At 33.6% G+C, this 72,089-nt stretch overlaps 1 protein-coding gene across 1 annotated transcript; it reads right to left on the bottom strand.

Annotated features, from left to right (window-relative positions):
• Positions 1–18,602: 18,602 nt before the first annotated feature.
• On the bottom strand, positions 18,603–71,450 carry LOC130444526 (putative mediator of RNA polymerase II transcription subunit 12). The gene is made up of 7 exons (XM_056779710.1): positions 71,158–71,450; positions 31,446–31,658; positions 20,716–21,113; positions 20,298–20,656; positions 19,976–20,231; positions 19,707–19,921; positions 18,603–18,935 (listed from the first exon to the last, which is right to left on the bottom strand). Exons 1-7 carry the CDS (start codon positions 71,248–71,250, stop codon positions 18,913–18,915), a joined length of 1,557 nt encoding a protein of 518 aa, XP_056635688.1. The 5' UTR covers positions 71,251–71,450; the 3' UTR covers positions 18,603–18,912.
• Positions 71,451–72,089: the final 639 nt, after the last annotated feature.

The raw sequence follows: 72,089 nt of genomic DNA, 5'->3' as shown, positions 1-72,089 counted from the left end.
AAATCAAGAGAAAGATACGAGTTTATATGGATTCACCTTTCACAACAGCACTTTAGCGCTACATAACATTCATTTTATAAGAAATGAAAGCATTCCGATAAAGCTACTCGTATTCTTTCTATTTTATTTGGATGTGCTAATTTACGTGCAGTACCAAAGCTGCCAGTTTATATAAATGTATAAGAATTAATAGAAAAGGATATCTGAGAATTCATCAAGAAATACTTTCTTAAATCAGTTATTGTAATAGGTTTGTTATTGGTAGCTGCACTGGCAGAATTAGTCCAGAAAGTGTACACTAAAACCACATCAAATAACCTCAAATACAACAATCAACAAAATGTTTGTTTTTGGTAGCTGCACTGACAGAACTAGTACAAGAAGTGTACACTAAAGCGTTCGTTGTAGCAGAACCTTAGTAGCAGTGCAAGAGAACTAGTTCACCCAGTTCACTGTACTGCTTGCATTGGATCTAAAGTCACGTCAGTCAGTGCAGTACAAACTATAAAAACGTACTAAAGCATTTTCCATTAATTTTAATACTACAAGGCCTGAATCACATCAAATAACCTCAAATACAACAATCAACAAAAGGTTTGTTCTTGGTAGCAGCACTGACGGAACTAGTTGAGGAAGTCTACACTAAAGCGTTCTTTGTAGCAGAACCAGCGCTGTTCTTAGTAGCAGTGCAAGAGAACTAGTTCATCCAGTTCACTGTACTGCTTGCACTGGGTCTAGAATCAGGGCAGTGCAAACTATCAAAGTTTTCCATTATTGTTAATACTACAAGGCCTGAATCACATCAAATAACCTCAAATACAACAATCAACAAAAGGTTTGTTCTTGGTAGCAGCACTGACGGAACTAGTTGAGGAAGTCTACACTAAAGCGTTCTTTGTAGCAGAACCAGCGCTGTTCTTAGTAGCAGTGCAAGAGAACTAGTTCATCCAGTTCACTGTACTGCTTGCACTGGGTCTAGAATCAGGGCAGTGCAAACTATCAAAGTTTTCCATTATTGTTAATACTACAAGGCCTGAATCACATCAAATAACCTCAAATACAACAATCAACAAAAGGTTTGTTCTTGGTAGCAGCACTGACGGAACTAGTTGAGGAAGTCTACACTAAAGCGTTCTTTGTAGCAGAACCAGCGCTGTTCTTAGTAGCAGTGCAAGAGAACTAGTTCATCCAGTTTACTGTACTGCTTGCACTGGGTCTAGAATCAGGGCAGTGCAAACTATCAAAGTTTTCCATTATTGTTAATACTACAAGGCCTGAATCACATCAAATAACCTCAAATACATCAATCAATAAATGCTCCATTACACTCTGCACTATATCTTTCTTTTTATCCGATCGAACTAATTCTATACACTCATGAATTGGCCTGCACTGGTCCAGTTCAGTACAGTTCCAGTGCAGGGGTCAAGAACAAACTTACTACCGACAATTCTACAGAATTCTGACTTGGAAAAAAATAACATACATTTTTTTGATTCTTTAGAATTTGATAATAATTAAGAAAAACAACAGTATCCATCTCCAAGTCTTCTTTGATAATGCGTACAACCATATGACAACTGCTACTAGTCATTAATGAATTTTTGAACCTTAAAACACATCCTCATAATCTAGATGGTAAATTGTAGGGATTTAGATGAGAAAAAAAATGAAAATACGGGCTTGGATTAGCACCAAAACAAATTAAAATACTCTCGAAAAGTTTAATTAATATCATTGAGTTGAATGAGAGAAATCAGAAGCGAAAAGAAGAAATATTTGACCAACAAGTTACACAACCAGTTGGGCAACCAGTCACCAGTATAGCACCAAACAGTTTAACCAATAGAGCAACCAGGAAATCACCAAATTCAAAAGAAGACGAAACAGGAGGACAATCTACATCTCAGTTCGCTGTTCAGTACAAACAAGAACTTTTGGTGAATATAACACTTGAATTGAGAAATGAATATTTGCTTCTTTCATTAAGAACATCAAAAGGATTCTACTACACACTTCCTGATGAACTATGTGGAGATGACAATAAGTTTTTTGATTAGTTTCGCATGTCGCATTGTTATATTCAATAAGATATGACATAACAACGATATTTATATTGAAATAATAAAATGTATCTCACCAGTAGAGAAGCTTGTAGTTTCTTTAAGGTAATTATGATCTGTGGCTGAGAGAATGCCTGTATTGCAACGGGATGCCTGATCTGTACACCAGATTGAACAAGTGGTTGCCGGGCTATGTAGCTGCGCAACTGGTTGTCTTCGTGTAATAAGCTTCATATGAACCAACGCCCGGTGACGCTGTAAGTGACTTGGCTGCCTCCTCTTATTAGGACCTGAATCTTCAGAAAAATTCAGACCAACTTGTTGTGATGCATTTCAGTATTTATTTGTTATTTACCCATTTTTGTGAAAAAAAAAATTTACTTAACTTTAAAAAGTATTATTATTACTTTACATATTTCAAAAACGATACATAGAAAAGTGATATTTTTAAAGGCCCTTTCACACCAAACGAATAAGAATCAATCAGAATCACTCCGAATCAAATTGAATCTGATTGACCAAGATTCGGCTTCGAGCGCTCCGTTTAAATGTGACTCTTTTCCCGCCTTCAGACCGGACGAATCTGGTTCAATCGGGTTTGATTCGAGGTCGCACTTGATTCAACCTGTCAGATTCCTCGTCCGGTCCGATTTATGACGCCAGTGATAAAAATGACAGCAACAGAAATCTCATATCTTCTGTGTGGAGGAAAATTGGCGAAGAATTAAATATTCCAAGTAAGAATTATTCAGGTTGATTCAGCTGGTGTGAAAGAGTGGAGATGACGAATCAGATTCAACTTGATTCGGAGTGATCCAGATTGATTCGGATTCGTTTGGTGTGAAAGGGGCCTAAGTCCGAACGGCAGGTCTTTGTCATGTTTAAGGAGAAATCATAAAATTATACAAATAAATCAAATTTGAGTTTTAAAATATTTGACATTGAAAGATTTACAAAATTAACAAATATAGAGATGATAAATTTTAAAATTGATGTTTGTAGCTATTCCTAAAACTAAAATCTTTAATTAAAGCACAATAATTTATCGAATAAGCGACGTCTTTTTCGATTGAAAGAATAGCAAAGGCTGAAAACCGATCTTGTGTTATCGAATTCTTTTCAATAATTTTAAGTCTCAAAAAACTTCCTTCATGCACACGGATAAACATATTCAGTTCTTCGTACAATTCATGTCCATCAATATCACATCATTCTCCTACTGTCATAGATATTTGCAAGTACATTAGACATGAAACCAAAACGTGACAAGTCGCGATTCAAAGTTAATAAGTGAAAATGTACGTAAATCGTAATTAATTTTGGGTTATGATAAGTAAAATTGTACTAATATTAAGAAAAATATAGAATAAAGTACATCTTATGGTTACAATAACTCAAAGTTTACTTCTGTTTACACACATTTGAACTTATCAACTTCGAATCGCGGACTTGTTATTTTTTCTACTTACGGTTATCGAAAAAAAAAATCTCTCAGTGTACATAATGAATTTTTCAATTATGTTTTGAATGAATGAGTTAGTTAAATAACTTAATTTTAACTCGCCGTTACTTAATAAGTAAGTAAGGATCAAAATCAAAAGTTTTAAATAAAAAAAGGCGATTGCCCTGTTCGCTACCCCCTAAGGCCTCCACTGTGGGGAGTCGACTTGATATTACTTCTCTTAGTACAATATCTTATTCATGCATCTATTTTCTTTAATAAACCTTCTTCTGGAAATTCATAATTTTCTCCTTTGTAGTCAATGAATAATAAAAATGTATGTACCCCACCGCTTCTAAGACATTTTTCAATCTCTACCGAGAGTTTGAAAATGTTCGATTCGTCGAGTTCAAACCAAGCTCGTTTGGCGTTCGGTTCGTTGCTCGGCATAATGTTAAGACCTGTATCTACCTTGGTTTAAGATTTTTGTGAGCGTTACCAGCGTTGCAATAATGAGGGCGTAAGTACGAGGCATGTCAAAATTCTTGAATTTTGCACCTAAGTCTAGAGTCTCGAAGAGTTTATTACTGAATGTTGGGTTAAAACTATATAAGACAAGTGGTTAGAGTTTTCTTTTTGTACTTTTTAATAAACATGTTTACCGTCATTACTCGTGATACTTTCTCTGTATATAAAGGAAGAAACTTAGCAAAAATATTTTCGTCTTTGTAGAATCAGTGTTAAATATATCATTAACATCATTCATTGTAAGCTACTAAAGTGAGTTCAGTGACTTAATTTATTCAAATTTCATTATGTTTCACTTCAAATTCACAGTTGTCTTTTTACAGTCTGTTTATTCTTGATTTTAATGTCAAATAGTTCAAGAATTAGTATGTAATAAGTACACTAATTAAAATTTGTTACCAAACTGTTTACAAATAGAAATAATATTCAAATTCAATGTTTGATGTAAGTTACTAGAAAATAGTTTTTGGTTAATTATAATATCATAGATGCTTTTATTTGTGAATCAATACACCACCATGATCAAAAAAGTATAATTAATTCAATTATGATTACCCATTTATACCAAAAAACAAAGTAAAGTGTATAAATATTAAGGAAAATAGATAATTTCACCAATCAATCTGAAAGGAAGTTAAAGATAAAATGATTTACCTTCTCATTAGTTTGTAGCTGATGCAAGCAGGGCTACCCACATCCTGAACTTTACAACTAAATTACATCGACAAACTTTAAATTGTCAATATTGTTGTTTGACAATGATACTACTGGAAATTACAGTTCTGATTTATCTATGAATATTTTTGCGTAACCCATTCACAAGAAATAAACAATTGGATATTGTATTAGGTGGGCTGAAAAGTTGATGGTAGTCATTTCTAGTGTTCCGTGGAGAGAATAAGAGGATTGAGTTTTGACATATGACAACATTGATGTGAATGTGTCAAATCTGACATTGCCAATCATAAAGTTTGACATTTTTAATAGTGAACGTAATCAGAACGTGTTTTTCATACGAGTGATATTTCAGTTGATTATTAATATTTGGAACGTTCATCTTGGTCAGAAATTCTGCAGACGTGGGTGGTGAACAAAGAATCACAGACAAAGAACATTCTACAAAAAAAGTATACCAAGACAGACTTACACAAAAGCTACATCAGAACCCAATGAATGAAACAGAAGATATAAATGAAAGTTGGAATAAAATGATGAATAATATACAATCTGCTGCACAAGAAGCTTCAGAAATACACGTCATAACACGGAAACAAGGAGGTTTACTAAAAAAGTGAAAGATAAATGCAAAGAAAAACGGAATGTTCATTTGAAGTTCAAAAAGACTGACAAAAGATGAATATTGGGAACGATTCTCCAAAAAAAATTAGAAAGTGATTTTTATGGTGCTCAGAAACAAATGTGACGATTCCTGCGGACGCATCGAAAAGAAATAATATAATTTGCAGAAACTAACAAAATACCTCGACAAAAATGGAAAGATATCTGACAGAATTATTTAAAGGAAATGACAACCATAAACATACTAATATACCACAAATAAGATAAGAATTACGTATCAGTCAGCAAGAAGTACAAAAAACCCTTGAAGCTCTGAAATATAGGAAGTCACAACGGCAAGACGGTATACCAAACGAGTTACTAAGATACGGAGGAGACAGTTTAACAACAGCACTTACCAATCTGACCCAAGAGTATCTGGTATTTGTTTTCGCGCCACATTCGAAACGGAGCGACGAAAGGAAGCGGGGAGGGGTTTGTGGCGTGCGCCATTTTATGGAGTTTTAGTCACGATGGAACAGTACTCGGGGACGCATCGCGCATTTTGCGTACGAGCGTATTATCGTAACGGTGATTCAATGGTCACTGCTCAACGTCTGTATCGTGCGGAATATCGTACACGCCACGCCACGCCAAGTGGTGATAGCATTAGGAAATGGATCAGGATGTTCGAGAATATAGGTGCGACAGTTAAAATTCAAAGCTCTGGTCGCCCTCGTTCAGTTCGCGATGAAGAAACAATTGAAAAAGTTGAGGCGTCAGTTCGTCGAAATTAATCTTTATCCATCCGAAAGCGTTAAACATCAAAAAATCGTCCTTACATTTGATTTTAAATGAAGATTTGTATTTAAAAACCTATAAAATTCAATTGGTTCAAGAATTGAGGGATACGGACTATGTTAATCGACTGAATTTTGCGAACGAAATGATGCAGCGATTTAACAACTTTGAATGTCATGTTAATAAGCAGAATTATCGGTACTGGGCAGTCAAGAATCCGAGACGAAAGCATCAACGATCCCTGCACAGTCCAAAGGTCCTTATTTGGGCCGCTATGTTTGCTAAAGGAATTATTGGTCCTTATTTTCATGAAGATCAACGAAGCCGAGCAATCGATGTGAATAGTGACCGTTACTGCGATATGTTGCGAAATTTTTTGGTCCCAGAGTTGCAGGAGTTTGCAGGTTTCATCACAAGAACGTTGTTCCAGCAAGATGGGGCCGCTTGCCATACCTCGAATGACGCGATGGAAGTTGAGAATGAAGTATTATCTAATAAAGTCATTTCGCGAAGGGGTAAAATCAACTGGCCTCCCAGAAGACCCGACCTTAGCCCGTTTCACTATTTTGTATGGGGAAACCTTAAAAGTAAGGTTTATCAAAATAATCCAACGAACCTAACCCAATTGAAGGAAATCAATAGGTCAGAAATGGCAGCAATATCAAAAGCTTTGTGTCGACGTGTTATCGCCAATCTTCGTTCCCGTTTAGAAGAGTGCCAGCAACGTAACGGTGATCATTTGGATAACTTCATCTTTTCCAAATAATTTTCCAATTCATATGGTATCAAAAAACAATAAAAATTTTTTTGCTTATAAATATTTTTTGTTTACTTGAACTTACAAATACCCGATACCCTTTCTGGACACCTTGTATTGCACTGCGTGATACCTGATAGATGGAGAACTGTACAATGATTCCAATGTTTAAAAAAGGAAATAAAAAGTGCCCAAATAACTATAAGGGCATACACTTATTATACACAAACTAGTCACAAAAGAAATAACAAACAAAATTAACGCAATTACATCTTTGTCAGAAGAACAACAAGGCTTTAGATCCGGAAGGTCATGCGTAGACGCTGTATTAATATTGAGACAAGTAGTTGAGAAATCCATAGAATATAACAAACCAGAATATCTGTAGTTCAAAGACCTTCAGAAAGCGTTTGACCTCATTCAACTTGAAGATGTTAGATGCTATATAATAGAGTCATCCCGATAAATATAGTTCACACCATCGAGAACATCTATTGCCATAACCAAGTCCAAGCCAGAATTAATAACAAGTTGACAAATGCTGTACCTGTAAATAGAGGCATCACACAAGGTGACTCATTAAGCCCCCTTTTATTCAATATAATAATGGACGAAGTTATAAAAAAAGTACGACAGGGCGAAGGGTACCAGATGGGTAACAAACAACTCAAAATACTTTCCTACGCGGATGTACCGTCCGAGGACGATCTCCAGAAACTAGTACACTTCTTAAACACAGTAGGTAACTAGTACAATCTGTACAATCTATTCGGCTGAGAAAACAAAATGCATGACAACGTCTAAGGAACTTATATGCTGCAAAAAAGAAATTGATGGTAATGTAAAACAACAGGTACTAAGATTTAGATATTTAGGAATAGACATTACGAGCTACGGAGATGTCGAGAATGGGGTGGTCAACACAAATAAAGTAGCAGGATGCCTCAACAGCACTATTTGGGAAAATAAACATCTTACAAAAGAAACAAAAAGCAGAATATATAAAACAACAATTAGACATATACAGCAGAGACAATACCCAAGACAAAAAGACTACTGGGGACAACGGAAATGAAAGTATTCAGCAAAATAGCAGAAAAAACACTTTAAGAAAGAGAAAAAAGTAAAAATATAAGAAACACTAGGTAGAAAATGTAATTGACTGGGAACTAAAACGAAAACAAGAATGGAATAGTCACATTTAGCAGAATGACAAGCGGAAGACTAGTGTGTAACGGAAGGGGTAAATCACCAACAGGCAGAAGAAGTATTGGTCGACCAAGTAAGAGATGGTGTGACGATCTGGATCGATGAGGCTGAAACTGGAGAAGAACAGATTTTAAACCTACCATACAAAAAGGAAGGAGAAGATCTTGGTCAGAAATTACTATGATTTCTATGACTTTCGATACCTTCGGCAGTGTGCGGATCAATTCAGTTGAATCCCAAACTAAACCAGTCGACTGTATGGGTGTTTCAAGACAAGCCAAATCCAACAAAAGTTTTGCGCACGAAGCACTTTGAAGTAAACGGACTGTTTTATCGCAGTAACTGGACATATCGCCACAGTTCCATTAGCGAAAGAGTAGAAAAAAGTACCTCAATCAGAATGGAAAAAATTATATTGACAACAGTATTAATTAAGACTAAAACCTTAACACGTTTGGATTGAATCGCGTATGCTTCTTAACCATGAATGTTGTCTGCGACCAGGTCCACGTTTTCCTTCGATTTTTCCTTCTATTATTAATTTCAGTATATCATATTTGTTGTTAAGTACCCCAGATAAGCAGCCTTTTTTCTCTTTATTGTTGTAAGTAACTCTCTATCCTTTCCCATACGTCTAAGCACTTCATCGTTGGGTATATGTTGAGTATATGATAAGCAGGAATCATTTTATGAAAATATGAACTAACTCCCTAATTTCTTACATGTTTATACGGTGTGGAACAATCATATGGAATAAATTTAATAGGACATGCCGATTTGTATTTTTAAAAACGCGTAAAGGATGCCTCATTGGTAACTTTGCACATTTTGAAGATGTACTCTATAGAAATGATTGAAACAATAATGTACAATAACTTTGAATATTTTGGTTCATACTGTATTACGTTAGTCACATCTAGTTAATTATTAGATGAAATCAAGTGTTCTAATTCAAGTATTATATAAATCATTAACGTAACATTGTAATATGTTGTATTACATAGTTTTTCCCATAAAATGCAGTTATACATAAAAATATTCAGTTCAGCACGAACGTCTGAAAATATTTAGGATTGTGAAATATGTAACATGCAGTTTTTATATTTTAACCACTTAAAAAAGTGAAATTTGTTAATTATTTAACACTTTTCCAATGCACAATTAAGTTTGGAAACGAAAAAGAGAAAACGACTACTTCACTTTAACGTAAAACTTAATGTTTATTGATTTATATTATTTATTTTCATATATTTCATTAGTTTTTATTATCGTTACGTTTTACTCATTCAAGATTAAGGTGGAATTTTTAGAACTGTTAGTTACATTCATACTAAACACACTGTTTACACCACCACTACACCAACAATCACGATTACACTGTCTGACGCGCGTTTCGATAACCAAATTATCGTCTTCAGAGACTAAAGGTAAACTGTAAAGTCAGACAGTGTAATTGTGAGCGTTGGTGTAGTGATTTCCAGATTATACAGGGGATTTTGCACCCCAATATAATCACCGTTTGGTCATCGATGAAATGGTAGTGGTTATATAGCCACCAGATCCTCCTGATTTAAACAGAATCGATTTTTTTCTATGGGGAGTACTTAAAGGTGCTGTGTATGCTACACCTGTGAATTCAAAAATCTGGTTGCACGGATCGCTAACAACGGTGGAAACGTTTAACATTTTGGTAACATCTAACACATCTAATCTCTTCAAAATCTTTTGAGTGATCTTAATCTTTTGTTTTCATTTCTCGAATTCATACTACTTTCCCAATACGTCCACGATCACGGACTGCTATGCAAATTTGAATGCTTGATTGACAAAATCCTGTAGGAATTTAATCTGTTTTACGGCATATTTTTTAAGTAAGTACCATTTTGCGATTCCGCCGCCGCAACCCCAAGGTCGGCGTTCCGTACATGCGCGCTGGTTACCTACATCTCTTGTCTACGCACTGACGCCGTTACAGTCTGATTCTTCATTGTGTACGTTGTTTACTGAGTGTTTAAGATGCCTCCGACAATCGTGAGTCCCGCCAATTATGAAATACGGGCTGTTATACTATTTCTTAGTGCTAAAGGCGTAAAACCGATCGATATTCATCGTGAGATGTGTGAAGAAGAAGAAACAACAATCCATGGAATGGCGACATTCATCATCACCCAAATAAGTGAAATTTAAGCAAACAATTTCTGCCCGGAAAATTATGTGCACAGTTTTTTGGGACAGAAAAGGAGTATTGCTAATGGAGTTTCGGCCTAGTTATGAGACAATCAATGCAGCGTCTTATTGTGAGACATCGAACAATCTGCTTCTTGCAATCCAGAACAAAAGACGTGGCAAGTTGAGTAAAGGTATCGTTTTGCTGCATGACAATGCCCCGGACCAAAGATCTCATCAAATCTTTTCAATGGCAAACTCTAGATCATCCTCCCTACAGCCCTGATCTGGCGCCCAGCGACTACCATTTGTTCCTGCACTTGAAGAAACACCAGGGCGGTCAGCGTCTTCAAGACGAAAACGAAGTCAAAACAGTTGTGATACAGTGGTTAACAAGAAGTCAGGCGGCAGAATTTTATGAGGAAGGTATTCAAAAACTGGTGCCACGTTATGACAAGTGCCTCAATATTCACGGAAATTATGTAGAAAAGTAGATTAAGGTACAGGTTTTCATGTAAAAATAAAATTATTGCGATATCTTTGCACTTTTATTTTTTAATTCCAAAACGGTACTTACTAAAAAAATATGTCTCGTAGTTTTTTACTGCATTTTCCTTCAACAAATATAAAACTGAAATTCCACGTATCGTGAATGAAAAACGACAGATACGCTTCTTCACCTAAAAATATCTGAGTAGTTTTTAAAGATTTAATGCAGTAGCAATTTCAAAATAATTTCTAATTGTATCAGAAGATCTTCTACACAGATTTTTTATTTCCCAGAAAATTCTGCATCGCAGAGTCGAAATTGTGCTGAAAAAATCTTAGATAAACGTAAAAAAAAGCAGTTTTCAGTTTTATCTAGTGATTTAACATACAGCATCGGATTAAGAAGTAATGGGGCCCTAGGGCTAAAATCGACCCAGGTCCCACTTATGCAAATCAAAATTAACTTGAAATTTTCCAAATATAATATTTTCAAGCGATTTTTGGAGGAACCGCAAGTAATGAACCAATATTGCTTTTAAAATTAATGATCAAATTAGTAACTTTGCGGGGCTCCTACGAGGTCCCACCTGTTCGAGGCCCGGGGCTTTGGTCCCCCTTAGATTCTTCCAAAATTCGACGCTGGTTACATGTTGCCCAGTCATATTTTTAACGGTATAAGGTAATTTATTTTGGTCCAAACTAGCGAAATCCTTCAATGTACTTCCTTCAACTTTGTACTGTTGTCAATAGGTACCCCAGCGTATTTATTTCCACGTTTTGAGCTGTTACTGAAGAAATACTAATTGTTTGGTTCGTATTCTCTCAAACAAATTATTATCTCAACTAGTTTTTGATATCTGAACAAAAGGTTCGCCGTGATTCTTCACCTTTTTCTCGATAAAAATTTAAAAACTGTTTAAGGAAAGCAACTTTTTTGTTTTAGTTTTGATACTAACAATTCTAAATCTTGTTTAAAAAGACCTAAATATCTGACAAGAGCATAAAACTAATAGTAAAAGCATTTTGGCTCACTTGACAAACCTTCAAGATCGGCATCATTTTGTGATGAGCTCAATGCTCAATGAACTTGAGCTCTTCAAAAAATTTTGACGACGGATTGGTAATAAAACAAGTCTTAAGTAAACATTATCGATCGTCATCAGTCAAAAAGTTAAACTAGTGTTATAATATTAAATTTAAACAACTTACCTTTTCGGAAAACTCAATCTCCTGCCCCTGTAATATTGTTCCATTTTTCTCGCGTACCCAAACGACGATAATAATTTTAAATGGTTTTATATTGCCGGTGCTTAAGTTCGCGATCGTATTCAGCGCATAACCGATTCACTCCTGCTCTTAGTAGAGCGCATGAAGAACTGACAGTTGTGGGGTACCATCATAATAACGTCAGCTGCTTCTTTCTCCTGAACTGCATTGGCACCATCTCTGGTTCACTGGGTCTCCGTCTACACACTATTTCCGTAATATATAATTAGCATTCTTGTGAAGATTTTGTTAGGCCAATCGTTGAACACATTTTAATTAAGAACAATTTGTGCTGTGAGTAAAATAAACAATTTATAGGCGTATTATACAATATGAATTGTGGGTATAGTCCGTTCATACAAGCAAACGTATTAAATGTCACGACGTATTCGCTTTCAAATCTAATATAAATAAAATCCGTCCCACTGCAACGTAAACCGGGCAAAAATTACGTACTTTGACAAAAATCAATGAATGTTGATGAAAAATTGTCACTTACAGAGGTCAGCATGAGTCAGGCGAAGCTCTCGAAAAATCATCATATGTCCGGGAGTGTCGCTCCATTTCTTGCGGAGTCTTCGAACGCTTCGGCGCCTTAAGGGCGTCATTCATTCGATCTAAGTATACGTTCCACTATGTCTTTCTTCCCAATATCCATTCGTTTACGTTGTCAATCTTGTAATCTATCAAAAAGTGTTTTTCCAGCGATCCTGAGCATTTTCATTTCGATAGTTTCTAATATTCTCTTTGTATTCGATGTGTCTGGTCTGGTTTCCGCTGTGTATGTGACTTATGGCAGCCTTGTAGATTCTGAATTTGGTCTCGATTCCAATATACTTGTTTCGGAAGATTGTATCGTTCAGGTAAGCTGAGGTTCGTGCTGCTTTTGCACCTTGGTTTCTTCGATATCACCATATCCTCATATTTACATACCTAAATATTTAAATTTCATCTCTTGTTGTATAATTTCATCATCTACAACCAGTTTGCAACTGATAGATGTTTTTGCCGTTGTGTTTAATTCGAATAGTACTATCTGTACATCATCTTCGTTTTCTGCAATCAGAACAGCATCATCGGCATAGAGTGGGATCTTGACGTCTTTGCTCCCCATTTTATACCCTTTCAGGTTATCAGTGCTTTTTATGACTTCGTCCACAGTTGTGTCTGTGTCATTATAACACTTGCTGGTCGGATAGACGCGTTTCCAACATGGATTACGACACTATGTTTACCGAATTACAACAATTAAACAATTTCCGAACTCGCCGCTACCAAATCGTTTAACAGTGTGGAAGACGTACCAGAAATTCTTAAAAACGGGCTCTGTTGCCGACGCGCCGCGTTCTAGATAACCGGTAATTATAACAACTAACGAAAATATGGAAATAGTGACGTAAGCGTTAATTGAGCAGCAGATCGGGAGAACTTCGAATATCGAGTGGTACCTCGGATGCAATCAGGGTGATCCGCAGTTCCAGTATTCCACTTTGGGATCGGATGGAGCAACCTTCAAGCTAAACGGTATGGATCGTTATAAATGCGTGTACTGGATCGACCAGAATCCTAAAGACCTTCATTGAAGAAGAATTAAACCTGCCTGGTGGGTGTGTGTGTGGGCAAATATCCATGCGGGAGGTCTCGTGGGTCAGTACTTTTTTGAAACGAATGTAAAGGGGCTAAAAGTATCTGGAAATGCTCGAAGATTTACGTGGACACTACCCGTTATTTGTGCCGGAGTACCTTAATGCTCATTTTGGAAAATAGATAGAAAACAAGATGGGCATCGATTTGAAAGCTTATGTTTCGATTCCCTTTTGTAATTTCCTTTGATAATTTCATGTACAAGTGTGCTAAACTAAGAAAACCTCGTGGAAGGCGTCAAACCGAGAACTTAAGACGAAATTATCCCATCCGTTAGTTGAAGTTTCTCCACGACAACGCTAGAGCCACACAGCGGCTTAAACGCAGTAGAAAATGTTGGAAAACATTCACCTTGCAGTCCCGATTTATCGCCATGTGAGTTTCACATATTTGAACTTCTCAAAAAAGGACTAAGAGGCAACCATTGAATGGTTAGATATTCGATCAAAAAATGTATAATAAAAGAAGAAAAATTATATAAAAAATAATTTGTAAAAATGTGATTGTTTCTTGTGAAATAAATATTTTTATACAAAAGTTTTATTTATATTTTGTAATGTGGCAACATTGTCAACATTTCACTTCAATAAAAATGGATAATTGACGAGAATTAATTTACAGTGACTACATTTGTATAAAATAACATATCTTTCAACTGGACTATAAGTTTTAGATAATAGGGGTTATAGGAAATGTCCATTCGATCGTCCAAACATTTGACATTCATCTTGATTATAATTTTATATTAGAAATCGAATTAAACGTATATATAATGCAAAAAATTTGTTCTCATCCACTTTCCAAATATTTTAATATTATCAGCAGCTTGTACCAAAAAAAATATGTTCGAAACGTCAATATTTTTTACGTAACAAAATTTAGTATGTTCTAAATAAAACAACTTTCTTAAATATAACTTCAACTACTTCAAAGTTGACAGCTTTTCGTGATCTCACATAACCTCAAATTAGTTCTTTTTATAGAAATCACGATTTATAATTAATTTCATGGATTTGGATTTATTCATTGATTCCGATGTTACAAAATTATTCATTATAACCAGCCATAAACTACTGGTTTTTAACGTGTTTTAAACAAACTTTCCTTCGCTCAGCAGCAATGGCGCTCAAACTTTTTGATACAAGGTTCATAATTGAAATAACATGAGTTAAGTCATCGGTCTGATGAAACATTTCAATCTCATATAGCTAGAAGTATCATAAATATTATAGATTTAGCCTGAAGCAGGTCTATTTTCATTATATGATTATAAAACGTTTAGTGCGGTGTATCGAACTCATCGTTCTGTGCCCCACGTTTGTTCTTGGTAGCTGCACTGGCAGAACTAGTTCAGAATGTGTACACTAAAGCTTGTAGCAGAGCTAGCGCTAGCTGGGTCTTGAATCTGTTCAGCCAGTGCAGTGCAATAAATGTAATCTGGAAAATACTAAAGCGTTTTCCTGTATTGTTAATACTACAAGGCCTGAATCACATCAAATAACCTCTGCACTATATTGTGCTTTGTAGCCGATCGAACTAACTCTATACACTCAAGAACTGGCCTGCACTGGACCGGTTTAATACAGATCCAGAGTAGCTACCAAGAACAAACCTATATTGTTAATATCTTCTTTTTTGAAGTCCTACTAAGTTCAACAAAAGATAAGCCTCAGTTTCTAAAGCCTCAGTTTCTAAAGCCTCAGTTTCTAAAGTCTCAGTTTCTAAAGCCTCAGTTTCTAAAGCCTCAGTTTCTAAAGCCTCAGTTTCTAAAGCCTCAGTTTCTAAAGCCTCAGTTTCTAAAGTCTCAGTTTCTAAAGCCTCAGTTTCTAAAGACGTGTTATTTATATTTGTGGGACTTGATTGGAAGAACTCCTTAGCGATCTTTGTTGATTCTAATGTAGGGAACTGTATAGAAATTTATAGCGAACGTAACACCTAACGACATCTAGTGAAGAGAAGCCAAAATAAGTGAATCCTCATAACTAATCTGAATCTTAAAAATGTAGGAAACTTCTATTTGTATTCAACTTGCTTTCATTAAAAACGTTTCTTTCTAAAATGTTTACTTTTGTTAATCTAACCATTAACTTTTCGAAAATATTAGTTACAAAAATTAGAACTGTCAACTTTGTGAGCAAATTACTCGTCATAAGTGATTTGTAAAGAAATAAGTGGGATTTCAGACTTAAAAATCCAAAGTTTTTTCAAAATTAACTAAAAACATCAATCAGTTATCTTCGAGTTCTTCGATTAGAATCATGGCTCCTCAAAAAAAGTTAAGAAATACAAACAAAGCGTGCTTGCCAAAAAGAGAGATAAACTAACTTCAGTTATAACCTCAAAATGAATTAAGTATCAATTTCACGATTAGGTTGTTTGTGGGTAAACAGTTACAGTTATAAATATTGTGTACGTTGTTTAGACTTTATGTGGATAATTAAAGACTTAAAGACTATGCATGTAGGTAAAAACCGAGTTACATTTCTCTGTTTTTACCCACCTACTTCACTACCAAAAAGTGTTTCTTAATTTATCAGAAATTTAGCGATTTGTGTCCGTTATTTCGAGAAGGAATCCAGTCAGGATGACTGTAATCCACTTCATCTAGCAGCGAGATGAAGACAAATTTGTCATTTACTTCCACTGTTGAAAATTCTCAAGAATGAGGCTAAAAATAACTGCTGCTTACCTTCTGGTTACTTATTTTAAGCTAGATTGTCTTCAATTTGAAGATATCAGTATTTTTTCGAAAATTTAGGGATTTGCGTGACATATTTCGAGAAGGAATCCAGTCAGGATGACTGTAATCTACTTCATCTAGCAGCGAGATGAAGACAAATTGTCATTTACTTCCACTGTTGAAAATTCTCAATAATGAGGCTAAAAATACCTGCTGCTTACCTTCTGGTTACTTATTTTAAGCTAGATTGTCTTTAATTTGAAGATATCAGTATTTTTTCGAAAATTTAGGGATTTGCGTGACATATTTCGAGAAGGAACCCAGTCAGGATGACTGTAATCTACTTCATCTAGCAGCGAGATGAAGACAAATTGTCATTTACTTCCACTGTTGAAAATTCTGAAGAATGAGGCTAAAAATACCTGCTGCTTACCTTCTGGTTACTTATTTTAAGCTAGATTGTCTTTAATTTGAAGATATCAGTATTTTTTCGAAAATTTAGGGATTTGCGTGACATATTTCGAGAAGGAACCCAGTCAGGATGACTGTAATCCACTTCATCTAGCAGCGAGATGAAGACAAATTTGTCATTTACTTCCACTGTTTAAAATTCTCAAGAATGGGGCTAAAAATACCTGCTGCTTACCTTCTGGTTACTTATTTTAAGCTAGATTGTCTTTAATTTGAAGATATCAGTATTTTTTCGAAAATTTAGGGATTTGCGTGACATATTTCGAGAAGGAACCCAGTCAGGATGACTGTAATCTACTTCATCTAGCAGCGAGATGAAAACAAATTTGTCATTTACTTCCACTGTTGAAAATTCTGAAGAATGAGGCTAAAAATACCTGCTGCTTACCTTCTGGTTACTTATTTTAAGCTAGATTGTCTTTAATTTGAAGATACCAGTATTTTTTCGAAAATTTAGGGATTTGCGTGACATATTTCGAGAAGGAACCCAGTCAGGATGACTGTAATCTACTTCATCTAGCAGCGAGATGAAAACAAATTTGTCATTTACTTCCACTGTTGAAAATTCTCAAGAATGAGGCTAAAAATACCTGCTGCTTACCTTCTGGTTACTTATTTTAAGCTAGATTGTCTTTAATTTGAAGATATCAGTATTTTTTCGAAAATTTAGGGATTTTCGTGACATATTTCGAGAAGGAATCCAGTCAGGATGACTGTAATCCACTTCATCTAGCAGCGAGATGAAGACAAATTTGTCATTTACTTCCACTGTTTAAAATTCTCAAGAATGGGGCTAAAAATACCTGCTGCTTACCTTCTGGTTACTTATTTTAAGCTAGATTGTCTTTAATTTGAAGATATCAGTATTTTTTCGAAAATTTAGGGATTTTCGTGACATATTTCGAGAAGGAATCCAGTCAGGATGACTGTAATCCACTTCATCTAGCAGCGAGATGAAGACAAATTTGTCATTTACTTCCACTGTTTAAAATTCTCAAGAATGGGGCTAAAAATACCTGCTGCTTACCTTCTGATTACTTATTTTAAGCTAGATTGTCTGTAATTTGAAGATATTTTGAAAAGAGCATTTGGAAAACTTGTCTATAGATAAACTGGCTAAAAGCCTTACTGAAAGGGCTTTTTGGGACCAATCGTTTCAGACCTGGGAAGTTATTCTGATGTTTTCCCGTTTTCCCACTGTTGTTTTCCTATGAAAGGAGGTTCTGATATCTTATTGGGGTATTGGGATAGCGAGCTTGCTCCTGAGCCATATATTCCTGCCCCTTCTTGTCCATTTCCCATTTGGAAACCATCAGCGTAGAATACCAATGAGAAATATCTGCATTTGTCATTGCAGTCGACTTGTTAATATGACTTTATAGTTTTCTAAAAAGCATAGTTTGGAAGACGTAACATCTATGCTACAACAACATGTCGCCGGGTTTTATGTTCTGTTCTTTGGATGTCTCTACTTTCTACAAAGATCTCCAAATGGAGCAAGTCTAAAACGACTTGAGGTGCTGTCTAGGGACATGATCGTGTCAAGGGTTTATCTAGGGTTGTTTCCCTAATTTTGGTTTATGTTTTTGCCACCATACGGAAACTGCATAGCTTATGGTCTGATTAAGTCTGATTCTACAGAACTTATGGTTGTAAATTTTTTGTTTTTGAATTATTAGATTGTAAAACAAATAGCAATAGACCATTATAACTGAGGAAGGTTTCTGAAAACAGATCTAGGGATAGGAAATTGACAACCATCGAAAGTAAAACTTCCGAGGAAGTAGGAATGAATGAAAATTATTAAAAAACAAGAAAATATATTTTATTTTCCATAAAATCACAATTAATTAGACATATTTCTGGTATTTACATATAAACCATTAAACTAAATTCGAAAAATAAACTTTATTGTTTTAAATATTACCCTTTGAAGAATACACGTCAAAAAAAAGGAAATAAAACTTATCCATAACAAATAGATATTTACATATAGAAATCTTAATTAGTAGTACTAAATTGTGCCACTATTCTATCTACTTAAGTGATTTTTTTAATTGGTAAGCATGTGATTAGGTAATTTTCGAAATCACACTGTTTCAACCTCAATTTAACCTCATCAAACTGATCTGGGTTGAACATCTGCAAAGAAATAAAATTATTATGGAAAAAAACATGAAAAAATACCCATTTTTTTCAAATATTTATCCATGAAAATAGTACAAACAAATAGAATCTTTCAAAGTAGCACTCTTTCGCATCTAAATACTGCAGCCAACGAATTTCCCAATTTCCCAACGCGTCCGGAAACGCCTAAACCGTTTTTATTCAATTCCTGTGTCACGGCACAAGTTTTCTTCTTCACGATCTCAAAAACTTGGCTTTGAGGAAGGCTCAATTTATTAGCAAACATTCCGATACTCATCCTTACAACCCTACGTTTATTTTTCACTCTCAACGCATTTCGTTGGTCTTGCTGATCGAACGGCGTCTTTCACTCTTTCTCTACCTTCTCCAAACAGCATGTGCAACTCCAAAACATCCGATTTAGCCTTGTTAGCATCACAGTACGCCTCCTTAAACATGTCGTGAGTCTCTTTACAAAATTTGATCGTCTATCACGGCTCCAGTTAACGCTCCAATGATCTCCATGGCAAGACGTTTCGATAGGGGTTTAGAGCTGACTGCCTCCAACCGTCCGTACGTTCTTTTGGAAGAAAGCAGTCCTACTACTACAGTCCCCGTGGAATTAACCACCAAGGCACGTCTTTCTCGCACAATACAACCTACAGAAGTTCAAGATCAATCTCCACAAGCATCTTCACACGACAGGCACCACTCGAACTACTCTTTTGCTTGCTTTTTACATAAATTAACGAAGAAATAACTGAAAAAATGTTGGTAATTACTTACAGTGGTGCCTTTCATCAGTGGCTTGTTGCTCCGGTTCGGTAGCTTCTTGATCGTGGGTCATTCCAACTGGGATACTCATAGGAACCGAACTGTACGATTGTCTTCCATTCATCTCGTTAGCGCTTTCTCTTTGTTGTTGTACGTATTGGACATCTTGTTGTGGTTCTTCGGAAGCATTATCAGGTACGGCTACGATAACTTCGCGATTGGGTAATCTGAAAAAAAAACGTAAATAAATTCCGTACATTAATATTTATGAGAATATTTACCTGTTGAGTTGAGTTAAAATTTCTTCGGGAAGAGGAAATCTGTGTTGACCGATCGGTTGTCCGATTTGTTCGATTTGAACGAACCGTGGACGTTCATCAACCTCTTGGTTAACTTCTGATGGGACTTGTTGTTGTTGTTGTTGCTCTTCTTGTTGTTCTCTCAATTGTTGTTCGCGTAATCTTTGGCTTTCCATTATTTTCTGAGCAACAATTTGTCTAACGATGTGTTGTAGGATAGGATTTGGTGGGAACTCGGCTAGAAATAACAATCAAAACATTTCTCATTCAAAAGTATAATAACTGGAAATAGTGGATTATTTACCTTGTTGTGGTTGTTGTGGTTGAACGTGTATCTGGATTTGTGGTCTCATTTGTATCTGTTCTTGGGGTTGCTGTTGTGGCATCATAGATGGTCTCATGGAGGGCACAGATGGTCTCATGGAGGGCACAGATGGTCTCATGGATGGCGCTGATGGTCTAAACGTTTCAATTTGGATTATGGGACGCATTTGCTCTGGACGTTGTTGGGGCATCGGTGCCATTTGTTGAGGCATATGGGTTTGGAATTGTGTCTGAGGTATCGGGATCATAATTGGATGTATCATAATAGTTTCCTCGTCTTCATCATCGTTATCTTCGTCGTCTTCATTTTCCTCTTTCGGTTTCATTGAGGGTTCGGCACTATAAAATTAAAATTTGATCTAACAATTGATTCAGTATATAATTAATAGTTAACATACTTTTGCATAGTACCACTTTCGCAAATGATAACCATACGCTCGCCAATAAGTTTTTCAAATCTAGGATTTGTCGTTAAATTAATTCCAAAAGGTAAACTGACAGTTCTGGGTTGATGATCGACGAATTCTTCGGCTTTCTTCTTCTCGACCACGCAATTCATTTTCGATTTTTGGTTCTTTTCAAGTAAATGAGTAATCAAATCGTTCATTTCAATAGGTAAGGCTGCACTCTTCTTGGTTTCTTTGATAGGGAGTTCTTCTGAATCTTCAGACGAATCGCTTTCCGATGAATCATCGTCAATGTTATTAGTTAGTTCTTTAGTTATGTGAGAAGGCGCTTCAGAGTTCAGTGGTTCTACTTGACGTTTGAAATTTGTTGTAGGTGCTGCAGATGAATCCTGAAAAGATAAATATTACAATGATATGATACTGAAGATATAACTTGCAAGTTTTTTTTTACTCTTTCTCTACATTTTGGTATATCGATTCCAAATCTTTATAGTTTGGAAACAGGAATAAGTCTTTAGGGGACAGGTATGGTAAATAAAGTATGTGGTTATCTAAATCGAAGGGTTCTTCGTGAATTTTAACGATAGCTCAATCAAATATCATAAGGTGCGTTGTCTCGATGGAAAATTTTTTGGTATTTCCTTCTTTTACCATATTAAACAATGATGCATGATATTCTGATAATGTTTCATTACATTTTTATTTTAAAAAACGGTAAGAATCATTTTTGCGGGCGATGTAATGTTTTTACAAAGGTTATAGACGTACAGACATGGCTCATTTAAACCCTAAGGTAATGGAAGATAAGTGCTGACATCTTCAGTGACTACAACTGCAATAAGTAGAAGACAAGAGACAATTGTTTAATCAGTTCTATACCCTTATTATATTAAGAATCGTCAAGCAACTCGAAATAGCCATTAACTGCCGATATTACCTCTTCATTGTTGGAAAATTTTTAACCACCAAATGATTCTTTTAAGTCTTGGTACAGAAAATAATCCGAGGGGGTTAAATCTGGCGAATAGTGTGCATGAGGTAGCGATTCAAACTTTAATTCATGAATTTTGGACATTGCAAGCACGGATTTGTGTGCTGGTTCATTGTATTGATGAAACAAATCAAATGAGGCCATTTTTGCTTGCTCAAACGCTGCAATAAGTTCGCATATTGCATGCCATTGGTAGTTTTTCCTTTTTCAAGATAGTCAATGCTAGGAATTCAAACTTTAATTCATCAATTTTGGACATTGCAAGCACGGATTTGTGTGCTGGTTTATTGTATTGATGAAACAAATCAAATGAGGCCATTTTTGCTTGCTCAAACGCTGCAATAAGTTCGCATATTGCATGCCATTGGTAGTTTTTCCTTTTTCAAGATAGTCAATAGTAGGAATTCAAACTTTAATTCATCAATTTTGGACATTGCAAGCACGGATTTGTGTGCTGGTTCATTGTATTGATGAAACAAATCAAATGAGGCCATTTTTGCTTGCTCAAACGCTGCAATAAGTTCGCATATTGCATGCCATTGGTAGTTTTTCCTTTTTCAAGATAGTCAATGCTAGGAATTCAAACTTTAATTCATCAATTTTGGACATTGCAAGCACGGATTTGTGAGCTGGTTCATTGTATTGATGAAGCAAACCAAATGAGGCCATTTTTGCTTGCTCAAACGCTGCAATAAGTTCGCATATTGCATGCCATTGGTAGTTTTTCCTTTTTCAAGATAGTCAATGGTAGGAATTCAAACTTTAATTCATCAATTTTGGACATTGCAAGCACGGATTTGTGTGCTGGTTTATTGTATTGATGAAACAAATCAAATGAGGCCATTTTTGCTTGCTCAAACGCTGCGATAAGTTCGCATATTGCATGCCATTGGTAGTTTTTCCTTTTTCAAGATAGTCAATAGTAGGAATTCAAACTTTAATTCATCAATTTTGGACATTGCAAGCACGGATTTGTGTGCTGGTTCATTGTATTGATGAAACAAATCAAATGAGGCCATTTTTGCTTGCTCAAACGCTGCAATAAGTTCGCATATTGCATGCCATTGGTAGTTTTTCCTTTTTCAAGATAGTCAATGCTAGGAATTCAAACTTTAATTCATCAATTTTGGACATTGCAAGCACGGATTTGTGTGCTGGTTTATTGTATTGATGAAACAAATCAAATGAGGCCATTTTTGCTTGCTCAAACGCTGCAATAAGTTCGCATATTGCATGCCATTGGTAGTTTTTCCTTTTTCAAGATAGTCAATAGTAGGAATTCAAACTTTAATTCATCAATTTTGGACATTGCAAGCACGGATTTGTGTGCTGGTTCATTGTATTGATGAAACAAATCAAATGAGGCCATTTTTGCTTGCTCAAACGCTGCAATAAGTTCGCATATTGCATGCCATTGGTAGTTTTTCCTTTTTCAAGATAGTCAATAGTAGGAATTCAAACTTTAATTCATCAATTTTGGACATTGCAAGCACGGATTTGTGTGCTGGTTCATTGTATTGATGAAACAAATCAAATGAGGCCATTTTTGCTTGCTCAAACGCTGCAATAAGTTCGCATATTGCATGCCATTGGTAGTTTTTCCTTTTTCAAGATAGTCAATGCTAGGAATTCAAACTTTAATTCATCAATTTTGGACATTGCAAGCACGGATTTGTGTGCTGGTTTATTGTATTGATGAAACAAATCAAATGAGGCCATTTTTGCTTGCTCAAACGCTGCAATAAGTTCGCATATTGCATGCCATTGGTAGTTTTTCCTTTTTCAAGATAGTCAATAGTAGGAATTCAAACTTTAATTCATCAATTTTGGACATTGCAAGCACGGATTTGTGTGCTGGTTCATTGTATTGATGAAACAAATCAAATGAGGCCATTTTTGCTTGCTCAAACGCTGCAATAAGTTCGCATATTGCATGCCATTGGTAGTTTTTCCTTTTTCAAGATAGTCAATGCTAGGAATTCAAACTTTAATTCATCAATTTTGGACATTGCAAGCACGGATTTGTGAGCTGGTTCATTGTATTGATGAAGCAAACCAAATGAGGCCATTTTTGCTTGCTCAAACGCTGCAATAAGTTCGCATATTGCATGCCATTGGTAGTTTTTCCTTTTTCAAGATAGTCAATGGTAGGAATTCAAACTTTAATTCATCAATTTTGGACATTGCAAGCACGGATTTGTGTGCTGGTTCATTGTATTGATGAAACAAACCAAATGAGGCCATTTTTGCTTGCTCAAACGCTGCAATAAGTTCGCATATTGCATGCCATTGGTAGTTTTTCCTTTTTCAAGATAGTCAATGGTAGGAATTCAAACTTTAATTCATCAATTTTGGACATTGCAAGCACGGATTTGTGTGCTGGTTCATTGTATTGATGAAACAAATCAAATGAGGCCATTTTTGCTTGCTCAAACGCTGCGATAAGTTCGCATATTGCATGCCATTGGTAGTTTTTCCTTTTTCAAGATAATCAATAGTAGGAATTCAAACTTTAATTCATCAATTTTGGACATTGCAAGCACGGATTTGTGTGCTGGTTCATTGTATTGATGAAACAAATCAAATGAGGCCATTTTTGCTTGCTCAAACGCTGCAATAAGTTCGCATATTGCATGCCATTGGTAGTTTTTCCTTTTTCAAGATAGTCAATGCTAGGAATTCAAACTTTAATTCATCAATTTTGGACATTGCAAGCACGGATTTGTGTGCTGGTTTATTGTATTGATGAAACAAATCAAATGAGGCCATTTTTGCTTGCTCAAACGCTGCAATAAGTTCGCATATTGCATGCCATTGGTAGTTTTTCCTTTTTCAAGATAGTCAATGCTAGGAATTCAAACTTTAATTCATCAATTTTGGACATTGCAAGCACGGATTTGTGAGCTGGTTCATTGTATTGATGAAGCAAACCAAATGAGGCCATTTTTGCTTGCTCAAACGCTGCAATAAGTTCGCATATTGCATGCCATTGGTAGTTTTTCCTTTTTCAAGATAGTCAATGGTAGGAATTCAAACTTTAATTCATCAATTTTGGACATTGCAAGCACGGATTTGTGTGCTGGTTCATTGTATTGATGAAACAAACCAAATGAGGCCATTTTTGCTTGCTCAAACGCTGCAATAAGTTCGCATATTGCATGCCATTAGTAGTTTTTCCTTTTTGAAGATAGTCAATGGTAGAAATTCAAACTTTAATTCATCAATTTTGGACATTGCAAGCACGGATTTGTGTGCTGGTTCATTGTATTGATGAAACAAATCAAATGAGGCCATTTTTGCTTGCTCAAACGCTGCGATAAGTTCGCATATTGCATGCCATTGGTAGTTTTTCCTTTTTCAAGATAATCAATAGTAGGAATTCAAACTTTAATTCATCAATTTTGGACATTGCAAGCACGGATTTGTGTGCTGGTTCATTGTATTGATGAAACAAATCAAATGAGGCCATTTTTGCTTGCTCAAACGCTGCAATAAGTTCGCATATTGCATGCCATTGGTAGTTTTTCCTTTTTCAAGATGAATTGAAAATGAATAAAAATTATCCCACGTGCATCCCAAAAAACCGACGCCGTGACCTTGCCTGCAGATGAAACGTCTTTGTTTTCTTTGGAGGTGGATCTTCCTTTTCAGCCCAGTGCTTTGATTGTTTCGAAAAGAAATTTCTGGAAATGAGAGCAAAGATAACGAGAATATTGAATATTCAAATGCCATAAAACTGTTTCGGAATATCTTAGAAACCATTTTTAAGTGCAGGAGCCTTGACAAACTGTTGATGCAACTCTTTATTGTGAATATATAGATATTTTCGTTCACACAAGTTTAAATAGAAACGACGACTGTGAAAGATATTTAATGAAGTACCTATTATTGATAAATTTATATACTAGTTTTAGGGGATGTAAATTTTTATTTGATTCTAACGTCGTAATCTGAATTCACAATAATCAAAAGAAATATCAATTTAAATCTGTTGCTACCTAGTAATGAGGTCATTTGCCTCTGTAACAAATAATAATGAAAGTGTGTAATAATCATTATTATCAGAGATTTCTCTTTTAATGATTTTTTTTATTATCCAAACGGATAAATTAGTTGAGAAAATTACACTTTTATAAACGAGTAATCTTTAAACCAAAAGAATACATCTTTACGTGTTTGTTTTTACGTCGTGCAATCCATTAGTCTTGGCTTCATATCAGTTATAAATTTCAATATGGTTTAGGCCTTATATTGCCTGTTAATGCGGCAACAGGCGCAGATAAGCGCCAGGTTATGGGCAAAGATAATATAAAACTAGTCGTAACTCGCAACAAGCGTAAACTGGCACCGACGAATTTACCGGAATGAATTTTCAATTCTAGGGATAGTGAAATTTTGATATTCGAAATTTTTAGAAAATCTGCCTCGTGAGACAAGCGGCTAAGATCTCACAGCAATCGAAATGTTACGCAAAATTAATTGGTTAGATTTTTATTAACAACAACCCGTTTATTTCCAATATTTTATGAAAAGGAAACAATTCAAACAGTAAAATACGTTTGTATTCGTAACAACGCATTTTTCAGTAGCACAAACTTTTCATCTAAGGATGAATTCGACTTCCCGACTCCATCAAATCGGCTTTGTCACTGGCAGACAATCAGCGTCGTTTTTACACGCACCAGCAGAAAAACCGACGCCGGTTTTCAGCGCCTACAATAGTCGCTTTCTTTATAATACACAAAGTTGTTACTTCGATCTGTTTTATTATAGTAGAGCTCGAACGACTACTCAGTCAAGTTCTTTTGAAAAATATTTCAAATTGAGCTTTGCGCTGACTTGTGTCCATAATTTTCAACTGTTTGTTTCGCTGGAGACGAGAATCATTAGAAGATGTGTTTTTAGCCGCTAAAGTCTAATTATCTATCCACATCCTCCTCACAAACCAGATTTAATGCTATGTGAGTTTTAGCTAGTCCTAAGATTAAAAAAAAATGTGCTAGAAAGGGAACTTTTTGAGTTTCAAGAGATTAAATCAGTAGTCGAAACTAGTCGAAAATTTGTAATATTTTTTTCTAGAGAATTTTGAACGGTTTAATCTTTCTAGCCGTTGAAATAACTTGCTTCCAGTCTTCAGGCACATATATGTTTTTGAAGAACCGTTTCTGCTTTTATTCTAAACCAAAATCCTGAACGCATGACATGTATGAACGTCAGCTCAAAAAAAAATCAATCGTCAGTTTTATAAATACCATATTCAGTAGAACTGGAAACAATAAACTGAAACTGAAAAAAGCCATCTTGATATTCCTATATTGCCCTCCAAATTGATCAGAATACATTATAAGATGTTTGTATTTTACTTTGAGACCTCTGGATGCTATAGTTTCATCCCACAAAAACATGTAGACTTCATCATTTTTCATATTAAGAACACCTAAGCAGTATGTCCAGAGTTGACGCTTGTAAAAAAATAATCCTGTGCTAATAACAGGGGCTGGAAGTGTTTTCATAAGATCTAAGCTAATTACACATACATCTTCATTATTTTTATACATTTCTATATCTTTTTTTAAGCCTTCTCTTGCAGCATTTTCCTTGAACGAATGTAAGTTTCTTTCTTGTTCAAATCTTGTTTTTTCATCATTATCGGCCGCTTTAATTTTAATATTAAATGCATCACACCAAATTACAGAATTGCTAGTGTGCAAAAATGGCGTAACCAAGTTTTTGCGTTTTTGTCACAAGATGTCACTGCTATGGAAAGAGATATTTAGTGGCGCCATCTCTTAGTTACATGATAAACTAGGATTAGGCCATGTTTGCATCGAAATATTGACATTACTGAATATACTAAACTTCAATATAGGTATTGCTGCACATATTTTTTCAGACGTGTTCAATTTCACAGTACTAAATGATAATTAAACCGGAATACTTATCAAAATGTAGACACTCGCTAAAAAACCGGACTTTAATTTTAGTTCCTGGCTTTAGTAACTTGCTTTAGCTACTTGATACGTGTAAACTCGGCTTTAGGTTAAATAAAACTGATACAGAGTAGCAGTTATACTGCTAAATATTTAAAGGAGTTTCTTCACCAAATTACTTATCCTCATTCTACTGAAAAGATTGTAATTATATGGGAGAAATAATAAAAAGTATGTTTTTTCGTACAATAATTTCCATTTTTTTATTATTTATTAGTTATGGTGGAATTGAAGTGAATTTTTTCGTCAATATCCAAATTTTGGTTCTAATATAAAATAGAATTATAATAATAAAATAAATAATCACACAATATAACAGATACGATTAATACAATTAATAATAACAATTGATTTTTAGTAAGAAATCTGTTTTTCCAAATCGGTTAATTAACAACAATTTTTTTTTCAGTGTATCTGTATCTGAAGAAAGAACGGAATACAGTTAGGAGGATTCGAAGGTAGGGTCATTTAAATGTGCATCGTCCTGACATACAAATTGGTGAAAGTAGACAACGATTCAATATTTTCAAATAAATAACCAACAAATTTTCGTAGATGTGAGTCAACACGAAGAAGTACCAAGCCTGACTTATAGATGGCTGTAGTTGCTTGAAAAATACAACTAGATTCAACTATCCTCCACACTAATATAACCGCTAAAGATTTCAGTAAACCAAAAAAAACATAAAACGCATCTTATATATACAATTTGTTTTTATTTCGTACATGAAACGTACAGTTAAATGATGTAATTGTATATATTAAAACGAAGGTTTCTTCAAATAACGCTGTCCGATTCTTCTTAAGGCTACGACCTGAATAGTAAATACTTCATTAAAAACAAAGCCTTTGTTTATGTTTTTATGTTAACTGTTTATTTTTATTGTAATAGCAATTATACTCACGATTATTATTTTAAAAACTCCAGTGGAAATAGTGACTAGCAATTATGAAAAAAAAATATTGGCATTGGTAATCGATAAACAAATTCTTCCATTGAATTTATGTGTCTGTATTCAAGATACCATATTTATTTTCCAAATAATTTCGTTACCCACCATTAGAATAATATTAATGTCAAAATCTGATTGCAAAAAATGAAAATTCGAGAACAAGACATTTCTAAAAGCGACCAATGAACTAACCAGAAAAATGTGACGATTTAAATTAAACAAACCCCAATCCTGTTCAAAATTTAAAAGAGTAAAATCATAAATACCGTGAAGCTGTAGCAATAGAAAATACGAGGGCTGCTACTCAAGTTTTGAGATATGTGAATATGTCATATCTAAGGCCCCTTTCACACCAAACGAATCCGAATCAAGTTGAATCTGATTCGTCATCTCCACCCTTTCACACCAGCTGAATCACTGCGTCATAAAAACTTTTAAAATTAATAGCTCCACGTCCATCTCGTATGGTTGTTGATTCAAGACTGACCGGACGAGGAATCAGGTTGAATCAAGTGCGACCTCGAATCAAACCTGATTGAATCAGATTCAACTTGATTCGGAGTGATTCTGATTGATTCGGATTCGTTTGGTGTGAAAAGGCCCTAACGTAACCATCATGAAGTTTGACATTTTTAATGGTGAGCGTGTTGTAATACGAATGCTATTTGAGTTGAAACTTGAAACATTCCTCTTGGTCTAAAAATGGATATAAATCGATGTTCTGGGTCAACTGATATTGCCAGATCGTCATGTGACATACTGTGAGATAGAGGCATTAGTTTCACTCGCATACATTGAAGATTTGGCTGTCAAAAAGATTTGTCAATCGACTGTAAGGGTCTATCAAGACGGGCCAAATCCAACTGAAGTTGTTCGCGCACTTCGTTAGTACTTCCAAGCAAATGGTCGACTGTTTTGTCGGATATTCCGTCACCGTTCCAATAGAGCAACGTAGAATGATCAATTCTGAAATGTACACCAAGATTTGTTGCAGAAGACGAGTGCTTTCAAAGCAAATCTACCTTTCGACAGCTAGCGCATTGTAGCAATCCAAAATCTGCTTTGATATGGTGGATATATCTACGATAATAAGCCTAGGTGCCTAACAGAAGCATGTCCTTTACTTCCTTTTTGCTTATATATTTTTTAGATGTATTCATGTAGTAGATGTCATCATCTGAAAGCAAGGTGTCGTGTTTTAGTTCTCATTTCTTCCTGCTGGAAAGTTTGAACTTGAATTTACTGTCAAGTAGGTTGGATTTTGTCGAAGAAAATCTTGAATCCTTCGATTTATGACACTTTGATAGTTTAATCCTGCATTGAACCATGGCTGCACTAAGTAGGTTAGCAGTAAAATCAATCTATCATAATTGAAATAATGTCTTCAGTTTATTGGTAATATAAAAACTATCAATAGTCATTTTATATTGTTTAAAATATGGAACGTTAAAAGTTTCAATTTCGCAAATAAAAGTTGAATAATACTTGAAAGCGATTGAGTAATTGTTACATACAGACAATCCGGTTTTTATGATCACACCAATTTCAGAAACATTACTAAAACAACTATACATGTTTTATGTAGAAAATCAGTCGTCATTTTTTTTTTTCTCGTAAATATTAATTTCGTTGCTTTCGAATATCAGCTGTGACATTTGTATCGTGATATACGAAAATGATTCCAGAAGAAAAGATAAAAACGTAATCTCCTTTTAGTTACCCAACTATGTTCAGTAAATTTTTATTATAAGAATGGCCAATAACTGCCGACATCAACCCAACAACTTCGACCACCGAGCCATTTTTTTAAGTCTGGTGGCTAAATCTGGTTAATAGGATGCGTGAGATAGCAATACTAACTTTAATCCGTTAATTTTCTTTGCTCAAACGTTGCAATAATACTCGCCGTTGATAGTGTTATCATTTTCAAGAAATTCAATTAAAATTATCTCACGCGCGTTCCAAAAAACCGACTCCATGACCTTGTCCGCAGGTGGAACGTTCTTCGGATACCGGTTCTCCTTTCTCAGTCCATTGTTTTGATAGTTTTTTTGCTTCGGGTGTGAATTAATAAGCCTAAGTTATGGAACGGCACAAAAATTTGGCTTTATATATGAAACATTACGAAACAATCAATGGAAGCAGCTTCACGACGCTGTTTTTGTTCATCACCTCATTTGGTCAACCACAGCGATGCTGATCTTTGCAGGTATCCGATATTTTACTGTTGATAACGAGTTTCAGTCTCTCCAGAGTAGAATCTGATGATGATGACCAATTTTTCCATGTTTACAAATTGACTGATTACGTTCACTATTGAAACAAATACTAAATAACGTGGCGTCTTCAATCTTGAAACATTTTCTTTACAAATTGTGTACTTTCTAATACAATGATATTCTTCAAGCAACTACCGTCATCTCTAGGTCAGACCAGTTACTTCTGGAACCATTTTCCTAATACTGTGAATGGTATCAGAAAGAAATTAGTATTAGTATTCCATTATTTCTGATCCTTTACTATTTAATTTGCTTTATTGTTTTCCTTCTCTTCCTCCTTCCTGTGCTACTTGTAGCCTGCGTCTTCCTTTCCCTCTTTTCTTATGTTTTTTTTTTGCATCTGGCACTTTTCTTATAAGTCTTCAAGTTGAAACATCTTTCAACTATTTTGTTTGGTATCGGTTCCTGTTTGAACTTTTCTACAATTACTTCATTTCGTATCCTGTCTGTCCAATCTGATACGAGAAGATATGAACTAAAAGGAAATAATAATCACTATTCTACTTACTTGTATTAGAGCTTCTGGTTGTAAAGGTGACTGAAATCTTTCAGCCGCCTCGCTGAGAATATCTAATTCTTGCTCCAGCTGTTTACAAGAAGCGTTAGCTGTGACGTATGCTGAAGCTAATAAGAATCCTCCCAAGATAACAGAACAAAGGACTATAGTAACTGCAACAATTTTGGTAATCTGGACGGATGTGCTACGCGGTTTCATGTAAGCCTGCAATGAAAACGAAGAATTATTAACTAAGGTTTAGGTACAAAGGTTTATAGTGGAAATAAAGAAAAAGTTTCCTGCGCTTTCAGTATCGGCGTGCAATTTTTCTCAAGTAAAACGATGTGACAAACTTTATTTTCCCTTAACTATTCTCGTTTTGTTAATTGAAGACGCTGTATTGTTATTGGAAACGAAAGCTTACAGCTGCCGTGGCAGCAAGGAAAATATTTGATATTGAAGAGGAATAGCTCAGTGTTGGTTTAATCGTTTCAATGGTGGAGTGGGTAGACTGTTCCCACAACCCCTCGTAAAGTCAGATTCCTTCGAACTGAAGTTTTGAGTGTAGGTTAGAGGCGGAATCACACCAGCGCAGCGGGCACAGTCAGATCAGGTTACGGTCAGATCAACGTCCAGTCAATTCAAACAGCGCGGGCAGATTGCAAGTAGTCTGTGCTTATGAATCAGTGCGAACAAAATGGTAGCGGTCGGGCAGGGTTGGGCACAGTCCTGATTGCCGGGAAGCCGGGACCCGCGGGTAGCCCGTACCGTGCCCGTCAGAGAGAACATTTTCATTGAAATCCCGAGGCAGCGATCTTGACTTGAATATCTCTGACCGTGACCTGATCTAACTGTGCCCGTTGGTGTGAATCCGCCTCAAGTGTACTTCGAAATCATTTCAGGTGGTCGAGGTTCCAATGCTGAGGTATATAGTGGACAGATTTTATCGAATAAATATCCAAGTTTAGTTAACTAAAAGCGGGTGCTCTTACAACTTGTTGGTATTGAGCTTCTACTACATTCAACATTTAGTCCTGACCTTGCACCGTCAGGTTTACATTTATTGAGATACATGGCGGAATTCTCGGGTATTATCAGTGATGTAGAATGTACTAATATAGACATGGACAAAGTTGATTCAACGAGTCTTCTATTTTTTCGTTCCTAAGATCTATTTAATAAATATATTTTGCCAAACATGCTTTGATCTGATCTACTTATGATTTTCTTCGATTTTTGCACTACCAAAGTCCTCTAGTAACGATTTTTAAATAATTTCTGCAGCTAAATTGCTTAACAAGACATCTGGTTGTGCTTCATTTTGCTCCTAAAGTCGTTTTTTTATAATTTTTTCCTACTTATAATAAGATAGATGTTTTTCAAATCATTCGTTTTCATGTATTTTCTTTCTGAAAGAGTTTGACAGATTAAGCATTGTTGTCAGATCTTTCCTTTTTCCGGAAAAATAATGAAGTTTGTTATTTCAAATGTATCGCCCTAGATATTTTGTGTTTTTATAAATACTTATGAAATACTGATTATTCGTTTCCGAGATTATTGAGGCGTTTTATACATAAAACTCACTCCGCACACATAAATTTTGAGCCTCTGGTCGTCTATCCAACGAGCTATAACTCGAAGCTGAGCATCGGATACTTTTTGTACGTTTAATGCAAAAAAGCCTCTTGGATTTGTAAAAATTCCTTTTCTTTTCCACCTGGTATAAGAATTAAAGTGCAATCGATTGCACCTACTCGATTAATCCCGAATTTGTTTCAAAACAAGAACATTTATTATACTAAATGTCAATTATGAAACTCGTGCATGAATTTAATGGAAAACTTGAATTTGAAGCTTTTTTTAAATAAGAAACCGGCTGTAAAAGTTGTTTTTCGTATAACAAGACGGTGACTCAAAAAAACCCTCACCAAAGGTTCATTTCGTCCACACCATTATACAGGGTGTCCCACGACGAGTTAAAACTGTTTATGGTAAAATAAAATTTATCGTTATCGGATACGATATTTTTAACTAAAAGATTTTCAAAGATTGCCGACACCCTGTGTATTAATACATTTTTGAAATCTAGGTGAAATTTTAGTATACTATTGTCTAAAAATTTTTTTCAAAAAATGCATACTTTTTGAGTTATCAAAAATTTGACCGTTGCAGACCCTTATAAATTATTTTTTTACGAGAATACCCTTGAAGATATGAAAATGGTTTCTATTCGATTGCTTTAAGCAAAGTCAGACGTATTTGAAACTATTTTGAAAAATTCTTCCTTCTATACAGGGTGTGTATAAAAAGTGTACAAAGTTTAACTTCATAAATATCAAATTTCTTTATTTTTTTAAATAGAACCACCCGGTTCTTTCTATTTTCTATAAAATAAGGCTAATTTATGTATTATTTCCTAAACCTTACCCCTATTCAGATATTAAATGTTCTCTGTAAATTTTTAGATATACAGGTTCGGTCTAAATTTTATTTTGACCCGTTAATATTTACATTTAATATCTGGATAACGGTCGGGTATACATGAATTTGCCTTATTTTCCACCCCTGAATGCATTAAAATAGAAAAAACCGGGTAGTTCTATTTAAAAGAATGAAGAAATTTGATATTTATGAAGTTAAACTTTGAACACTTTTTATACACTCCCTGTATAAAAAGAAAAATTTTTCAATATAGAATCAAATACGTCAGACTTTGCTAAAAGCAACCGAACAGAAAACATTTTCATATCTTTAAGGATATCCTCGTAAAAAAATAATTTATAAGGGTCTGCAACGGTCAAATTTTTTAGTAAAAAATTAATAACTCAAAAAGTATGCATTTTTTGAAACAATTTTTTAGACAAAAGTATACTGAAATTTTACGTAGATTTCAAAAATATATTAATATACAGGTTGTTCAAAAACAGAAACGTAGTAATTTTCATGATTTTACTATAAGTATTTTGCTACATACAGATAGTTTTAACTAGTCGTGAGACACCTTGTATATTATAGTTTGGCGAGCCAAATTTTTAGATTCTTTCCTTAACGAAATCCATTTACCTTGAAAAGTGTTTAAAAATTATTAGCATACAATTATGCAACGTAAACAATATTTGCTAAGCTTCTTCAAAATGTTTCGTACCTGGTACGACTATAGTTCGTACAGCTACTTCTATATAAATATGAATTCAAGCGAGTTTATAGTAATGATATGGTCAAGGTTATTTGATCTATTGTATAATATGCTATTAAATCAATTCCTGAAGCAGGTTCGGACTATTTATTTAATTGCATCAGGAAAAGAACTTAAAGAAATTTGTATAACGTACTTCCAAGACTGAATTTAAAGTTAAATTATTCTGATTCGAATAACTGGTGCTTGATATTAAAAAAAAACTGAATAGAATACTAAAATATCATTAAAATTATCACATGTTCTTAATCCATATCTCAATATCTTTTTTGAAACATCTACGGATCTGTAAATATTTTAATCTTTAATTTAGAGGTCATCAGAACGTGTAGCAGATGTATTAAATGCAGAATTAAATCTAATTATAACCTTGATGTCAATAAGATTTGTTCTTGATTCCATTGCAGTATTTGAACAAAAAACGTTACCATCAAGGTAAGAATTAATAAAGTAACAAATAGATTTTCTTACATCAAATATATAAAAGATTTATGTTGAGTTCGAGAACTATATCTTCTTTTTTATAATGACATTTGGCCTGTTTCTTTGTTGCAATAAAGTTATTAATTAAAAATTTGATTCAAAATCTAGGACAAACATCACAACATTTGAAAAATAGATTAAAAAGTTATGGATATTAAAAAGGAACATATTTTTTTCAATACTGTTTTTTAAAACCAACTTTATCGATTTTTCTTGAGGTAAAGAAGTTCATCATCTAACCAAGGTAGAAAAATATAATTCCCTGTTTGATTGGTCAATCTATTTAACTAAATATGAGACTAATCGATACAAATACAAGAGGAAAATAGTTTTAATTGCTAATTTAATGGTCATATCCACGCCTCCATTAAAAAATTGGAATCAATTTAATTATCCAAACAGTTTTGACCGCGTCATGTTAAATGGGAGTGACTGGTTAACCGTCTAAAATCAGGCCGACGTTATAAATTCATAATATCATATTTTACACCGAAACTTAAGGCCGCTTGACATGATGCAATACACCGTGCAACGCAATTCAAAACGCAATATTTTTTTATCAAAAGCATACGCAAATGATTGTTTCATGCAAGATCTTGACATTGTCGGTTTTGTGACATTTTTGTTGAGTGCAAGCTGCGATCTAGTTACGTTTGGCTCAACAGAACAAGACTTAGCTTCGTTATTTTCAATGTTGAACTAGGTACAAAATATTAGATAAAATTTGAGGTTAGAAATTTGTTTACAGAGACTTGCATGCAATTTTTTGCACGTTGTATTGCATTATGTCAAGCGGCCTTCATAATTTTTTGCCACAAAGTAAAAATTCTTGCATGTGACTTAAAAAACAATAAACTGATACTAAACATAGACTAAAATTATTATTATTAAGTCTAGATGTTTGGAAACTTCCATTATCATTATCTGAACTTGAAGAAAATGGTTGGTGATCTGTGGGTCTGTTTTGTACCATTTTTACTGACGTTTTTGTTGTCTTGCTAGATATTTCTAATGTTCGGAGACCTAAAAGCCGCATGGTACTAAATCTGGTGATAAGGGCAAATGGACTGAAAAGGAAGAACCGCCTCCAAAGAAATCAAAAGCCGTTCCATCTTCAGACAAGGTTATGGCGTCGGTTTTTTGGGTTATTCGTGGGCTAATTTTCTTTAACTATCTTAAAAAAAGGAAAAACTATCAAAGGGAGTCATTATGCGAACTTATTTCAACGTTTGAGCGAAGAAATCAAGCAAAAACGGCCGCGTTTGGTTTGTTTCATCAAGAAAATGAACCAGCTCACAAATCCGTGCTTGCAATGTCCAAAATTGATGAATTAAAGTTGGAATTGCTATCTCATGTACACTATTCGATTATTTTCTGTTCCAAGACTTGAAAAATAGCTCAGTGATCAAAGATTTCCCAACAACAAAGAAGCAATTTATTCTTTGAAGAACGGAAAAGCCCTTGACGATGATATAAATCATATCTGAAGGGTGAACAAGGGGTACAGGCATCATTGCATTGGAGAATGGTACTTAAAATGGAATACTCAAAAAAAGAGGGATAAATCGGATTGTAATAACTATTGAGGAATAAATTTGATAATAAAAAAAAAACCTAGAAGCAAATTCACAAAGTGGATTCAGAAGTATACAAGACGGCATTTCCATTCTGAAAGAAATAATAAACTCTGACTGCGAAAGGAAACATGTATTTTTCATTTATCGATATGGAAAAGTCGTTCGATAGGGTTCCAAGACATGGTATACAATGTTCTAGTCAATCGATTTATAACTAAGAGGGAAGTGTCAATAAAAACAAAAATGTCCCATACTAACATATGGCTGCGGTTCATGGGTGCTAAATCAGCAACGTAAGAGTAAAATACAAGCTACAGGGATTGACAAGAAAGAAAAGAAGGCAATTGAGCTGGTGAGGATATTTATAGAAAATTTACAATTCAAGATAAGTAATAAAAGTTTGGTGAGCCAAAAGACAACATAAAAGAAACATTGGATGACATAATAAGAAATGTTTTGACGTTGACAGTTGACACGGAACGAAACAAAGAAGGTTTCTATGAATAAGAACAAATGGACGTTAATTGTATATAATTGAGTTATTGATTATTGTAAAAGTAAATTTCTATAGTCCTACAACCTAAAGGGTAAAAAAGAATTTGATACAAACAGTAATAATTCACACATTCACACTTCGAATTGGTTGTCCGCCCACAGTTTTCTCCCAGAAAAAACCGTTAAAATGTTAGGTCGGTTACTTGTCAGATAATCCTCGTATATGATTTAAAAAAAATGTGTATTCATCTTAAAAAATATTCGCAATCAAGTTGTTTCGAGCGTGTCTAATTTTGTAATCGAAAAAATTGTAAAAATAAATCAAATTATGGTTCTCTAAGAGGTCATTAACCCCGTTTTTTCAATATTGATGTTATCATCTGGTAAATACTGCTTGATATTATTTCAGTACTTTTTTTTTCTAATTATCAGAATCTATCTGAACATATACAATAGCAACAACACGTTCTTCAATTAAAAACATTTATTTGTTTTTTCCTGTATAAAAAATAATCGTAGCTCTAGTATAAATCCGGTATATAGCTTACATAATAACCGCAAACCTCGATTTACGGTAATTATCGATTCTAATTATTTATTATCTCCTGACCTCCTTCAATATAATTACCGAAGACCATAAATATTATTAAAAAAAGGCTACAATTCAACAAAAACGAAATATTTTCCTTAAAAATGAAAAAACAGGAAATTTTATCATCAGCGAATGATTATTTACAGTCCTCGTGATGCAGGGGTCCACCAATACAATATTAAATAAAAATTGGGGTCAATACAAAGGGAAAGCGAGTTTATTTCATACTATGTAGAGTTGGGATTGACGTCTCACATCGAACTTGGTAAATCCACGTCTTTTCAATTAACACTAACAATTAAGTTGCAGAAGAAACTAGTCTGCACGATTTTAATTGTACCAAATGAAATTAAAAATGTTATTGAAACACTGTAAATCACGAACAGCACGAACTATAAACGTTACTTCCTAAGAGATGATAGACAGAAACTATTAGAAATTTCTCACTACTGATAAATAGTCATACGTCCGTTTTCCAACAGTCTGAAGAATCCGCGGAAATTTTGAACTGGAAAGTTGAATAATAATTAGAAAGCTTTTGCTTGATTTGGGATTTGAACCACTGTAAACAATTTTATAAATTCTCGAAATTATATGCGTCATAGATGACATTGACAGAATATTAATAAGTTCACAGAACACAAAAATCAGAAATAAGTCACGGACTTGATTCAAACCGCACTTGAGCAAAAAACAAATTCCAATTCGTCCGGGATTTCCCTGTGCGAACGAAGCTACTATAATCAATTATTCCAGTAGAAATTCTACAATATGGACGCACTTGGTAATTGGTAAATAATAGAATAGACTCTAGCTAATCCAGTGAACTTTATCCCGCGTTAACACGTTGAGCCCCAACCAAAATTAATAAACTTTTTCCTGGGCTCTGGGCTCGAAGTGAATTTTCCCGTAAAAACTTTTCCCAGGGCCAAGAGCGTGAGGTGTCGATGTTTTCTACAAAGCATGCTTATGAGATAGTTGGAGTGGTTGTAAAGCTTCGAACCATGGTCGATCATAACAAAGACAAATTCTCATATTCTTTATAAAAGAATAACAAAAAAGAAAATATAGTAATTACTGATTTTTTAAGTGTTGATGTTGGAGATTAACGTCAAATCCAAAAAACCCATTGGCTCGTGAAGAAAGAAGATCTAAGTCGAAAGGTGTGAAGAGATGGTGTAGGGTACAGTGAAAAAAAATTATTGTAAAATTCAAAGTAAAAAAAGTGATTACTTATTGTAGTGTTTGTTTTGGGAAACCACAACAGCAATTTTTCAATGTTATATTTATATTGTAATAGGTTTTTCGTCATGGTTTTCATACCCTTAAAAACAAAATCAACTAAAATAGGTACAGGTAATGTGAAAATTAGAAAATGTAATCAAATATTACGTCGAAGAAAATAAAAAAAATATAAAATCTAGGGTAATATTCCAAGGACTCAGGACGGTCCAAACTAACTGTCCCTTCGGCTGTGAAGGAAATTTGGAATAAAAAATGTCTTGCGGTACATAGAACCACTCTGGGTTGTGGGGAAAGTTCAGTTGGGGGCCTATGGACCGCACCAGGGCTCAACATGTTAAAAGCAATAAATATTTTTGTTTTTATGATAGGATAATGAAAATAGATCGCATTTTTCAGTAAAGCCCCTTCTTTTTATTATCAGGTGCCAGAACAAATAACGCAGAAAGTCTTCTACCACATATAATTGACCAACGAAAAACATGCATTATCTAGATTCAGATCACAAACTTTCAAAATTGGCTTTGTGATTTGATCATGATCATGGCGAATGCAAGATGGATCGTCGCGTTCAATCGTGTTCAATCTACTTACCACCAAACGCGTTCCGTTGTATAGTTCTGCTTGGTTTATGTTTAGAGCATGATTAGCATCTTTAGTCGCAAATCTCACTGTTTTTTTGAGTGTTTGCATGAAAATTGTGTGTTTGGCTACGGCGCAATGGATGTAATGATAATTCTACTTTCTCACTAAGGTAGGACAATTCAAGCGCTTCTTCAGAAAACTCCAATGCGCCGTAATCTTCGTGAATAACGTCCATTGACCCAATGCCAACGCAGTACAAAGATGCAATCGTATAGAAACGTTCGATTCGAATCAGTGCTTTATAAATTTCTTCATGTGCGTGGAAAATTATCTAGTTGTTGATCTCTAAGATATGCCAGACAATTTTGCATTGCCAACCTAGCCGTTTCGCTTTTCATTTGCAATTTTTCGAATTCTAGTTGTATTACGTCTTGGTCGCGCAATTGTTAATAATAATATCGGTACAAAAAGCTAATAGAAAGTCGAAACAAACAAATTAACCGGTCAACTTCGAAGCTAATTATCAAATTCTTAATCATACTTAACCATAGATAACATTACATTTAGCTATCAGTTGCGTTTTGTGATTCCATCTTGCTGGTTCGGATATTTGCTTCAAACTTTAGTTCCACTGGGAATATTCCTATCCAGCCTGCCTAAAATTGGTTCTTCGATGCCAGATATAGAATTCCAACACCATTAAAACTACTGGTACCGATAGAATATCACCAAATGGATTCTAACTAACAAGTCCTTTATAGAAAACTATTTTCCTTATCATATAAAAAGGTCTTTTTCCAGCAAATTGGAAACTAGCTCAGCTTAACCAATATTTTAACCTTAAAAATTAACCATATCGCCATAGACACATTTTAGAAGAGTTTGTTGTCAATATTTTCTGTACATACTTTCCTTGGCAATATTCTGGAAAGGGGTAGGAGCTATAGGTTTGAGTTTAACGCTAGAAAGAAAGAAAGTTTACGAATTTGGTCCTGTCTGAACATAAAAAATCACTATAACCGTAAATTTACATGTAAAGGATTGAGGTTGGGAAAAAAATCAAAAAGCTGCTTTTAATCGTTTACAAAATCCAGATTAGTCCTTCCTTGGAATATTGCTTGCATATCTGGATCTCGGCTTGTAAAAATCTCTGAAGGTTCTCGATATAGTATGGATTAATTCGCGTTAACGGCTGACCTGCATCTTCTTTATGGAAACTACCACGGTAGATGTTTTGGGCTACCCAACATAATCCCAGTATTTGCAAGATTCACTCGACAGGTGGCGTGGCTTATGAGACGTTTGTAGGCATCAATTTATGGGGACTTCCTTCTTTGGAGACACTACAGTTTTTTTAGTATTATGTTTTGAAGTCTCAAAAAACAGGAAATCCTTTGTATGTTGATAAAGTTTTAGAAATCTACGCTTCCCTCAAGTATTATGTTTATAAATTTTTCAAAATATCTGTTTACCAATATATTTCGTATTGAATACCATAGAACAAAGATAATCGAGTTCAAAGTTACGACACCGTTTGGTAGTAACGCAAAAAGAAACGAGGTCGTCGAACTCGCGATTTTAATCTAGGATATAGTGTCTTTTTTGCTGAAATAGTTTAGAAATTGAAGCCGCAACTAATACTAATTTTTTATTATGAAATTATACACGAAATAATTAATATATATTGATAAGAGTAGTTGCATTATGTAACGATAGTTAATTTAACTGACACAGATGAAGTTTGCTTCAAGTGACTATATACAGTACAGAGAAATAATTTTTCATACCGCATCCAAGGACCTTTTCCGATTTATTAAAGTGAGTTATAGTTGTTTGTGTATATAGAATATTAAATGCTGAAAATAATGATAATATGATGAAATAAAACGCTGGGAAATGTACCAAATTGCGAGTAGAGAATCTTGCTCTAACGCTTGATGAAAATTACACTGGAATGGTCAAAAAAAGTAGCATGGAAAGTTTAAACTTCACGATATTTGTGATAAATTCACAATCCTTTTAAAACTAATTTCCAGATAGCTTAAATCTAATGGTAAGAACAACACAGAAGTAGCTGTTTTATTGTTGGTAAGTAGAGATTACTTGCAATAAATATCCACGTTTTGTTTTGTCCCATAGCTCCACAAGACACACAACAAGACTTTCCGCTCGAATCGATTTCTTTTTGAAACAGATTTCCGTAATTGTCTTTTGCCTAACCAATGATTTTCCATCCATTTTTCATCGCAAGTAACAACGCGTTTTTCAACAAGATCTCATTTACGATTTTAAATGTTGTTTAAGTGTTGGTACTAGGTTTGTTCCCTACTGCTTCCCTTGTAGACTCAATATCCCAAGCATGTGGACGATTTTCCTTGCTGCTACTACTGCTTCAAACTTTTGTTCCCAATAATGTCTTAACAATACATAAATATCATATTTATTACTCTTCGACATTACTTATGACATTGGTAACGTTTATAAAAAATATTGAACCGAAAGCTTGGTACAAATACATAGCAACGAACTAAAGAACAAACCAGCTTGGTTTGACCTCGACGAACCGACGAACTTTACCAAACAATTGCTCTCGGCAGAGATTTAAAAACGCGTTACTAGCAGCAGGGTGCAATTATTTTGATTATTCGTTGACTACAAAGAAAAATATGACGAATTTCACGAAGACGACATGATTATTTATTGAAGAACATAGATCAAAATATTAGTAACGAAATAACGTACTTAGTACTTAGTATAGTACAGTGCCCTCTAAAACTTTTTAGCTTTTCTTCAACTTTTACAAGTTTTAACATTCCCACTTAACCCATTCAATTCGGCAGCCATTTTCACAGATTATCACTGAGTACGGGGTTATTTGAGATAAACCTTTGGCTCTGACAGGAAGGTTTCTTGATACAAATTAAGTATTTGATCTAACATTAATTTGAATTAAAAATATGATTAAAAAAATCCCAAGATCCTATTTCCGATAATTAAGCGGGTGCGTCTCGGCACGCTCTCCGTCAGTGGTAGAGGAATCACCTGTGTAGCGGGTAGCCTAACTTCGTGACTAACCTTGTAACTATTTCGTTGTTGGTTTATGGCTTTTCTTTTCTATCTTTTCCTATAAATTATGGTTTACTATTCTCATTTCTAATTTACTATGTTTCTTCATCATCTGACATATCTGTCAGGTACGTATCAAACTGAATATCCCCATCAGGTGGACGATTCAACAGACGCTGAGCTGTTCGTTCATTAACTGTATCTTCTCCTTCAATTTTACATATTCTCGATGCATGAAACTTTTGTTTGCAATCCACTAATTTCATATTTAACTCACTCCAAACTATGTATTATAAAAAGCAAAGTGAATAAACAAAGAAAAAATTATTCAAAGAAACTACTTCACAGAATTAGAAACTAGTCTTGAAAACAACGTTTAAATTTAAGCCTAGGATTTTTCACATAAGAAAACCGACATTACTTATGAAATACCCTCTGTATAAATTAATGACGGTAGTTATTTTGATTAAGTAGGTCTTCTATGTCATCGGCATAATTAAAAACAAATTATGCTTCGAGGTAATTGGTGCTTTTAATCAAACGTTTACACGAAGTTAATTCCAAATCATGTCACTAGGGCATATTTAATAAATAAATTGTTAATTGGATTATTGCTTCTTGCAAGGTTTTCCATCTTTTAAAACTACTTGCGCGATCACAGCGCGGTTATTTAAGGCTTAAACTTCAAATTAGAAAAGGTTTGACGCGCGTACTTTATGGGGTCTCCAAATGATTTTTCCGGCACTTTCTATCGCTTCTTGCGAGGTTTTCCGGTTTACAAAACGTCTTGATTTCGGGTCTTTTCTGATTAAAAATTAGTTTTTTCAAAGACACTTTCCATCGCTTCTTGCGAGCAGGGCCGGATTAAGCTAGTGGCTTGGGGGGGCTATAGCCCCGGGCTCCAGGACCAAGAGGGCCCCATCATTTGGAAATCATTCTGTATTTTTTGATGTGTTGATACCACAAATATAACGTATTGATATTATTTTGTGAATTTTTCCGGGTTTTCGAATTCCTTAAGGGGGCCCCGTCATTATTTAAGCCCCGGGCCTTATAAATCTTAATCCGGCCCTGCTTGCGAGGTTTTCCGGCTTTTAAAACTTCTTGCGCTATCACAGCGCTCTTATTTGAGGTTCAAACTTCAATTTAGAAAATGTATGACGCGCGTACTTTAGGGGGTCTCCAAATGATTTTTCCGGCACTTTCTATCGCTTCTTGCAAGGTTTTCCGGCTTTTAAAACTTCTTGCGCGATCACAGCGCTGTTATTTAAGGCTCAAACTTCAAATTACAAAAGGTCGGACGCGCGTACTTTATGGGGTTTTCAAATGATTTTTCCGGCACTTTCTATCGCTTCTTTTGGGTCTTTTCTGATTAAAAATTAGTTTTTCCTGTCTGTTATTAATTTAAATACAGTTTTTGGTGGAGTGTACTTAATGCATAAATCATTAAAAAAAAACACCAATTGTCGTGTTGAATGAGTATTTGAAAGAAGTTTTGGTAATTATCTAAAAATCATCCCCCACCCTCTATCAACTTGGGGTTGTGGGGAGTAATAAAGAAAAGTGTACTGAAGACACAAAAAAAAATATTCCAGCCGTCGGTCACCCCATACAGAGGGTTAAAGAATAAAAATTTGACATTTGAATTTTATTTGAAAATATATAAAAAAAATATAATTAAATAATGAAAATAATATGTGAAAAATATATTAAATTAATTCAGTGGAATTATGAACAATTATAATTGTCAATTGACGTAACCGTAAGTAATTATTATTTTATCATAGAAATTGAAAATCCAATAACTTCTTTTTATGGTAAAATAAGGTAAAAAAAAGGATCAAGGGTGTGGAGGGGAAAGATGTTGTATAAATAGTGTTCTTGAGTAGAACCTAACCTAACCTAACTTAAAAACAATGACCGACGGCTAATTCTACCTAATTACTTCCCTCTAGTACCCCCCCACAACCCCAAGTCGATATGGGGTGGGGTTTTATTTTATTATCATGTTCTTTTTACAAATAAAGGCTATTTAATTATGTTTATTCGATTGAAATAAAGGTTATTTCTAATTAATTGGATGATGATAAAATTCTAATTTACGTATAAAAAATTACAGCTGGTATTTTCATTGGTTCTCTTGCTAATATATGGCCTAACACCAACAGGAAGATAATGATTTTATTTAACAAATAAATAAGGTAGAAAAATTAATTTCGATGTATTCATTATGATACAGCGTAGGTGATATCTTCTATATAATTTAAGTATTTTATATTATTCCATATTCATCATTTAAACTATTTATTTATGAGTAACGCCTTGAAACTTTTTTTTATTTTCAATCTTCTGGCCCCCCTACGAATTCAAAATTTAATATACGGCCCTCTACAAAAAAAATTGAGTTTGACACCTATGGTATAACCAGTGTTGCCAGAGCTAATACAATTGTACAATTTTAGTACATTTTAGTGTATTTTATACGCTAGTACATTTTTCCTTTTTTTTAATACATTTTCCCTGTGTTCGTTTTGTCCCAATTTCTCCCACTGGGGAATAAATATTATTATTATTATTATTTATAATTATTATTATTACTTTATATAAACAGTCTATAACATTTTTGGAAAAAAAAATTAATTTAAATTTATGTTTTTACATCTTTCTATAATTTTATTAAATTTGTTTGAAGTTGGTACAATCTAGTACATTTTCTAGTTCAATTTTTACATTCAGCTTTTAAATTGTGGCAACACTGGATATAACCCATACAGGGAATTATCTTTACTGTATAAACCAAAAAAATTACCACAAAGAAAGTTTAGTTTAATGTTAATTTTAATATTGTTTGCATTAACCAAGCTTGATACTTTTATGGTTTGTAACAGAGTTATACAACACTCAGTGTATTGAAATTTCAATACATAAACTAATTAACATGTCCTTTAATCCTCTTAGCAAAGGGTAATACCGCTTTGTACAAAGAAATCTGTTTATTGCATTCGACGTCACGTTCCCTATTTAAAAGAATAATGGCGTTTGTATAGGATACAAAATATTAATTATTCAAACAATAACAATGACTTCATAGTGTGAAAGCATTCACGATGAATCTATATATGTGTGTATGGGTGGTAGATGGTTTTTTAGAACCGAGATGTCAACGAACCCAACTTTCTATTTTACAATGATTCTTATTTCTGCATGAAATACAAATCATTTTGATAATCAACAGCGATGAATGAATGTGATGATATAAAATATCCGTTTACATCATGTTTTGGTTAATAGTTAAATATATTTCCGTTTTTTAATGCCTCTGGACTGTATTATTATTTCATTGAATCAAAACTGGAATTTATACGAGGGCAATGTAACGAAAGAGTCAGCTGCCATTAGAAGTGACACTTTTAATGTTAGAGGTTGGGAATTTTTTCCGCAATGGCATTTGTTAAGCAATGGAATGATCAAAATAGCCTTCGGCCAGCGCCAGTTTGAGAAATTCCTCAACAATAGAGGACATTTCCCAATTTATACCAACTGGATTGGTAGTGCGTTTGTTATTCGTGTATTTCAACACACATCATTCAATAAGTCGTGTGACTAACCAAGAAAAATATCTGCATCCCTAAATACTGAAACCATAACCTCCACAGCTGTCTGTTGTGCCTTCGGACGCTTTGGACGTAGTTCAACGGCTGCAGTCCACTCAGATGATGATTGTTTTAATTCCGGAGCGAAGTTATGGATACATTTTCATCCAGTGTCACATATCGACGCAAAAAATCCGATTTATTACGTGTAAACACTGGTCTGAATCATCTGTGAGTTAACGCGACACCTACTTTCAAATGTTCATGCATAATTGCAAACACACTGCTTTCTAATATCTTTACGACCTCAGCTATCTCGCGCAATTCCAATTTACGATTAGATTTAACCAATTTGTGAACTTTTTTTATATTTTATGGAGTAACCACCTTAATTGGACTACCAGAACGTTCACCATGATCGGTGTCTGTACTACCAAGTTTAAATTCGGCAAACCAATAACCTAACAAATAGTAGCAAAGACAATTGCTGAGCTTATACAGTTTTTTTCGTCAAGAAGCAATGATAAATTAACACACGAAATTGTTTTGAATCCATTGTTTCGAAAATAACAAAAGTAGCTTCACTTTTTGTGTTGATACTTCATAAACGTCATATGGATTTGACAATGGTAGCGCCATCTGTGGGTCAGTCACACGACTGATATGACAGAATGGCGCAGTGCTATGTAGTGCCGAAAATAGTCAACATATTTCCCAATAAAACAGAAAGTACGACTGAAGTTTTTGTGTTTTTGTTTTTGTGTTGTATGACTAATGATTTATTTGTTATGATTGATCATGTCTGAGAATTTTTGATTTTTCTACCTCCAAATATTCACTAACATCAACGCCATTTTTAACTAGGGCGCTTGACTTAGTCATCGGAAATTTGCTCGACAGAATTGATGAACTTGTTATTTTTGATTTGAAGTAATAAAATAAATAATAAAATGATTAAATATGAGTAAAAGTGGACGGTCGGATTTTTCTTCATTTTCACAAATTTGGGTTCAAGTGTCTACCATTTTCTCAAAAGAAAATTTCCTCCAGGAAAACAGCAGAAAATGATAAAAAATGGATTACAAATACTGGGGAATGAAATCCACACCATGAATGTATTTAGCCGCTGAGACCCGGGGGTTTTAATAAAAATTTATGAATGTGTATCGCGAATAAATGACATAACGTTATTCAAAACCATTCTAAATCAAGTAGTGCAAAGAAAAGAATCGAGCTTCACCTTTCCCAGCTCGTATCATGGCTTATAGGAAGAACCTAATCCTAATTCTGTTTTCTATGGGTCTAGAAGCACCCACTTTTACAATCAAACCTAATCTATAATAATGGACCTTACCATTTGCTCAATAGTGAACTAGAAAGTCCCAATATCGGATCACCGACTCATTCTCTTCTAATTGTCCAAAGAAACGCATCACGTGGAGCTGATCACGTAACGCCAGGTTAACTAATTGGGAGCTTTTTAGAAAGGAGCTTCCTGGTCGCTTTGTGAATATGTCAGCAATCCTTAACCTTGCTTCCGGACATGGAGATTGCTCAAAATCCCTAGTGGAATCCTTTTACGAAGAAACACCGAAAAGTAACACGTGGGTTGTTGTATTGAACTAAGCTATCGAAACTAGCTGCTTACCAGGAGTATGTGCGACGACGCCCAAAGGCAGTATAAAAAAATCTTAAGGATTCCAACAGTTTGAAATGTAAGAGGTTTTGTGATGGTAATACAAAGTTATTTCCGGCGGCATCAACATGCAAGGAGATCTAAGTACTTATGTTCAAATATTAATGTTCAATTATTAATGTTCAAATATTAATGTTCAAATATTAATGTGCAAATATTAATGTTCAAATATTAATGTTCAAATATTAATGTTCAAATATTAATGTTCAAATATTAATGTTCAAATATTAATGTTCAAATATCAATGTGCAAATATTAATGTTCAAATATTAATGTGCAAATATTAATGTACAAATATTAATGTTCAAATATCAATGTGCAAATATTAATGTTCAAATATCAATGTTCAAATATTGACTCAACTCGGCAAACTGAGAAGAATTATTTAAAATAACGGAAATAAGGAGGTGTTTTCAAGTAAAATGTGACACACTGTATATGTTTGTATGCTCAAGAAGAGGTCGTCGTAGTGAAAGTTGCAAGTATCGGTTTTAAGTAGAAACTATGAAAATCGTGAAAACCAAACCTTACAATGATCCGATTGGTGTTAATTTGATTATGGAAATAGAAATCGTTATTGTTTTAAGCTCTAATTAGTGTCCAAATAATTAACTTTCATTATAAGCGGGATATAAAATCAAAAAGTTCGCGTGATTTAACTATATTAGATGAATTTTGTATACATTAGTATAATATTATTACTAATATTTATTTTTATGAACATTACATTTGTAATGACAAAGTTTTTGCAACTAATTATTACAATGTAATATTACAATTTACAATTTCCTTTTTGAACTTTGTCATCATCAACATCTATTAATCAAAACATTCTTTAAGGCCAATTGTTCTGAAATTTCATTTTTTGGAAAGAAATTTCATGTAAAAGAATCAATGAAGTAGTTTCAACAATTTTGATAATTGCTTTGGCTTTGAATTTTGTTGTTTTTTACTGTCTCGCTTTTTGTTTTATTAATAATTTATTGGAAACAACGGGTACACAGCCTCACGCCTTCTGACGGCCCAGTTTATCGTTAAAGAAGTTTCGTCAATTTTGAGAATTGCTTTGGTTTTTAATTTTCTTGTTTTTTACTGTTTTTTATGAACCACTTTTAATGAAAAGATTTATCAAACAACCTCTGTCTTCAGTGAAAAAGTTTCAACAATTTGATAATTGTCTCGCTTTTTGTTTTATTAATAATCTATTGGGAACAACGGGTACACAGCCTCACGTCTTCTGACGTCCCAGGTTATCGTTAAAGAAGTTTCATCAATTTTGAGAATTGCTTTGGTTTTTAATTTTCTTGTTTTTTGTTGTTTTTTATGAGCCACTTTTAATGAAAAGATTTATCAAACGACCTCTGTCTTCAGTGAAAAAGTTTCGACAATTTGATAATTGTTTCGCTTTTTGTTTTATTAATAATCTATTGGGAACAACAGGTACACAGCCTCACGCCTTCTGATGGCCCAGGTTATCGTTAAAGAAGTTTCGTCAATTTTGAGAATTACTTTGGTTTTTAATTTTCTTGTTTTTTACTGTTTTTTATGAACCACTTTTAATGAAAAGATTTATCAAACAACCTCTGTCTTCAGTGAAAAAGTTTCAACAATTTGATAATTGTCTCGCTTTTTGTTTTATTAATAATCTATTGGGAACAACGGGTACACAGCCTCACGTCTTCTGACGTCCCAGGTTATCGTTAAAGAAGTTTCGTCAATTTTGAGAATTGCTTTGGTTTTTAATTTTCTTGTTTTTTGTTGTTTTTTATGAGCCACTTTTAATGAAAAGATTTATCAAACGACCTCTGTCTTCAGTGAAAAAGTTTCAACAATTTGATAATTGTCTCGCTATTTGTTTTATTAATAATCTATTGGAAACAACGGGTACACAGCCTCACGCCTTCTGACGGCCCAGGTTATCGTTGAAGAAGTTTCGTCAATTTTGAGAATTGCTTTGGTTTTTAATTTTCTTGTTTTCTGCTGTTTTTTATGAGCCACTTTTAATGAAAAGATTTATCAAACGACCTCTGTCTTCAGTGAAAAAGTTTCAACAATTTGATAATTGTCTCGCTTTTTGTTTTATTAATAATCTATTGGAAACAACGGGTACACAGCCTCACGCCTTCTGACGTCCCAGGTTATCGTTAAAGAAGTTTCATCAATTTTGAGAATTGCTTTGGTTTTTAATTTTCTTGTTTTTTGTTGTTTTTTATGAGCCACTTTTAATGAAAAGATTTATCAAACGACCTCTGTCTTCAGTGAAAAAGTTTCAACAATTTGATAATTGTCTCGCTTTTTGTTTTATTAATAATCTATTGGAAACAACGGGTACACAGCCTCACGCCTTCTGACGGCCCAGGTTATCGTTGAAGAAGTTTCGTCAATTTTGAGAATTGCTTTGGTTTTTAATTTTCTTGTTTTCTGCTGTTTTTTATGAGCCACTTTTAATGAAAAGATTTATCAAACGACCTCTTTCTTCAGTGAAAAAGTTTCAACAATTTGATAATTGTCTCGCTTTTTGTTTTATTAATAATCTATTGGAAACAACGGGTACACAGCCTCACGCCTTCTGACGTCCCAGGTTATCGTTAAAGAAGTTTCATCAATTTTGAGAATTGCTTTGGTTTTTAATTTTCTTGTTTTTTGTTGTTTTTTATGAGCCACTTTTAATGAAAAGATTTATCAAACGACCTCTGTCTTCAGTGAAAAAGTTTCAACAATTTGATAATTGTCTCGCTTTTTGTTTTATTAATAATCTATTGGAAACAACGGGTACACAGCCTCACGCCTTCTGACGGCCCAGGTTATCGTTGAAGAAGTTTCGTCAATTTTGAGAATTGCTTTGGTTTTTAATTTTCTTGTTTTCTGCTGTTTTTTATGAGCCACTTTTAATGAAAAGATTTATCAAACGACCTCTGTCTTCAGTGAAAAAGTTTCAACAAAATGATAATTGTCTCGCTTTTTGTTTTATTAATAATCTATTGGAAACAACGGGTACACAGCCTCACGCCTTCTGACGGCCCAGGTTATCGTTAAAGAAGTTTCGTCAATTTTGAAAATTGCTTTGGTTTTTGATTTTCTTGTTTTCTGCTGTTTTTTATGAGCCACTTTTAATGAAAAGATTTATCAAACGACCTCTTTCTTCAGTGAAAAAGTTTCAACAATTTGATAATTGTCTCGCTTTTTGTTTTATTAATAATCTATTGGGAACAACGGGTACACAGCTTCATGTCAACTAACGGCCTCGTTCTTCAGTGAACAAGTTTTTATATTTTTCTTTGTTTTACTGTCATAACTTAATGTAGTGGGATCGTAGTTACCTCCATCTATTGAGTAATCGCGTATATATCCGCAAGAAGTTGATTGTAACTAGATATAGAAAATTCTACAATGCTATAGAATGTAGCAAAGGCATGTATGTTATAATCATATTGTCATACAATTTTAAGTGAGGAATTAAATTTTTATCATTATTTTATCAACGAATCTTTACCTGAAAACAGTACGATATTAAAGGTTGTTTCTAATTAATGATTCTCGTAAAATCTCTGTTTAAAATATTACTACTACTAGTTAAATACCATCATCCAACTACGAGCTTCAGTATCTGAACTGATTTGTTTCAATTCGTCAAAAGTTTAATCCAATTTAGCTACATTATATTTGTATATTTTTGAAAAAACTTTAAGAGTGATTATGAAATTTTCAACTATACATGAAGCAAAAATTAAATGCCGACTTTAGTGTACTAGCTGACGTAGTACAACAACCTAATATAGTATTTAAATATTTCACAGTTAACGATAAATAAAAATAAATATCAATTGATTCAAACCTACAAAAAAATAAATAAATATAACATTTTTACGGCCACGTAAATGTTATTAATTTCACTTCAACAGGTACTAAGTCGGTACTTTCTAAAGTGCAACTAAGAAATCCGGTACACGTTGCTGATTGCATTAGTGTGTGTATATATTTGCACATCTGCAATAACGTATTGACTTTTAACATTAAAATTATACATCCAAGTCTTCCTTTCACTTATAGGATTAAGAGTGTGATTACAAAGGTCGCAGGATTAATATGATGCCTTCAGGATATAATACTTTTAAATATTCACATCCAAGAACGCTGTACTAATAGTGATATAAATAAATAAATATGTTTATAATAAAAAATCGTTAAATCTATTTAAAAAATTAATTAGAGACAACGAAAACTATTTGTAGTTATCGGAAGATAAACATAACCTCATTCTTTTATATTTTATCAATAGAACAATCCAACAATATCTTTTATGTAGTCTATGAGCTTTGTAAATTGTATCATGTAATTACTTTGTGATTCAAACATTTTTTTACAACTGCATAAGCATTAATACTCTCAAAATGAGTATACATTCATACACATCCCGATTTTACTGCGCCTCTAAATGCCAAAATATTAATAAAAACCTCGAAACTCCAAATGTTTGTCCACCAACACTACTTTGAATCCATCGAGTAAATAATAAAGATAGAGAGAACAAAGTATGGGAGCTTATTCGATTGGACGTGAATTATAGACAGAGAGACAATGAGTATGAATCAGTACAGCACTCTCTATCTCTCCCTCTAATCAATTCTGATTGGATCTTGTTGATCTTAATGTTAACTGTATGCATAAAACATCAATCAGAAGCGTGTAGAAAAGAGATAGAAAGTGCTAAACTGATCCTCTTTGTCTCTATTCCAATAATAACAATTCCACTTACATGTCACTCTCTCTATCTTCAATACTAACTCTATGATTGAATCACGTGGTTGGGGAACAGATGATTAAATAGATTAGAAAGTGGAGAGAGATAGATAGTGGTAAATAGATTATTTTGCTCTCTCTCCCAATAGTAAATTTCCACTTACAAGCCGTTTTCTGTATCTTCAATATTAACTTGATGATTAAAAATGTATGAGTGATGTACAACATTTTATTTTTTAGTAGTAATCCATTAGAAATTTTATCTAGCTATTTCTACAATTAAAAAAGTTTTAGTAATGTCATACACAAGTCAGTTTTGAAGAACTTCTTTCTGTTATGATGTGAGAATTCATTTCTAAGCTGTTCTATGCTCTTTATTTGTCTATGTTGAGAAACAATGGTTAAAAAAAGAAGAAGAGTTGGCTTTTGCTAGTTATTGTTATTGTGATTTGACACATACAAGAAACTTTTAATTTTACGTTTAACAAGATATTATAATTCACTAATAATTAATAGAGCTATGACAATAAAAAAAATGTCATAATTGTTGTTAAACTGTACCCTATATCGTCGATAATTTCACCATCCTCTCGTGAACTGAAAGTGCGCATGCTATCAGTCTCTAATTGAGTTTGATCCGCGATCTAAGTTAAGGTTGTGTCGATGTGGCATCGTTTGTGAAACGTTTATTTTCAAATATTTCTATTTGTTCGATTCATATTAGTCGAAATCGTAAAGGAAGTAATTAACTAGAAATTTTTTGAATGTTATATTTAAACACTTTTGTTATTATATTCCGCATTCAAACGTGAAATGATAATACGTCGTTAAAAAAAAAGAAAACTAATTGAACGCTAGTGATAAGAAAAAAAAACAAAGATAATTGAACTAAAATTTCAGGGACAATTTTTACCTGATAAAAATGTAAATAAATTTACTATTATTCCTGGTTTTATTTAAAATCTTTTCGTTGAACTTTTATCAAGACATTAACGCAAATTTTCATTAATCATGCGGTTCGTTTAATTAAAATCTGAAATAACTGAATTTTTTTGAATTTAAAACTATTTTTACGCAATACTTTATGTAAAATATTGTGACAAGTTCTACTTTACATTCAATATTATTTTAACCTTGAATTTGTTTTCAAATTCATAGACTTTTAATTAATAATAATAAATAGACAAATATAAATAATATATTTCTGTTTTTTGTTAACTACTTCTCAAAATATGACTAATTATGTGTATCTTCATATTCAGGGTAGTTAACTAAAATTTAACTGTTAACTTATCATTTTTATTGTCTAGTATACCATATCGTAAGCCTTTATATTTGGAAGAGTACCAGCAAGAATTTGTAGAAGACATTTAATGAGTCTACAACCTCACAATCATTACAAAAATGAATTCCACGACCCCAAAACAGATTCAAATGAACCAAAACATAATGCGGAATTACTGGGATCAAAACACAGGAGATCAAATTCACTCACTGTATTAATGTAAATGATTTTCGACATTAAGTACCAACCACAGGAATGAAGTTTTTTATATACTTCTTGAAAGAGATTATATAAATTTAGGTTTATCATGCTGTACATACTAAAGAAATTAATTTTAGATACTATAGCATACTTAGAACGAAAGATTTGTAGTAATCTAGAAGTCTCAGCAAAGGTTTTGGGTTTACAAATGAACTTTACCAATTGTTGTTTTCCGTGTAAGTGTGATAGTCGCACTAGATCTTTAGATTATTTAAAAAAGATTGGAATCCATAACTAAGCATGATTTGTAAGGAAAAGAACCTTCCTTTATCATGTTTCCAAAATTTATTAAACTGAAAATCATGAAAAACTTTGGGAAAGCTCTCAACAAGAATTCAAATACGTAAATTTCCTCGTGATAAGCAGCCCCAAAATATAAGAAATCTGTCCTGGAATTAGAGTGATTGGAAACATTAAATTTTGGAGGGTTTTTGTAAGAAATTATAGAATTTTTTACAGCGGTTGTTTATGTTTATTAGGACAATAAGAAAAATGAAAACTTTCTCCAATTTGTGATCAACAAACTATGGGATTAATGCTTTAATTTTTTTCACAATTTCCACATTTTTTGTTTAAGTAAATTATTCATATTATATAAAAGACTATTTTATAGTCATGAAATTTGTACACCTTAACCAATCCAGAAGATCGAATTCATCACGTTTTCTCAACAACAAAAACCCAAATTTTTCAGTTGAAAATAGCTAAACTATCTCTGGCAGTATCTTTCCTAACGATCAAACATTATTGTGGATTTTTATCCTAAATTAGTTTTTTTTATCTTCAATTATTATTTTTATAACAACATCTATTTCTATCGAATACTTCTGCTTGGGAAAATGTTGATTCGTCCATCAAAATTCCTTCCTATAGTTTTTGTAGCATTTAATAGACAATTTCTAAGTATATTCGCTGTTGATCTTCAGCAAGATGTGCTGTTAATAACTTGTACTGTTTCTCAATCAATACTATGAGTTCTTGAACAACTTACGCCAAACTCATGTGAATTTTTACATTTTGTACAATCCATTGAAGGGTACCGTCAATATGTAGACCAAAACAGGGAGATCCTTACCCATGGTAGAATGTAAAGCTTGTTTATCTGGTCCACACCAAATTACACCGGTGTAATCCGCAAATAAAATCAATTTGCCATGTGTCTGTGACATCATTAATGACTAGCAAAAAAAGGATCAGACCTAAACCTGAAACATCTAATGGTTTAAACGCCAATGATGATTTTAATCGATCACTTTGATATGAAGGAATTTAATAACGTTATTTCCTTTAACTGCATTTTCTGTTTCAATTATTTTAACTCTTCGTTTGGTTAGATTAAAGTTTAAAAGAGTAATATATTAGTTATTTGTTGGCATCGATTTGACGCTTCGGCCACTTATCTGTCTTATATTGACAGAATTGGTTTTGAAGTTTGACGCTGGATTTATTTGAGGTGGCGCTTCAATCGAAATTGGCTTGTCATTGTAAATATAAATTAACTTTGATGTATTATTACTAAGTATTTAAACGAGTACATCTTGAAAATGATTGCGCCTACTGGAGAAATAACTTCCCTAAATTGATACCGTTCTTTCAAAATAACGTTGGGACTTGTATCGATACTTCGTGGTCTACATGAAATTACAGCTTGGAACTTTCTCGTGTAGATAAAAATGTCATGAATATAATTATGTCTGCATTGTTATTTAATAAACAATGTTATATTTTTTTAATGATTGATGGAGAGTAAAATATCAATAATTATATTTTTAAAACGAGAAATCGAACAATTTCACACTGGATTCATACCACTAATTGCATGGGAGATTATGCTTTCTATTCTTCAAATTCTTGTAATGACTGTTTTTTTGTTCTTCATGACAAGTCAATTATAAATAGTTGAAATTATATAATAGCGAAATTCTATTCACATTATTCAAATATTATTTATTGCTTCATTTTGAAAAAGTTTGTTGATGTACAGGGTTTGTCATTATAATTTAATCAAAGTTAGTAGATGCAAAAAATGCTTCATACAAAATTCCAATCATTTTTCAAACTATTATAACCACCTGGTAATTCCAGTAGTTGTGATTGTGATTAATCGACAAACTGCATTTATGACACATTCAATAAAAGTATCTATAAAACATAAATCACATAGTAGTTGAAAAATTTTGAATATTTTCACTTTGTGAAAAGGTGAAAATACACTTTTAAATATTCCCAACAATGTGAGGGTCTGTGAAAGTTTCAACAGATTAAATCTTAAGGATTCTTAAAAAATCTGACATGACATAAATTGTTCAATGTACATCTAATAAGGAATTTACTGACAAATTTGTCAAAAAATGCTACAAAACCTAAAGGAAGACTTTAATTTATATGTTTTATAGTGCTTATTTTACCAAACCCTGTAAAATTGCATCGAAGTTTCGGTTCTTTGGAATCTTCTTGGTTTCAGAACCCATCAAAATTTCTTCTTTTACTTGGGCGTCGATTATTATGGGAAAAACTTCTCATGTATTTGTATGCAATCTACAAGATTCTCATACTTCTTTTTTGAAGCCCTCTAAAACTGAAACGAAGTTCTGGTCCTTCGGAATCTCTTTTGTTTTAGAGCCCATAAAGATTTCTTCCTTTATTTGGGCGTCATTTATTATGGGGACAACTTCTTATGTATTTCTAAGCAATCAACAAGATTCTCATACATCTTTTTTGAAGCCCTCTAAAACTGAAACGAAGTTCTGGTCATTCAGAATCTCCTTTGTTTCAGAACACATAAAGATTTCTTCTTTTACTTGGGCGTCGTTTATTATGGGGAAAACTTCTCATGTATTTGTATGCAATCTACAAGATTCTCATTCTTCTTTTTTGAAGCCCTCTAAAACTGAAACGAAGTTCTGGTCCTTCGGAATCTCTTTTGTTTTAGAGCCCATAAAGATTTCTTCTTTTACTTGGGCGTCGATTATTATGGGGAAAACTTCTCATGTATTTGTATGCAATCTACAAGATTCTCATTCTTCTTTTTCAAAGCCCTCTAAAACTGAAACGAAGTTCTGGTCATTCAGAATCTCCTTTGTGTCAGAACACATAAAGATTTCTTCTTTTACTTGGGCGTCGTTTATTATGGGGAAAACTTCTCATGTATTTGTATGCAATCTACAAGATTCTCATACTTCTTTTTTGAAGCCCTCTAAAACTGAAACGAAGTTCTGGTCATTCAGAATCTCTTTTGTTTTAGAGCCCATAAAGATTTCTTCCTTTATTTGGGCGTCATTTATTATGGGGACAACTTCTTATGTATTTCTAAGCAATCAACAAGATTCTCATACATCTTTTTTGAAGCCCTCTAAAACTGAAACGAAGTTCTGGTGATTCAGAATCTCCTTTGTTTCAGAACACATAAAGATTTCTTCTTTTACTTGGGCGTCGTTTATTATGGGGAAAACTTCTCATGTATTTGTATGCAATCTACAAGATTCTCATTCTTCTTTTTTGAAGCCCTCTAAAACTGAAACGAAGTTCTGGTCATTCAGAATCTCCTTTGTTTTAGAGCCCATAAAGATTTCTTCTTTTACTTGGGCGTCGTTTATTATGGGAAAAACTTCTCATGTATTTGTATGCAATCTACAAGATTCTCATTCTTCTTTTTCAAAGCCCTCTAAAACTGAAACGAAGTTCTGGTCATTCAGAATCTCTTTTGTTTTAGAGCCCATAAAGATTTCTTCCTTTATTTGGGCGTCATTTATTATGGGGACAACTTCTTATGTATTTCTAAGCAATCAACAAGATTCTCATACATCTTTTTTGAAGCCCTCTAAAACTGAAACGAAGTTCTGGTCATTCAGAATCTCCTTTGTTTCAGAACACATAAAGATTTCTTCTTTTACTTGGGCGTCGATTATTATGGGGAAAACTTCTCATGTATTTGTATGCAATCTACAAGATTCTCATTCTTTTTTTTCAAAGCCCTCTAAAACTGAAACGAAGTTCTGGTCATTCAGAATCTCCTTTGTTTCAGAACACATAAAGATTTCTTCTTTTACTTGGGCGTCGTTTATTATGGGGAAAACTTCTCATGTATTTGTATGCAATCTACAAGATTCTCATTCTTCTTTTTCAAAGCCCTCTAAAACTGAAACGAAGTTCTGGTCATTCAGAATCTCCTTTGTTTTAGAGCCCATAAAGATTTCTTCTTTTACTTGGGCGTCGATTATTATGGGGAAAACTTCTCATGTATTTGTATGCAATCTACAAGATTCTCATTCTTCTTTTTCAAAGCCCTCTAAAACTGAAACAAAGTTCTGGTCATTCAGAATCTCCTTTGTTTCAGAACACATAAAGATTTCTTCTTTTACTTGGGCGTCGTTTATTATGGGGAAAACTTCTCATGTATTTGTATGCAATCTACAAGATTCTCATACTTCTTTTTTGAAGCCCTCTAAAACTGAAACGAAGTTCTGGTCATTCAGAATCTCTTTTGTTTTAGAGCCCATAAAGATTTCTTCCTTTATTTGGGCGTCATTTATTATGGGGACAACTTCTTATGTATTTCTAAGCAATCAACAAGATTCTCATACATCTTTTTTGAAGCCCTCTAAAACTGAAACGAAGTTCTGGTGATTCAGAATCTCCTTTGTTTCAGAACACATAAAGATTTCTTCTTTTACTTGGGCGTCGTTTATTATGGGGAAAACTTCTCATGTATTTGTATGCAATCTACAAGATTCTCATTCTTCTTTTTTGAAGCCCTCTAAAACTGAAACGAAGTTCTGGTAATTCAGAATCTCCTTTGTTTTAGAGCCCATAAAGATTTCTTCTTTTACTTGGGCGTCGTTTATTATGGGAAAAACTTCTCATGTATTTGTATGCAATCTACAAGATTCTCATTCTTCTTTTTCAAAGCCCTCTAAAACTGAAACGAAGTTCTGGTCATTCAGAATCTCTTTTGTTTTAGAGCCCATAAAGATTTCTTCCTTTATTTGGGCGTCATTTATTATGGGGACAACTTCTTATGTATTTCTAAGCAATCAACAAGATTCTCATACATCTTTTTTGAAGCCCTCTAAAACTGAAACGAAGTTCTGGTCATTCAGAATCTCCTTTGTTTCAGAACACATAAAGATTTCTTCTTTTACTTGGGCGTCGATTATTATGGGGAAAACTTCTCATGTATTTGTATGCAATCTACAAGATTCTCATTCTTTTTTTTCAAAGCCCTCTAAAACTGAAACGAAGTTCTGGTCATTCAGAATCTCCTTTGTTTCAGAACACATAAAGATTTCTTCTTTTACTTGGGCGTCGTTTATTATGGGGAAAACTTCTCATGTATTTGTATGCAATCTACAAGATTCTCATTCTTCTTTTTCAAAGCCCTCTAAAACTGAAACGAAGTTCTGGTCATTCAGAATCTCCTTTGTTTAAGAGCCCATAAAGATTTCTTCTTTTACTTGGGCGTCGATTATTATGGGGAAAACTTCTCATGTATTTGTATGCAATCTACAAGATTCTCATTCTTCTTTTTCAAAGCCCTCTAAAACTGAAACGAAGTTCTGGTCATTCAGAATCTCCTTTGTTTCAGAACACATAAAGATTTCTTCTTTTACTTGGGCGTCGTTTATTATGGGGAAAACTTCTCATGTATTTGTATGCAATCTACAAGATTCTCATACTTCTTTTTTGAAGCCCTCTAAAACTGAAACGAAGTTCTGGTCATTCAGAATCTCTTTTGTTTTAGAGCCCATAAAGATTTCTTCCTTTATTTGGGCGTCATTTATTATGGGGACAACTTCTTATGTATTTCTAAGCAATCAACAAGATTCTCATACATCTTTTTTGAAGCCCTCTAAAACTGAAACGAAGTTCTGGTCATTCAGAATCTCCTTTGTTTCAGAACACATAAAGATTTCTTCTTTTACTTGGGCGTCGTTTATTATGGGGAAAACTTCTCATGTATTTGTATGCAATCTACAAGATTCTCATTCTTCTTTTTTGAAGCCCTCTAAAACTGAAACGAAGTTCTGGTCCTTCGGAATCTCTTTTGTTTTAGAGCCCATAAAGATTTCTTCTTTTACTTGGGCGTCGATTATTATGGGGAAAACTTCTCATGTATTTGTATGCAATCTACAAGATTCTCATTCTTCTTTTTCAAAGCCCTCTAAAACTGAAACGAAGTTCTGGTCATTCAGAATCTCCTTTGTGTCAGAACACATAAAGATTTCTTCTTTTACTTGGGCGTCGTTTATTATGGGGAAAACTTCTCATGTATTTGTATGCAATCTACAAGATTCTCATACTTCTTTTTTGAAGCCCTCTAAAACTGAAACGAAGTTCTGGTCATTCAGAATCTCTTTTGTTTTAGAGCCCATAAAGATTTCTTCCTTTATTTGGGCGTCATTTATTATGGGGACAACTTCTTATGTATTTCTAAGCAATCAACAAGATTCTCATACATCTTTTTTGAAGCCCTCTAAAACTGAAACGAAGTTCTGGTGATTCAGAATCTCCTTTGTTTCAGAACACATAAAGATTTCTTCTTTTACTTGGGCGTCGTTTATTATGGGGAAAACTTCTCATGTATTTGTATGCAATCTACAAGATTCTCATTCTTCTTTTTCAAAGCCCTCTAAAACTGAAACGAAGTTCTGGTCATTCAGAATCTCTTTTGTTTTAGAGCCCATAAAGATTTCTTCCTTTATTTGGGCGTCATTTATTATGGGGACAACTTCTTATGTATTTCTAAGCAATCAACAAGATTCTCATACATCTTTTTTGAAGCCCTCTAAAACTGAAACGAAGTTCTGGTAATTCAGAATCTCCTTTGTTTTAGAGCCCATAAAGATTTCTTCCTTTATTTGGGCGTCATTTATTATGGGGACAACTTCTTATGTATTTCTAAGCAATCTACAAGATTCTCATTCTTCTTTTTTGAAGCCCTCTAAAACTGAAACGAAGTTCTGGTAATTCAGAATCTCCTTTGTTTTAGAGCCCATAAAGATTTCTTCTTTTACTTGGGCGTCGTTTATTATGGGAAAAACTTCTCATGTATTTGTATGCAATCTACAAGATTCTCATTCTTCTTTTTCAAAGCCCTCTAAAACTGAAACGAAGTTCTGGTCATTCAGAATCTCTTTTGTTTTAGAGCCCATAAAGATTTCTTCCTTTATTTGGGCGTCATTTATTATGGGGACAACTTCTTATGTATTTCTAAGCAATCAACAAGATTCTCATACATCTTTTTTGAAGCCCTCTAAAACTGAAACGAAGTTCTGGTAATTCAGAATCTCCTTTGTTTTAGAGCCCATAAAGATTTCTTCCTTTATTTGGGCGTCATTTATTATGGGGACAACTTCTTATGTATTTCTAAGCAATCTACAAGATTCTCATTCTTCTTTTTTGAAGCCCTCTAAAACTGAAACGAAGTTCTGGTAATTCAGAATCTCCTTTGTTTTAGAGCCCATAAAGATTTCTTCTTTTACTTGGGCGTCGTTTATTATGGGAAAAACTTCTCATGTATTTGTATGCAATCTACAAGATTCTCATTCTTCTTTTTCAAAGCCCTCTAAAACTGAAACGAAGTTCTGGTCATTCAGAATCTCTTTTGTTTTAGAGCCCATAAAGATTTCTTCCTTTATTTGGGCGTCATTTATTATGGGGACAACTTCTTATGTATTTCTAAGCAATCAACAAGATTCTCATACATCTTTTTTGAAGCCCTCTAAAACTGAAACGAAGTTCTGGTCATTCAGAATCTCCTTTGTTTCAGAACACATAAAGATTTCTTCTTTTACTTGGGCGTCGATTATTATGGGGAAAACTTCTCATGTATTTGTATGCAATCTACAAGATTCTCATTCTTTTTTTTCAAAGCCCTCTAAAACTGAAACGAAGTTCTGGTCATTCAGAATCTCCTTTGTTTCAGAACACATAAAGATTTCTTCTTTTACTTGGGCGTCGTTTATTATGGGGAAAACTTCTCATGTATTTGTATGCAATCTACAAGATTCTCATTCTTCTTTTTTGAAGCCCTCTAAAACTGAAACGAAGTTCTGGTCATTCAGAATCTCCTTTGTTTTAGAGCCCATAAAGATTTCTTCTTTTACTTGGGCGTCGATTATTATGGGGAAAACTTCTCATGTATTTGTATGCAATCTACAAGATTCTCATTCTTCTTTTTCAAAGCCCTCTAAAACTGAAACGAAGTTCTGGTCATTCAGAATCTCCTTTGTTTCAGAACACATAAAGATTTCTTCTTTTACTTGGGCGTCGTTTATTATGGGGAAAACTTCTCATGTATTTGTATGCAATCTACAAGATTCTCATACTTCTTTTTTGAAGCCCTCTAAAACTGAAACGAAGTTCTGGTCATTCAGAATCTCTTTTGTTTTAGAGCCCATAAAGATTTCTTCCTTTATTTGGGCGTCATTTATTATGGGGACAACTTCTTATGTATTTCTAAGCAATCAACAAGATTCTCATACATCTTTTTTGAAGCCCTCTAAAACTGAAACGAAGTTCTGGTGATTCAGAATCTCCTTTGTTTCAGAACACATAAAGATTTCTTCTTTTACTTGGGCGTCGTTTATTATGGGGAAAACTTCTCATGTATTTGTATGCAATCTACAAGATTCTCATTCTTCTTTTTTGAAGCCCTCTAAAACTGAAACGAAGTTCTGGTCCTTCGGAATCTCTTTTGTTTTAGAGCCCATAAAGATTTCTTCTTTTACTTGGGCGTCGATTATTATGGGGAAAACTTCTCATGTATTTGTATGCAATCTACAAGATTCTCATTCTTCTTTTTCAAAGCCCTCTAAAACTGAAACGAAGTTCTGGTCATTCAGAATCTCCTTTGTGTCAGAACACATAAAGATTTCTTCTTTTACTTGGGCGTCGTTTATTATGGGGAAAACTTCTCATGTATTTGTATGCAATCTACAAGATTCTCATACTTCTTTTTTGAAGCCCTCTAAAACTGAAACGAAGTTCTGGTCATTCAGAATCTCTTTTGTTTTAGAGCCCATAAAGATTTCTTCCTTTATTTGGGCGTCATTTATTATGGGGACAACTTCTTATGTATTTCTAAGCAATCAACAAGATTCTCATACATCTTTTTTGAAGCCCTCTAAAACTGAAACGAAGTTCTGGTCATTCAGAATCTCCTTTGTTTCAGAACACATAAAGATTTCTTCTTTTACTTGGGCGTCGTTTATTATGGGGAAAACTTCTCATGTATTTGTATGCAATCTACAAGATTCTCATTCTTCTTTTTTGAAGCCCTCTAAAACTGAAACGAAGTTCTGGTCCTTCGGAATCTCTTTTGTTTTAGAGCCCATAAAGATTTCTTCTTTTACTTGGGCGTCGATTATTATGGGGAAAACTTCTCATGTATTTGTATGCAATCTACAAGATTCTCATTCTTCTTTTTCAAAGCCCTCTAAAACTGAAACGAAGTTCTGGTCATTCAGAATCTCCTTTGTGTCAGAACACATAAAGATTTCTTCTTTTACTTGGGCGTCGTTTATTATGGGGAAAACTTCTCATGTATTTGTATGCAATCTACAAGATTCTCATACTTCTTTTTTGAAGCCCTCTAAAACTGAAACGAAGTTCTGGTCATTCAGAATCTCTTTTGTTTTAGAGCCCATAAAGATTTCTTCCTTTATTTGGGCGTCATTTATTATGGGGACAACTTCTTATGTATTTCTAAGCAATCAACAAGATTCTCATACATCTTTTTTGAAGCCCTCTAAAACTGAAACGAAGTTCTGGTGATTCAGAATCTCCTTTGTTTCAGAACACATAAAGATTTCTTCTTTTACTTGGGCGTCGTTTATTATGGGGAAAACTTCTCATGTATTTGTATGCAATCTACAAGATTCTCATTCTTCTTTTTTGAAGCCCTCTAAAACTGAAACGAAGTTCTGGTAATTCAGAATCTCCTTTGTTTTAGAGCCCATAAAGATTTCTTCTTTTACTTGGGCGTCGTTTATTATGGGAAAAACTTCTCATGTATTTGTATGCAATCTACAAGATTCTCATTCTTCTTTTTCAAAGCCCTCTAAAACTGAAACGAAGTTCTGGTCCTTCGGAATCTCTTTTGTTTTAGAGCCCATAAAGATTTCTTCCTTTATTTGGGCGTCATTTATTATGGGGACAACTTCTTATGTATTTCTAAGCAATCAACAAGATTCTCATACATCTTTTTTGAAGCCCTCTAAAACTGAAACGAAGTTCTGGTCATTCAGAATCTCCTTTGTTTCAGAACACATAAAGATTTCTTCTTTTACTTGGGCGTCGATTATTATGGGGAAAACTTCTCATGTATTTGTATGCAATCTACAAGATTCTCATTCTTTTTTTTCAAAGCCCTCTAAAACTGAAACGGAGTTCTGGTCCTTCGGAATTTTGTTTGTTTTAGAGCCCATAAAGATTTCTTCCTTTATTTGGGCGTCATTTATTATGGGGACAACTTCTTATGTATTTCTAAGCAATCAACAAGATTCTCATACATCTTTTTTGAAGCCCTCTAAAACTAAAACGAAGTTTGGGTCCTTTGGAATCTTCTTCGTAAAGCTTGTTATGGGGAAATTTACCTTCCATGAGCTTGAATGCAGGTTCATGCTTATTAAAAGCTTCGACAAATGACGTTCCGATTTACCATAACTATCGATTTGGAAACGTAGGGAATCCCCATTACCTAATTACGAGCTGTACCATACGAGCGAACCTTCCGTTATTGAAGGAACGTTGAATCAACATACTCTTACTAACAAATTTTGTAAATATTTGTTGAAGAACTTGTTTTAAATATTCAACAGACTTATTTCTTCATATTACAACTGCATTTTACTCAAATATTGGCTTGATAATATGTTTGGTGGAAGACGGCTTGAGTAGATGATTATGACATGTTGGTCTGCTAGATCCCCAGACCTTACAATAGTGGATTGATTTGTTTTTGGTATGGGGAAGGTTAAAACAAATAGTTCATCAAGAACACAAAACAAAATAACTCGCCCAGTTCGATCAATTACTAATGAGAAAGTATAGTTCTTCCATTATCAATTGCAGAAGAAAGTTATGCAAGTTTTTACTCCCCGTAAACATCTAACAAACCGTTAGTCCACGTTTACCAATGAAAACATCGAAACGTAAACATAAATGCATTTCTATTGGTTGAAGCTGTCGGAAGGCGTATGTACACAATTTCTTCGTAATATACTTGCCAGACAGTCTGCGATAAGCAGTGGGGTCGATGGTGAGATTTATTTAATTCATAAATCTCTTTAAATAAATAGAAATCGTGCGATCTTTAGACCATGGATGAATAAAGACAATGAAATTGCACAGTGCAGTGAGAATAAAGGCAGGTATGAATTTAATAATGAAGATTTAGATATACATAATACGAATTTCTGAATTAACTGGAGTAAATAAATTTTCCATTTATGAAAAAGTTCTAGCAGCAGACCGCCAATAGATTTGGGAAAACAGTGTTGAACATATTATCAAAGAAGACTATGTGGTATCACCATCTTTACAACCCGTCATAATTCAATCAAATGTTTTTTTTCTTTTGTCTTATTTCCGAAGATTTTATTTTCCTTTATGGTTTATCATTTTTCAGAAATAAACGAATGAGGTACAAAAAGGACGCTGTTCAAGTCTGGTACCCTGTTTAAATCAAACGCCCCAACAGGCAGGTACATTTTACTCGTCTATTTACGTTTTATAATTTAATATTTGTAGCAAGTTAACGAGGTATATTTTTAAAAGTATTTATAAAAATGATAAATTTATAAAATGAGGTATCTAACAAAATTTTTATAATCTGCAATTGGTATTGGAAGAACTATGCACCTTTCGGGCACTTTTTTGGGGGGATTAATGGCGAATATTTTCATTTAATTAGTATTAAACCAAAATAACGGTTTTAGTAGATTTATTTGCTTTCAAAATATTGAAATGTTTGCATTGGTTATTAGAAATTTTTTTAAATATATATATTTAAATGTTTTAAAACATTCCGTGGAAAATTATTTCCTGGGGAGAGTCCTTAATCGATGATAATATTACAACGAATTGTCGGTTAGAATGTTGACGAGGAAGTATTCTTTTAAAACGGTGCGCAACTGTACTTTTTATTGATTTCACTTTGGTTGAGTAACAATAATCACAACAAGAATAGGAACTCAAATTTTTTTCATCCCGACTTACGTAATTTTGTCATATCTTATGCGGTAGGAATTCATAAACGTTTATAAATGCAATAGGTTTACATAATGCATTTGAAAATAGTCAATAATATGATAACATTAATTCTTCATTGTACATTTTAAGTCAATAAATAATTTTTTTCAAAGCTTTACTCCTTAGACCTTTTATCACGTTTTTCTGGATAAATCGTTTTATTCGATAGAAAATTAGTTCTGAAAAACTGGTAAAGTATCACTCAAGACAAAGTAATGAGAATATTAGGGCGTTAACTTCAATAAAACTGACTTGGAGGACGTTAGCATTTTGGTGAAGTTAACGAAATTTACGAAGAAAATACAAAAGATCCAAAGGGGACTGATATTTGGGTTGAGAAGGTTTATTCTAAGGAAAACTTAGAAGAAAGAAGACAATTACTGCCAAAACGAAGATGAAAATATGATAAAAGAGAGGAATTTTTAGAGCAGCAGCTGGAAAAGATAACACGCAAGGCAAAAAACTAAGCAACACAGATATTCATGTCCAATAGGGAAATTACAAATACAAAAAGCAAGGAATATGCAAAACTGGACTAGAATCACCAAGCAAAAAAGAATAATAGACGCAGGAAAAAAAATTACAAAAATAACGCTTTTAAAATGGTTCCTTGTAACACTAAAAGTATCAATGGAAAGGAGATAGAGCTGGAGAATGAGTTTAAAAAGGTGAAAGTATCTATTTTACACCTAACGCAAACAAAAAGAAAGAAAATCGCAAGAATCAAACCAAACAACGGACGTGGTGTACATCTAACGAAAAAGACATGAGTTGTTTAATACCCAAACACCTTGTTGAATGAGAGCCTCAATCAGAGAGGATAATGACAGTAGAATTGGGACAAAGAACAAAAAAACATCTAGTATTGTTATGTCATATGAACCTAAAGAAGATGATGGTAAAAATAACAAAGATACATTTTGGAATAACCAGAAACAGCAAAAGATGCCAAGGGGTTTTTAAAGGAGGAGTGGGAAAGCAAGACGGAATATATAAAAGTATTTTATTTTGCTGGTACATACTGTATAGATCACGGAAATTTACACATGCAAATTGTAATTTCTAAATATGAAGGCGTTAATTTGCTGAATAGATTTTGATGCGGGTAAATCGTTCCAGTGATATCACAATGAATATTCTACCTTTGGAGAAAGTTGAATGCAATGAAGAAATGTGCCAATTGAAAACAAACGCTTATAAACAAAACTGTCGATTGTTTTTTATCATAAGAAGCTTTTGAAATAATCAAAATGAACTTTTTCTTGACGATATTTATCTAGAGACTAGTCGTATTAAGTTACGACATGTTTAATTCGACCATTAGACCATTTTTAACAGATTTTTCTTCAATTAACAACTACCGGTTTGAAACTTATTAATTACAGATCGACGAAGATTAATATTAAACCTTTGGATGTTTCAAAAAATGATATTTATTCAAAGAAATGCATTTCCAGGGTAAGTACGCGGGCTGCCAACTAAGTTTTGAGATAGGCAAATAAAAACAAATATTTATAATTGAATATGGCTTCATTGTTTTTCAAAATTAAGACCAAAACACTTTCGCATACGTTTGAATCAATTATTGTCGATGTACCTCCACAACATGTGATTTGAACGCATCAACTGTTTCTTCAGGTTTAGAAAAACGTTTCGACCTCACAATTTTTAACCTGCAGGAATAAGAAGGAATCATTGGGTGCCAAACAAGGTTTGTACGTTGCTTGATTCATCAATTCAATGTTTTGACTGTTCGAAAACGTTTTTGTTTGAACTGATGTGTCAGATCAGATCAGAACTTTTGTTGGATTTGGCTCATAAGCCCCATACAGTCGATTGTTGTTTATATAGACGTCTTTTGAAGCACCGCTATTGAATTTTTTAACCATTGAAACGAGATGTTTTTTGAGCGATTTTCAAATTATCCTGCTACCATCAAATCTTTTTGACAGCCAAATATATTGACCAATTTGACAACTGAATGTTTCAAATATCTGTAAACAACTAGAAGAACACACATATAACAGCACGTTCTGAGTACGTTTACCATTAAAAATGTCAAACTTTATGATGACAATGACAAATAGCAACCCTCGTATACGAGAACTACTTTGAGATACCACGAAAATAGAAGAGTTAGAGCTGGCTACGTGGAAAGTATGAGGCTCTTGTTAGACGAGATCATCGTTTGATAATAAAGTTGATGAGTTAAATTTAAACACTTTAAATCAAATCGAAAATGTCAAAAAAACCTTGTTTTATTGATATGATTACAAATAATAAAAGATTTCTGATTTACACAGTTATGACTTTTTTCTAGATTAAAATATGTTTTAAAATACTAGAACTGAAAAGACCTTGACTATCGACAACTTTTTCTAGATTTATTGAAACGAATTTGTAGGTATATAACTTACGTTACTTATCTAACACACCTCGTATTTTATTGTTTTTGGTTGACACTTAAAGTTTAACGTTTAAAATGCGGTTCTAACAATGAAAAAGTGTTTTAGTGGAGCATTGTTTCCGGTCACGAGAAAATAAACGAAATAATGACTTGGACGATAATAAATATCGAGAATTTCACAAAGAAAAAATTGAAAAATTACAAAAAAAAACTATCTAGTATATCTTCCCTGACATTTCTAAGAAAGTCAACAGCTTTTTCAATCACTTGCAGATATAAAATGGATAATTATATTGTTTATAGTCTCAATTTAACTTTTACCCGAGGTACATTATTTAAATGTAATATCGAAAATGGTATTTGTGAAAAAATGACATTTTATGTGAAAAAAAACCTTGAAGAATCAATGAAACACCAAAGGTTTATGGTACTATGATGTAAATTTGCGTATATTAAAATCTGTAAATGGAAATAACGTAGAAACTTTGAAGTACGTCTTTGACACTAGAAAAAAATATAAAAATATGCTAAAATTATTTGTTTCAACAAGCTAAAAGGTATATTGAAGCCATTTTGAAAGAAATCTAACAGAAATTCTTCCAATCATAGAATCAACTGCATTGCTAATAAAGGAAAATACTTTGGAGAATATTTTCTGTTCAGATGTTATAACAACTCAATGTACAAATTACGGATCTGTATCATATATCGAACATAAATTTATTAAAAGCTTTCTTGTAAGAAAAAAATATTTTTGTTTCAGGCTAACGAATCCAGTGAACAAATAAGCATCATGCTGAAATAGCAAAAATTTTCAATAAAATGCTTTAATGAACTGTATAACTATTGTTTTCTCTAAAAAATCAGTTTTATCATTCTTTCCTGACATTTCGATTAGTCAGAAAAAAGTGGCAGCAGCGTAAGTTAAGCTACTTTTCAAAACAATTGCGTGGGTAATCTTATCTTTGTTTTTTGATGAAAATAATGCTGTCTAAGCTCAGCAGTAGCTTCAAAAGTGTCTCTGCTCTATTGAAAAGAAATATTTGTTATCGGTTTGCTAAATTTAAACTTTGTCATACGAACAAAAAACTCTACAAATTGATTCATAGCAGTGTTTGACCATGTTTGCACGTGATAAAATAGATTTTTTGCGTCGATATGAGACAATGGATAAAACATTGATTAATCACTTCACTCCGGAATCAAAGCAAACATCATCTTAGTGGACTGCAGCCGGTGAACCAGGTACGAAACGTCCAAAGGCACAACAGTTAGCTAGGAAGGTTAAGGCTTTAGTATTTTGGGATGCACATGGAATCGACTAACTCCAAAAGGGGGAAACAATCAATAGCGAATACTACATAGAGTTGTTGAATGCGAAAATCAAGGAAAAACAAAGAAAAAAACACTGCTTGACAAACACAATGCACGGATTCACATGTCGACTTCGAATTGCTTCCTTATCCACCATATAGTCCAGACCTAATCCTTAGTGACTACTAGCTCGACGTCGAGAAATTAGAGAAGCGTTGGAAATCGAATTTTGCCATTAAAATATGTTTTTCTTAGTTAGTCTCACGATTTTTTGATTACTGTGGAAAATATTTTTATTTATTTAAGTAATCATACAAATAGTACATGATTTTTGTGACTTTAGTAAATCAATTTATCATTAAAATAACAGAGATAGATACCATTCAAATTTTAATCACGTATAAACATTAAACAAGCTATAAATCGCTACGATTTTTATATACTATTTTGAACATATCCCCGATATCTAAATTAAAGTTATTTTAGACGTGACCACGTATATGTGCCTGAATTTTTTCTCCTACATTTGTAACAAAAATTAGTTAAGGCGAAAGGCATGCCTCCCGGGAGGGTGATTTATTTACAAAATTTAATATACTATATTAATTAAAAACATAAAGACATCGAATTATTATTTATTCAATTTTAAAATATTAAAATTAAAAAATTATCCCCGGAGCTACAGCTACGCTACGGAAAATCATGTAGATATATGGAAACATTGACCAAAAATAATCTAGAGAGGCTTAAACCGCACTAAAAACTATATTTTTAAAATTTTCCGCTGGAGCCCCCCCTGATATTACCTCGAAAAGGCCCCGCGGTGGCTAAAGCCACCACTGCCCAAAATGATAATGTTTAGACCTAGAGTTAAATTCTAATAAATTTTTCGCTCAAAAATATATTACTTGCACATTTTTTCACAAAATTCTTCACTTACCGGTGGTGGTTCAGAAGTCGAGTACTCAGAAGGCGTATACTCGGGTTTAATAGTCACTGTAGCCATAGATTCTGGTTGAGGTTCCTTCTCCATGACGAAAAACTTTCCCGAAACACTCGGTATAGATTAAAAAAAAAAATGAAAGTAAGAGGTGCGCAAAGCAGATAAGTAGTAGTCCTCAGATGTTTTTCAACGGCCGCTGTGACCGACTGGTAAGTAGAGTGTTGGAGAGGTATCCTTGTAGCTAGTCCCCTACCATTTGAACGTGACGACACTGTCGAAGGTGAAAGAATGGATAGGCTGTTAAGGAGGAATGATTTTATTGCATTAAGAACGGATGAGAATTATTTGCGATTGTTACTTACATTATCTCGTTAAAATCATTCATTTTATAAAATTATAAAAGACAAAGAGAATCGAATTTGTCATTTTGAAAGTTATTTTTTAAAATATGAATTTGATTATGAAATTTCATACCTCAATTCTCAATTTTTTTTCAATTATTTTTTACATAAATATATCAAATGTTCATATCTCTATTATTTATTTAAGATATATAATTTCAATCCCCGAGGATGAATAAATTATTATTAGAAAGCTTGTAATATATTTGAAGAATAAATACACTTCGGAATTTCATTGCCACAAGCACAAAATAATCATCTTTACTACCAAATATGGAAAGGATTTCCTCAAATTTTATTATAAGAAAAATTTTGGGCCAAATAGCGCTCAAAAATTTGAAATCGTGGTCCGAAATCAAGCTCAAAATGGCGAGCTAATATAATATAATAATTTTGGAAAAAGAATATTCTTAGATTTTCCGGAATAATATTGAAACCTACGAAATTTCACAATTCGTCATTATCGAGATAATATTGAAACCTACGAAATTTCACAATTCGTCATTATCGAGATAATATTGAAACCTA

Source organism: Diorhabda sublineata, chromosome 5, assembly GCF_026230105.1.
Source record: "Diorhabda sublineata isolate icDioSubl1.1 chromosome 5, icDioSubl1.1, whole genome shotgun sequence".
NCBI lineage: Eukaryota > Metazoa > Arthropoda > Insecta > Coleoptera > Chrysomelidae > Diorhabda > Diorhabda sublineata.
This window is presented reverse-complemented; position numbering and strand designations above follow the sequence as displayed.

What these genes read in the sequence shown, in the direction of transcription:
- LOC130444526 (XM_056779710.1), bottom strand. Translation starts at nt 71,250, where the DNA reads ATGGAGAAGGAACCTCAACCAGAATCTATGGCTACAGTGACTATTAAA. An exon ending in CGACTTCTGAACCACCACCG is followed by an intron (nt 31,659 to 71,157) that starts GTAAGTGAAGAA and finishes TTTTCATTGCAG; the next exon opens with GCTTACATGAAACCGCGTAG. An exon ending in ACCACAACAACCACAACAAG is followed by an intron (nt 20,232 to 20,297) that starts GTAAATAATCCA and finishes TGTTATTTCTAG; the next exon opens with CCGAGTTCCCACCAAATCCT.